The sequence below is a fragment of the Pseudopipra pipra genome, chromosome 6, assembly GCF_036250125.1.
Source record: "Pseudopipra pipra isolate bDixPip1 chromosome 6, bDixPip1.hap1, whole genome shotgun sequence".
In the NCBI taxonomy this organism is placed as follows: domain Eukaryota; kingdom Metazoa; phylum Chordata; class Aves; order Passeriformes; family Pipridae; genus Pseudopipra; species Pseudopipra pipra.
The window spans coordinates 36,025,802-36,097,890 of NC_087554.1; the positions used below are offsets into that span (position 1 = coordinate 36,025,802).

General features: G+C 34.7%; 1 long non-coding RNA gene across 1 annotated transcript; it reads left to right on the forward strand.

The window, feature by feature from the left end:
* Positions 1-31,874: 31,874 nt before the first annotated feature.
* LOC135415957 (uncharacterized) lies at positions 31,875-57,184 on the forward strand. Its single transcript, XR_010431364.1, has 5 exons — positions 31,875-32,952; positions 36,190-37,580; positions 42,653-42,792; positions 43,847-44,303; positions 51,199-57,184. It is a non-coding gene; the product is annotated as an uncharacterized LOC135415957 (long non-coding RNA).
* Positions 57,185-72,089: the final 14,905 nt, after the last annotated feature.

Sequence of the window (72,089 nt, forward strand, 5' to 3'; positions counted from 1 at the left end):
TGGGCAATGAACATGGTGAAGGGCCTTGAGCGGAAACCATATGAGTTTCCTCATATGAGGAAACCATATGAGGTCACTTGGTCTGTTCAGCCTGGAGAAGAGGAGACTGAGGGGACACCTCACCGCAGTCTGCAACTTCCTCGTGAGGGGAAGAGGAGGGGCAGGCACTCATCTCTTCACTTTTGTGACCAGTGACAAGACCCAAGGCAATGGCCTGAAATTGTGTCAGGGGAGGTTTAGGTTGGATCTTAGAAAAATTTCTTCACTCACAGAGTGGTTGTGTGCTGCAACAGGCTCCCCAGAGAAGTGGTCAGAGCACCAAGCTTGTCTGAGTTCAAGAAGTTTTTGGATGATACTCTCAGGCACATGTTGTGATTCTTGGGCCCTGCGCAGGGCCAGGAGTTGGACTTGATGATCCTTGTAGGTCCCTTCCAAGTCAGCATATTCTCTGACTCTGTGATTCCGTGACAGTGCCAGCCATTGCAACCCTAAAAGGGAAGTAATGAAGTAATTATAGTCATACTAAAGAAAGACTCATATTTCCTTCTGAAAACAATACTATTCCCACAATCACTATAAAGTGAGAATTTCAAGACTATATATCAAGCATATTTTCAAGTTTTGTTTTTCCAAGCTACTAGTGAAATGATAAACAATACAGAATACTGTGTATGCATCATAGAGCAAAACAGTGATCATAATGGGAACTCTGTGCTTGAATATTTTTTTTCCGTCCTATTATTATCCTTGTCAGATGTTTTTCAACCTTTCATCGTTGTTAGATGTGTGCTAACATGTTCACACTGTTATGCAGAGAAGCACCTTTTTCTCTTCTATTTACAGGGAAAAAAAATTCTTCCTGAACTATAACAAATGCAAAATGAAAAGAAAAAAACAAGTCAGCTAGGAAAATTTGTTTTAAAGAAAATAGTTCAACTAGCTAAAAAGTTAAAAAAGTGAAACAATATTTCATGAAACTGAACAAATTCAGCATACTTATTTTAAATATATATGCATCCTATTTGATCAGCTTTGTGAGATGGATATGAATGAACACTAAATTTTAAATATAAAGCTGACCTGAGAAATTTCTGGTAGGCTTTTAAATCAATTCTAAAACCGTGTCTGCAGATGCAAATAGGTATCACTGTCTCCTATTACTCATATAACCTCAAGAGGTTCATCATTTTTCTCTTATTTAGTTCATCCACAAGTATTTGTACAGTCTTACAGTCAATATGTCAAATTAAGAATTATGTTTAGGACTTGTTTGTAACATTTGTGCTTATTATTATTATTATTATTATTATTATTATTTCAACTAATCACGTGGCTTATTTTCTAGGATAGCTTGACAAAAGTAGCTATTACAGTTAGATGGAACTGGTGATCCTATGAGATCTAAATTTTTCAGGAAGTGAAAGTTACTTATGACAAAGTATGAATCTTTTTCACACTAGAGTCCTTGTAAAGCAGACAGAGGAAAAAAAAGAAAAAACTGCTATCATTGTGAGAACTTTTTATAGTTTTTTCTTCAGTCACAGATAAGAAGTGTGTATGTATGATTGAGCCAAGTTGTAAAGACTACAGCCAGAGACTTCTCTGAGTCATTTAATTGCCTCTGTGCCAAAGTTCCATAGAAGGACTTAGGGAATACTGTCTCTTTCCTTTTTAATAATTTAGCTTCTATGCCACATATTGTATCAAGAACTTCCCATGAGTGTATAAAATTTACCATCTAAAGTATCTGATTGTGCAATCCTAATTTTTTTCTATTAGCATTAGTGCAGGTAAGTATTGACTTCTGGAATGATTTAAAGTAGTTGACACAAAAAAAATGGGAATAAATACACTGAAGTGTCTGAAGTTTTACACTATTATTATTCAAATAATTAGCTGTAAAACAAAGATCACAAATCCTGCAGATGAGACAGAGCTCCTACAGAGCTGAATGAGTGTGATATAACTGCAGAAAGCAAGATACAATTTAAGAGTACAAGAAGCCTTGAGGAATAGAGGTCAAAGATGATACCTGAACATAAAGGGCCTGATTCAATCAAAAGGAGGCTTAGACATTATTCATAGAATAAAAAAGAAAATCTTATAAAAATCCTTATTTTCTAGTCCACAGTGTATTTTGTCATCGTATATTTTGTATTGTAGTGATAAATATCTTCAGACACTATATTGTTAATTGAAATATTAGACAATCGAAAATAGTGTCCACTCAAGTATTTAGTAAGGAAAAGAACTAAGTACTCTGCATTGAATCAAACTGTAGCTGAAATACAGATCTCTGTAGTTATTCCATCAGATTGAGATTCTTACCCTTCCCGCTTGTGTCGTTTGGACAACAGTAGGCAGATGATACTCAAAGGCTATAGATGATATTATTTAGATATAAAATTTCTCTGGAAAAAAGAAACTGTAATAAAAGACATATATTTTCACAGAATCTACAACTTTTTTGACACATAAGAAAAGAAAAAGGAATAATAAGGAGACAAACAGTCAAATCTTTTGTTTCACAAGTTTTCCAAACTGAAGGAATTGCTCTAATGTTACGGTTTTGAGATAGGCTATATCTCAAAGTACACATTTCACAAAATAAATCTGTTTACCATCTGAAATCAAGTCTCGTGGGGTTTTTTTCATTGCAGTGGAGTCCTTAAATTTTAGAAAAAAAAAATCAAAGAAAAATTTCTGGAAAAAGTTGATATCTGTATGAATTCTCTCATATTTATAATTAAGGACTGAAATGGCCATTATCTAACTGGTATTTAAAGGTATATACTTACTCTTATTGTAGAATGTGACTTCTTCTTTTACATTCAAATTGAAATTATGCATTTTAAAAAGTAATTCCTGAAGGACAGTGGAAGAATAGACTCACTACATTACCTATTATTATGTAACACTTGAAAAATTATACAGACCACCAAACTAATGGCAAAAAATTTTATTAATGACCTTGTGTCTATATATACAAAAACACTCTTCAGGCAGAAGATATTTGCTTCCACAGCAAGACAAGGTAATTACCTGTGCTATGTTCCTTTTACTCAAGAACTGAACATGGTACTGAATGTACAGTATTTATAATACATTTTATGGACTAGACTCTGACCTTTCACGAATCTCTAAAACAATTTATCAAATCAGGATACAAAATAAATGCATTGAATAATCTATTTACAGTACTTATTTAAGCTGGTTAGAAATGAAGTGCCTGTTCAGACATCCTTCTGATACCTTCACTTGTCCTCTGCTGTCCAACTACAGGATATTACATTAATTAGTTTATAACTTTATTTGGTCTTACATTTATGAGGAGCTTTATGATTCAGGAGCTACAAGATGGAATTTTCATGAACAATGAAAAACAATGTAAGTTTTTGTCTTTTTGGTGAACAGTATAAGGACTGCCAATTTTTAGCAAACTATCACTGTCTAATTGCTAAAAATAGTCATCACTAAAATTCAGCATTTCATTTCATACTCATCCCAATCTTTCTTATGTAAAGGTCTCTTTAACTTAGACATTTCTTTATCATTATATGTTCTATAGTAAATGTATTCTCTTTGAACTTAAAAAAAAAGCTCAAAGAAACCTTAAGGCATATGCTAAGTAATATTCACGAACAAGTCCCCATAAATTCCATGATTCTACCATTTTTAACTCAAAGTTTTAGCCTGTTGTACTTCATACCATGCCATCAAAGAAGTTATGGATCAGCCAAAGTTGATACAGAGCTAAATGTTACAAAGAAAAAATTGGGAACACTCAGATAGCCAAAGCTGCATATTTCTGACAGGTGGTTTCTGTCCATGCCTAGTAGTGGTTCATCGAGATTCAGTATAACAGCCCCCTGAACTATTGCTTGCTTAGAAATAAATGTGTTTTCTGAAAATGTAGCAAACATGTTCAAAACAGGTAATATTTCTTGCATCACTAAATATACATGGTTGTTGACTCAAGTGTATCCTCTGGGGACAATAGGTTAAATATTAATCTACTTGAACTAAATATAATCTGTATATAGTCTGCTGTTTGTATCTATTTATCAGGTGAGAGCAAGACATCAGGAAGTATTGAATAGTTACAGTGTGATTAGCTTCAAAGTCAAGTTTTCTTAGAGGGCAAAAAGAAACAGGAGCTGAAATATCATTCTGAAGTCAGTGGTGCTGAAAAGCATAAGTCACTTAAAAAAAATTGTCATCTCAAACCATGTGAGAATTTTATTTTTAGTCAGACTAAGGTGGAATTATGATACAAAACTGACTTTAAGAGGTCACTTATCTCATTTTCCTGCCTAAAGTCAACTGTGCTTATGACACTTCTGATATCTTTGACTTAATATTGAGCATCCACTGACAGAAATTCCATAGTTACAATGTGAGTTTTTGTATGTTACAAAAATTTATGGCAATTTTCCCCTTGATATTTCTCCCTCTTAAATGATGTATCCATGTTTATATCCTGATTTTGTTGGGCTTGCAAACTGTCCCTAAGCAATCCATGCTCACTACACTTTTCACAATGTGCAAGCACTCTGAAAAAACAGTGTCTATGAAACTATGCATTTAAATTAATATTTAAATCAAAGAATCTTTGACTGGACTGTGTGCTTTCAGTGAAACATTTTTGTCTCTGTTCTCTTCCATAAACATCTTAATAAGTAAGAGCCTTACTGTGCCTTGAATTTTGAAACTACAGTAAAAGTTTTGAAAATGCAGTTTGAGTATATACCAATGGAATATATCAGAATGTTCCTGTCTTCTGCAAAAGAAATGGATCCGAGAACTTTCCTTAGAAACATATTTTCTAAATTATATGTTTGAATTTTACTTGAATTTAGACAGTCAGAAGTATTTTTACATGTAGAAAAGATTTTGCAACAACAAAAACATCTGAACATCTATTGCAGAAGGTAGTGGTTGGCTGCCTAGTCTATTGGAAAATCCCAAGAAGCAACTATTTGAAATCTGCTAATATATTCTTTGGCATATAGATTCTTCATGTTGATAATACTTTCAGTACCAGTCAGTTCACCTGACTGAAAACACAAACCATAGTTCAGAGACCTTTCAAACATTAATGTTGGTAGTTTAATGATCTTTGTCTAAACAGTTTTGACCTAATATTGAAGTGAGGAATCAGAGATTAGCACTGATTTGTTGACATAAAGATTGAAAACTAAGTCTGAGAAAGAAAATAAAAAGAAAACAAGAAAAGGAAACTTTGGGACCATGTGTGAAAAATTATGTTTTTGTTTATACTTTCCAACACAATCCACAATCCAGGCATACAGGTTCTCCAGGGAAGGGGTCACAGCATGAAGCCTGCCAGAGTGCAAGAAGAATTTGGACATTGCACTCAGGTACATGGTGTGACTCTTGGGGTGGGCCTGTGCAGGGCCAGGAATTGGACTTTGATGATCCTGGTGGGTCCCTTTCAACTAAGGCTGTTCTATGATACAAATTAATATACCTTTTTTTTTTTTTTGCCAAAAGTTTGGACATACATCATATGTATAATTTTTCAGTTACCAGCAGTGAGTACAAACAAACTAAGGAAAATGTTTGGAAATATCTTGAATAATGTGTTCATTTACTGTGCTAAATGGTTATCAGATACTTTTACTGCTAACATAGTTTTTTCTTCCCTTGTAAAGGGATTTTGTTTTTCCTCCTGAAATAATTTCCATTAGCAAAAAATGTCCCTACAAGTCAGTGAGACAGAACTTTTTATCATTGACACATTCAAAAAACATTTGATATAATACTAAAAATAATGTTATACTTTCTTTAAATTTGGAAAACAACTAGATTTAGGCTACAATTATTTTGTAGTTTTAACTAGTAAATCCAGTTGAGTTTTCTTCAATATGGTAAACAACTTTCAGTTGTACAGGAGCAGGTTTCAACAATGAAATTTTACTAATGTTTGGAATAAGTATAAATCAGGTAATACACAATAAGCAGACAAAACATATGAAACCCTCATTCTTACAAAAATAGCAAAAATTTCAATTTTATACTGAAGTACTTTTACAGTCAGTTCATTTTTCTTTGCAGTGATCAAGTCAGATGGACACTCTGTATTTTAGGAATATAACTGACTCCTTTCTTTTCCAAAGATTGCAAAAGAGATTCCAATGGATCACCTTGGTAACCATATACAAGTTATCAAATTTATCAATTTTCTGAATAAGCACAGAATCTCTGAATCACATACTGTTAGCATTTATCTTGAGAAACATTCTGCTTTTGAACTTTAACAGGTATATTTTTGAGTGATGAACAGTAAAGTAACAGATAAATGAACAAAGCAGCTTGTATACTGACAATAACAATATGAAAAAAACTCCAGAAGATAAAGATAAGAAATCTAAAAATTTCTCCCACTCTTTCATTGCTTTATTGATTACTGAATGAGGAAACTGAAAAAAAAATTTAATGTGTATTTAATTTCTACCTATGTAATATTAACTGTATTCAACTCAGAGAGGTGACAACTAGGAAAAAGAGAAAAAATTTAGTTTACTTTATTGACTTGTGTTGCCAACCATTTAAGCCTGAGGATCACAGACTGCACACTGTTACACATATACTGCATATCATGAAGAGTTTGCACTTCAGCATTAGTGTAAAGCTCACACATTAATAGAGTTGCAGTTTGTTTGCTATAGACCAGTGATCCTAGATCCAAAACTGAATTCTGGTTGCCGTTTTTCTTATGCTTTGAAAAAAACTAGAGATAGATATACAAGTTCCATAGCCTTGGAAAATAAGCATATTAACCTCAATTTAGCAAAAAGTTATCTAAGGTCATGCTTTCTACTACTTACTTCTTTGCATATATTTGTGATAAAATGACAGACCTTTGTATGAACACACCATATTACAATAGATGCAGTTATGATAATATAACTGCAACACTAGTATGTGTAAATTAAATGTATAAACCATAATGAGTCTTCTCATTGTACAATTCATGTTGAAAGTGTTTTATAATGCTTCCTATATGCAATCATGTCCACAGAGTGCCTCTAAAAATAAAAAGACAATGTAAATACTACACACTTTATTTGGAGTAGTAAAAACGCAAAATATAGCACTTTATTTTCTGACTATTCCTAAAAGGTTGACTTACAAATGTTTGACTCAAGTGACTTCAGAGCAGATGAGCCAATTATCTCATCTCACAAAAAATGTAGGTTATGGAACATCACCCAGCAAAAGTTGTATCAGCCTCACACTTTCTGTTTGAGTAACCGCACATGCATTAGAAAATTCTTTTTTCTCATTTAAGGTTTTGAGTGTTATATCCTACTGGTATATTTTTCTCTAGTATATCACACTAATTAAAATCAGAAATTTATTTCTAGGATGGATTTTTGACCTCCATTTGAAATCATGTTTCTATGAGAAAATGATATAAAAATACTTGAAAGAATCTTTTCCACTAAGAAAGTTCTTGTAGATCCTGACACTAACTCTTAGTCTTCAATATGATTTGTCATAATTGGAAAGATTAAAAATCAGAATTTAACAGTTATAGATTCTTGTTATTATCATGCTTTCTAGGACAGGTGGGGTTATTCAAAAAGGCTACAATTATTTCATTGAAGTTAGTTTTCTTGGCTTCCTGCAACATCTGTGGAGGGATAAAATCTACCAGGGATTTGATAATTTTGGAGTATAAATATAAACATAAATATAAAAATAAACCCCAGTTATCACAGTTCTTGCTCTGGATACTAAACCTATCTCAATTTCATTGAGGTTCTCTGGATACTCTTTTTAACCTACTGATATTCACGTGATTGTTTTCCACGTATTTATATTTCGTAGGATCATAGAATGGCTCGGGTTCAAAGGGACCTTAAAGATCATCTAATCCCAAACCTACTGCCTTCAGCAGGGACACCTCCTACTAGACCAGGTTACTCAGAGCCTCATCCAACCTGGGCTTGAACACCTCCAGGGATGCGGTATCGACAACTTCTCTGGGCAACCTGTTCCACTGCCTCATGATCCACACAGTAAAGAATTTATTCTATATATGTATTACCCCTCTTTCAGTTTGAACCCCTCACACTTCTTGTCCTATCACTACAATTCCTGATGAAGAATCCCTCTCTGTAGGCTTCTTGTAGGCTTCTGTGAGGTCTCCACACAACTTTCTGTTCTCCAGACTGAACAGCCCCATCTCTCTCATCCTGTTTTCATAGGGGGGATGGTTTAGTCCCCATATCAACTTTGCGACCCTCCTCTGGACTTGCTCCAACAGTTCCATGTCATTCTTGTGCTGGGGACACCAGAGCTAGATGCAGTGTTCCAGGTGGGGTCTCACAAGAGCAGAGTAGACAGGTAGAATCACCTCTCTTGACCTGCTGGACATGCTCCTTTTGATGCAGCCCAGGATATGGTTCGCCTTTTGGGCTGCAAGTGCACATTGCTGGCTCATGCTGAGCCATGTTTGGCTTGGTTGGCCTGGTCGTTTTCATTATAGAGAAATTAATTTTTGACTAACAACTCTGTTTCCTATAGACACCTAGCAAGGAATCACTCAGTTTTCGAGACATAGAGTACATCTTCTGTATGCTAAATTGTTAAACATAGGCTTTAATAATTCCATATTCTATGTTTTATAATGGAACTAGATGGGAGGTCTGGAATTAATTTCACCTAACTTTAGATTTCTTTTAGTCATCTGCATGCAAAGTAATCCACAAAGTTCCAATTTATAGTCAACAGAGTGAGAAACACTTTCAGAAGTACTTTATTGCATACCCTAGGGCAAGATGAACTATATTCCATAAATTCATGTTCCTCTCGATATATTTTAAAGGAAACCTACTCCCTCATTTTCAGTTCCACTTTATGTCTTTTTAAGTTCATATCTAGGTGCTATCTTAACATATAACCCTTGTAATAAGAGTGCCATCCATTTTTTTTCTATCTGCAGTCCCCATCATTGTACTTTCTGAAATGCTGACAATATCAGTGTGCTTTATTTTCTTTAATTTCTTGAGGAATGGTGAAACTGTAATGCAGATATACAGGTAAGGAATTATATATCATAAATAGCTTGTTAAGTCACGAAAAGAAGATTCTGTACAAGGGCAATATTGATTGAGAGCAATGTTTTGAAGGCCAATCAGTGTCTTTATCCTTACAGCTGAAGTTACAGCTCTACAAATTCTGTTACACAATAGACTGTTATTGCAACTTTAGAGTTATAGATGCAATTACAAAAATTTATGGTATCCCTGACAGAATTCTTGTAACATGCATATGTATACTTCATTGAACAGATAGGGTATTAATAGCATCTTAGTCCCCCTTCTAGTCAGGCAACTTATTTACACTCAATAATACTTACTTTTTAATATATTTCTCCCTGAAATGTGCAATCCTAATAGTATCCTGCAACTAGAAAGGAAATATCAGATGAAAGTGAATATGTGTAAAAATCATACTCCTGTTTAAAATATCCAATTCAAGAAAATAATTCCAGATGAATTCCAACAACTTTTAATTCCAACACTTTTAAGGTAGACTAGCATGTCAAAAATATTCCCAGAAGATCGACCTATTGGGGTCTTGCCATGGAACTTGGCATATTTTTATATTGTGCCAGCTGAAAAGCTTTTGCTTTCATCTGTAGCATTTTTTTCCTAATTTTCAAGCTTTCTACAGGAGATAAGGATGCCAAGTTAACATTATACTTATGGTTTATTAATGAGGTTTAACATACTGCAAATTGAAGAGGGGGTGGGAATTACTGAATGGAGAAGATTGAAATTAAACAGCTGCATGTTAAAAATACTTTCTTTTTAATATTTAATTTTTTTATTATTGTGACCATATGTCTACAGTAAGGTCAAATGGAGTTCACTCTTGTAAAGTTACTTTACTATTTTAAACTACTCAACAATAATTGATCTTTGCAAAAGCAAATGGACACTTTCATGTTGAGCTGGGTTAAACTGGCTATTTAATGGTAGGGTTAATTGGAACCATAATGTAAATACCAGGATAGTGCTAAATAAAAAAATACAGTATGAAGATTTTAAGTACTAGGTATGATAGGTCTGGAGGTGATTTTCATTTACAACTAGTTATAGAGTTAGTCTCCAAAATAATTTTTTTTTATTAATTCTGTTATTATGTTTGGCACATAAAATAGTTGTATATCATAAGCAGATTGAATTAAACACAGGGGTGTTGCTGTTATTATTTTCTAAAGAACTACTAATATAATTTTCATAAAAGAGAACCCAAAAAGTGAATTTTAGTCAAACTTATCCAATATTTTTGTGACTGACATCTAAGTAAGACAAAAATTATAGCAATTTTTAATTTAGCTGTTGAGTTTCTAATCTGGATATGATGAAAGGATGCATAACTTCAGAAAACATGGAAAACCTCTGTTCTTCCTCTGCAGAGAGTAATTAAACTACAGGAATTAACCTAATTCTTGCCTTGAAGGCCAGCAGATTCTAATATACAGAATTCCGCAGTGTATATTGATGGACATCTGTTTAGTGTAAATGTTAGGGGTTTGGTGTACTGTTTTCCTAAAATATCTTGGAATAAAAAGCTGAATAGATATGTAGATCTAATAAAAAGACCAAAAATCTGTTTAATGAGAAAGAATTTCAGTGTATCTAACTGCAGGCAATCAGGGCACAGCTGTAGAATATGAAGCAACCATGAAAGTCAATGTTCTTTTAAAGTAGGCTGGACTGAATCACTTAGGAACATATCAGGTGCCAGACATGAGAGCACTTGCCGTATTTACCAAGGCATCAGAACTGCAGGGCACTGAGTTGCAAGCAGCTTTTGGAGGAGGTTGGAATGAAAGACTTTCCTGGTTGGAATGAAAGACTATGAAACCAAGATGAAGAGATTTGCAAAGATTTGAGAAAACTGATGTAAAATATAAAGAAAGGGGTTATATTAGAAAAAAGTTTAAAAGTACCTATCCTAACTTAGGACCTCCTCCCCTCCCCCCACTATTTTAAAAACAATTATCTAATCTTTTATTATGCACCAAAATTATACCAGCATAGCAACAACACTTTAATTATTTTTCCCAATCCTAATTATGGCATATGTAATGTTCTTACATTAGAATAGAATATCAAGAATCATAACATTTTAAAATGGCTTGGGTTCAAAGGAGCCTTAAAGACGACCTAGTTCCAACTTGTATCACGCTCCACTATGGGCAAAAATTCCACCCACTAGAGCAGGTTGCTCAGGGCCCCATCCAACCTGACCTTGAACACTTCCAGGAATGGGGCTACATGTTCCAGTTTCTCACCACTCTCACAGTAACGAATTTCTTCCTGATATCTAATCTGTGTGTCTCTTCTTTTAGTTTAAAACCCTTCCCCTTGTCCTATTTCTATCTGTCTGTGTAAAATGTCCCTTTCCCTCTTTTTATAAGCCCCCTGTAGGTACTGGAAGGCTACTATAAGGGCTCCCTGGAGCCTTGCTGTCTCCAAGCTGAACAACCTTAACTCTTTCAGCCTTAAAATATCTATGTGGAAGTCACCACAGTATGAGAAACTCATGCATATAATTGGTTCTTACAATGTAACTGATTCTACTTGGAAGAATACCATAGATTTTCAAAGTGCTATAGACCTTGTCTATCTATTCCACTCTTGTCTATCTAGGAATCTCCTTTGAGAGATGCATTTTTTCCATCTGTATTTTTTCCATCAAGCCCTTAATTTAAAAAATGGACATAAATACCTAAATGTATTCCTGCATGATTGCTCAGTCTATAGAAGTGGTGATCAGTCTCCTAAGATTACTACTGTCTCTAGTAAAGAAGGGTGATCTAAATGCCCTATCTCTCAAGCCCTCAATATCTCAATAATTCTTGACAGTTCAAACATATTCTGAAGGTACTCCTGTATGCTTTACATTATGCCATATTAGCAAGGCACAATGATTAAAACAAATACAATTTTCTTTCTTTATATATATATATATAAAACTTAGTTCTGTTCTTTACAACAATTCAAAACTTCACATTTAGCAAGATCAGAAATGACTTCATCTACCTAATAAACTTTCTGTTCTGGTAGAGTGTCTTATGATGAACTAATAAAACTTCAAGGGGAGCATTCCTGCAGGTCTGGTTCCTATGTCTTTCTGCTCCTCTATGAAGGCTATTTAGAGAAAGATCAGAATTGTCAGAATCTCATACCTATAGTTTCAGGGGTTTTGAGAATTCCAAAGACTAAAGGAAATCTGAACACTTTCTTTGAAACTTCTTGCCCGTGCAAGAGCTGCAACTTCAGTTATTTTGCTTGTTAATGTTTAACTATAATCCTTTGTTACAATGTCTTAAAAATTCCATGCCTCAGAAATTGTGGCTGCTGAAATGATTCAGTAAGATCATCAAACTTCCCTTGTTAAGCTACTTGCCTTTAAATTTTAAAGGTAAGCTACCTTTGCAGTTCCCATGCCAAGAGTGTGAAAGACACTGAACTACCATGAAAGACTGAGTCTTTTAAGTGGAACGGTTAACTTCCACACCTGCCCGTTAAGGAGTTTAATCTGTTGGGCATTAGCTGTCCTGGACTTGAATAGACTCTGTTGTACTAGTAATTTAACCTTATTAAGGATGCTAGGTAGTTAGACCTGCAACTTTTTAAGCACTACTAAAAAGCCAAGTATTGTATTGAAAATTATGTTGGCTACTGCAGACAATCAAAAGTAGTTTCTCAATGGCTGTGTTTTGCATTTCACTTAACTATCTTTGTTTGTGTAAGTTGAATAACATTACATAATTTTTTTTTGCAACTCTCAATTTGAGAGTTTAAATGTGAGCATTAAATTACTTCCTGAAGGAAAGCAGAAGTTGACTCCAAGGCTATGAAAATTTATTGTACATAAATTTTGTTAGAAAGTATTGCTTTATTGCCACTCTACTATATTCCTAAATTTAAAATCGGGGGTTTAAATGTTGAATCTGTGCTATTCATTAACAGCAACATTTGCATTTATATGTGATGTCCTAATAGATACATATTTGACTTCAGTAATTACAGATTCGTTCATCCATCTGTGTGAAGCATATTTGGTAGGCATCACTGTCAGAATCTATAAAAACATCACCAGTTCGTGATGACAACAGATGGCACAGAAACTGACCAACAAAGTTTGCATATCTGTAAATACCAGCTCCCTGCTGATGACTAGTTTCAGAAGTTGATGTCTAATTGATGACTGAGATATGGCAATAACATTGTTTTATTCCCTATCGCTTGTAGGACTAATAATGTGTCTATCACTTGCTCCAGTGTGTGACTGACAAACAAACCCCTAAAACAGAAGAAAGCTCAGAGGACATGGGCAAGGCTGATGTGCCTGTGAAGCTCAGGGAACAAAACAGGGTGTGATTGACCACAGCTATACCAAAGCTGACTTTATCTCACCACAGAGGAGAGCAGACTGTGGCCAGATTTTAAAAAGCTATCAAAACCTGAGTGGATCAATGGAGGTGGAAATGTTTCTCCCTATATTCATTTAAAGAGCATGAATATTTCCCAGAGGTAGTCAGACCAGCTTGAGGGGAGTGAATCAGTGGTTCAATCACAAATTCTAAAACGTCACAATCAGGCAATTGTATCAATTTAGAAATTACTGTTGCTTCTATGTTCTGAAACACCACCCTCTTTGGCCTTCTAGTCTAAGAAAAACAACTTAGTTTGGGAGTTCAAAAAAGTTGTCAGTACCTTCTGGACCTATTATTTCCTACAGCAAGACTTTCATTTAATTCTGCTTACACTACCCTCCAATCTAAGAAAGTAGTAAATGTTCTCAAAATGGCCTGATAAGAATCATGTCTTCCTGGGTTTCCAGAATTCTAGGCTCCTGTCCCCAGTACTCACTTTATACTACGGGTCAAGATTCTGAAGGACTGTGACACAGACTTGGTTGGATCTCAGCCTGGGTCAACTGCCCCTGTAGTTCCTTGCTTAGTTTTTGCAATTATACTCTTTTACATTCGGGACCATCAAAGCTGAGAGGAGAGGTCCTACTCACCTGTGCTAGCTCTTCTCTAAAGGGAGCATGCAGATGAGAGTATAGATTTCCTAGGAGTGGACTACTGGGCACACCGGGAATCTATCCCAATCCCAAGGTCAATACCTCTCTCAATGTATTTTACTGCTATCTGAAACAAATGATCTTAAGAGATTGTATTTGTGTTTCACTGCCCTAAGTCCCCTGCTCAAATGCTACTGCACTTGCTCTTATATATCAGTTAACTCTTCCTGCCTGAACTTGTTGCACCACAACTGCTGAATGTGAAACATCTACAAGTGCACAGTGCTGAGTCTCGTACTGCCAGTTTTGCCCCTTAAACTTTTTTTTCTAGATTTTAAATACTCAAATTCTGTAAATTTCTCCCCAAATCCTTTCTTGACTGACTTTAACAGACTATTCAGATTATTTGTAACTTTACACTAAGCTGTACTTCAGCTGCCTTAAGCATCTTCTGTAGATTTAGTTATCCTGGGGGAATACAAATAGTTTTCCTGCTTTTTACTTGAAAGGCTTACAGCTTCCTTTGCAGATGAGCTGTTCCCCTAAACTGTCCTAAACAGGAGAAAATTACTCTCTCCATTATCCTCAGCATCCTAGTAAGAGCACATTCCTTAAATTTCTAATTTTCCTGCTTCCACATGGGACCAGACGTTTAAACTTGTATTTTAAATCCAAGCCAATGAACAGCCTTTGTTAAAAAAAATGAACAAACAAACAAACTGTATTCTTTATTTTAGTTTGCATGATATTAACTGGAATTTTAATATGTCATAGTCTTCCTCCTTTCCAAAATGCTGAAGCTTACACAAACACACACAAAAAAATACATTTTTAAAAAAGTTTAACTGCAGAGTACAGGAAACAAACATTAGCTGTATTGCATTGCATGCAAATTCATGCCTTTAAGTAGCTTTCTAATATATGAGAAGAAATAACTCTAAAAAAATTTTGTTGCTGCACACAAAACTTCAAAGATAAGTGTTTATTGCCATAAGTTGTCGTTACTGGCAGCAAGACAGCTGACTAGGGTCCTGAGGATGGGCTGAGTGTGAGTTTTATTGCCCTAAAGATTGATATTCACCGCCAATCTAGCATGAGATAAAGCTAAAGATATGTATTTAAGCTTTAAGGAAAGATTTTACTCAGAGGAGCTATATACAGAAATTTCTGCATTGCTATTCTATATATTTCTGTTTACATTCTATTAAACATAGAAGTGCTGGTGGTGCAAATCACAGTCTGGTAAGCTGCTCTTTTTTTTATTAAAAAAAATCTATACTTAGCTAGTTCTGTTTCAAAACCCTTTGAAGCTGAGTTTTATCAAGTAGACAATTTCTTCACTATAGTGTAGCATGGTGATCTTCTTAAGCAAGTATTTTGTCACAATTCTGATCATTTTCTTGCAAGAACAGCTTGAAATATCATATATAATGCTAAACTGTACTAATGAAAAATCTTGGGAGTCTATCTCTCTTCTTTCTGGCAGCAGAAATTAGTATTTCAGGTAGACTGTCAGGTCTTTATAGCGTGAAAGTATTTACTGCATAGTTATGATGATACAAAGTGCACTTAGTCAAATTCCTGTTTCCCCAAACAAGGTAGTATTGCCTGAGATGAGGTGTTACAGTAAAATGAATTGAACATAACTGTTTGTGCAAAGCTTGTTGTTTTTCACTCTTTATGCATCTGAACACTTGGCTATAGTTTGTTAGGCCTCTGTCAGATTCTCCAAAGCCTGTATGAGGAGCATACAGCATTGTATGTCTCCCTGCAGCATGTAAATGTCTATGAACCATGGTGAGCTGTAACTGCGCACAAAGCTGCTGAAGCAGGTGACACTGGGGATCTTGGATGGCCCTCTATAGACTAAGAAATCATTCAGAAGGTATAGAGTCTTTAAAGAGGCTGTTGATCATTTTACTATTGAGTTATCTGTTTATATTCCAAAACCATCCAAAAGATACTCCAAAAATCTTTTTTTCATAACTTAAGTGAACTTGAATTAGAAAAAGTCCATCAGAAATTATCATTTTGGTATTACTTAGATTAATCTTTCTTTTTTGTTTGTTTTGCGTGATTACAGTTCCAAAAGCACGTTTAATTTTATGTCTTATTTTAAAAAGTATTTAGTTTTATGGAGCAACATTCAACTAATTTCCTCTCATGTTCCTTGTTAGGTTTTCTTCCCACATAAACTTTAGAAAAATGAAGATTACACTTTATTTAAGAGTGCCATTACACACATATTATTTTGGGAAGAACTAAAGATGAGTAATGTGCACTCTACCATATAAATCAGAATAAATAGGAATCCTTTGCACTCTCTCTAGTCTGAAAATGGTCATATGAAGCCAGTAAGCTACAAGTTTATTAAAATAGACATTTAATCATATTTTTAAGCACCCTTCATCCAAAAAATAAAATTAAGGAATTAATTTTAAAAATAATTACAGTCTGTAATTAATCTGACTGCATGCATTATTAAACAGTAAATTTAAAAAATAAAAAATAGACAGCTAAGAAAACCTTTGTTAATTTTCTCCAGTATAAAATAAAATAACAAATTTGGTAATATAATTCTAAATTTAGAGAATTCTGATTTTAATTCTTCGCAGTTTCTAGAACACTAGAAAAGAGTTCTATCTTGTTTAAAATCTGCAATTAATTTTAGATTTGAATGTGGTTTTTTCCCTTATTTTTCCAGTGAGATAAAAATATACGTACAGCTGAATCTATGAAAACCATTAATTTCTTGTGGTTCTATGATGAATTCCATAAATATATCAAGTAATTCCTTTCCATATAATCCAACTCTGAAACTGTATGACTTTGTGGGGTCCAGTTTCCCTTCTCCCTGTTGTCTGTTAATATCTAAACCATATATATATATATAAAAGAACATTGGATTGGCTGATAGGGCTTTTATAACCAGTTTATTTGTACTGACAGTATCCAGCCCAAAACTACTGAATGGTACTGATGCACAGTAGCAGGAGCAGTTCATTATCTGTGCTAGGGCTCCAGGTCTTTCAGGACAAGGAAAAAAGCTGCTTTAATCAAAAGCTGACCATCTTTGGGTTTACTTGACGACCTGATTCTTTGTAAAGTCTTTGATTCTTTGAAAGAGGTCAGAGTGACATTTCGGTAATGGTTTTTCTTTATTCCGCTTGGCAGAGCAGGTAGTCTATCTTGCAATCAGACTATGAAAAAGACAGGAAGAATCAAAGCAGCTACTGATGTTTAGATGGAAAAATGGCTTACCTGAAAGCTGTAAGTATTTTATGAATGCCTTCTGTAAGTATCCATAAAAGAAGTGGTAATATGGGCTTCAGTTCAGAATTTCTTTGTTTTGTAGGTTTGAGACTGATGCCTTAGAGTTTTTTGATATTTTGATTTTTTAATTTTTATAGACTTTAGAAGTAGATATGTAGTGGATGTAGATTTTAGTGTACCAGTATTTCCAGTAGAAGTAACTACAGCAGCACATAATTCAGGTATTATTTTCACACTGAAGTCTCTACTAGCATAATTAACATGCATTCTTTTACTGTCCCACGGTATTATATCTTTTACCAGTATTTTCCAGTAAAAGTAACAGCAGTAGCTTAACGGCTGCACATACCAAACCCTGTCCCATATCAATCCCTCAATATTCCATTAGCTGTTTAGTCTTCTTTTCAAGGTGGAATTGCAGAAAACACCTTAACATCTGCACCAGGAGTTTTAAACATAGGCACAATGACCTTTGAGTCCGGAACTTTGGAGGGCCTCCAAGGACTCAGCGTGCTGAGAGGAGGATGAAGATGATGAAAGAGGGGTCCCAAACTCCCCCAGACTAAATTCCTGAGGGGGTGTGCTGAAGGGTGGAACGGGGCAGAATCGGGGGTGGTTGAATGGGGATTGGATGGACATCATCATAAAATCATAGAACTTTTATCCAAACGCATGGGCGGTGGTTTGTATTCCTGGGTCCTGGGGGGTCATTAAAGCTTCTGCTCTCCTTATCTTATCTCCTATACTAAATTGACCTGGAGTCTTTTTTCCTCCTCAGTCTTTTAGGCAACAGGACTCAAGAATAAATTTGTGGGTGACTCTTGGAATTAACCTCACATTGTCCAAATTTCAGATATTTCACTTGTTTGTGTAACATTCTTCCTCAAATTTGCTGCACTGACCACTTGTACATTATGTATAAAACTACAATGATTGAAGAGTTGACTTTCACTTTTACTGAGACAAGTAGCTTTAACTCAAACATACATATTTATGAAAGTGTCACTTAATTCAAGTGGCATTCCTTCTATCCTTATCCTTATCCTTATCCTTATCATTATCATTATCCTTATTGTTGCTATTGTTACTGTTATTATTATTACTTTACTTTGCCATTCCAAGATGGTATTGACTCTTGTAGAGATTTTCCTACTTTCACTTTTAGGAGCCATGGAATTCCACCATGAAAGAATTAGCCCTGCACAAACTGATATATTTTACCTCATGTATTGCTCAACATATAGGAATGTGAGATTTTAGCCAACAGTGAGGACTTATTTTTGTCTAATACATATAATTAGGTCAAACCAATGGATTACAAGTTACACAAGAAGGACATTTTGCTGTGACTTGAAGAACTTAACCTATCCGCAATCCTAATATTATATGCTCATTGATTTAAGAGGCTGGTTATTTATCAACAACTTTAGCTTGAAGTTGTCCTTAATAAACTAGCTACTTTTAAGGTCTTAGTAATTTACTTGACTCAAAACCAAATATTTCTTTACATTAATTTCATGTTTGATCATATGTTGAACAGTTACTGAGCCCTTAAAATAAAATCATTAGATCTTTTACTTGTTAAATAAAAACCCTACAACTCTAACAGACTTATGAGTCTTACCTCTTTTTACCATGCCTAGCGGTTTTAAGCAAGTTTTTCTGCTGTCCTTGCTGAACCATTTACAGGCTCTACTAGTTTTATATGGAAGGTTTTTTTCTCTTTTTAACACACTTTATATTTGTCATATAGCAAAGATTTATTTGACTATGTTACAGTCCTCCCTTTCTGTTATATCTTTAATATAGACGGATTTAAATATCAGAGATGATTTTATAGATCTGCACCATTTTCCTTTCTCTCTTTTTTTTTAATTCCCATTTCGAAAGTCTCTAATAAATTGAAGTTTTTCATTTATTCTAGTTCACACATCAATGAATCAAGAGAGCTAGTTCTGAATGCTGTCTCTATATAATAAAGAGTGGCTATTTGAGGTTCTCCCTGACTCTAACACATACAGAGTGGTACCAGCTAAATAACTGAGGTGCTTTGTTTTGGTTATTTTTAAGTTTTATCTTGCCCACCAGAATCCTATGCAAATTCTTTGGTATCTTGCTAATTCATCTATATAAGATCTATATACATTTTATCATTCTTCCTTCTGTAAATTAATTTGAAAACACAAGGGACAAGCTAATTAGAGAATATGAATTTCTGAATACAGCTATTTTCTCTCTTTCCCTCTTTCTTTCATGTTATCTGAGCTTTTGTTTTAGAAATACTATGGCTAATACCGATATATTTACATCCATTAACTTATCCAAGTACTCTGAGAACCTGTCAGACTTAGATGTTTTTTCTCTTTTTTTTTTTGTCTGCAATTAGATTTGTAGATGACAGAAAGAAAAAAAGAATGTCATGATTGTTGGTAAATAAAAAGTCCTGCATGAGTGCTTTTTAATAGCTTATCATCAACATGTAATCAAACTGAATAATTGCTGCATAAGAGAATGACTCTGAACCAGCAGCTGCCCCTAGGCAGTACTTTGAGCAGTTGAGGAATGTCACTGCGACAAAAAGTGCTGGACGTATAATGCATCATCAGCATTTGTGCTACAAGCATGTCGTATAGGTGGATAGGAATCACTGGGGTGTGGTAAACATAAGTGTGTCAGTGACATCTGAGTGGTACCAGATGGATAGGGGGCAAGTAGAAAGACAAAGAAGGCAAAAGACAAAGAAGCCAAAAAATTGAGGAAAACAGCTTTTACGATGAAATGGAAATTACCTTCAGTGCTGCAGTGCACCGCTGACTTTGACAGCTGAAGCAGCAGCAGAGAGAACTTGACAAAAATATCATTTATAGTGATTCTTTTGCAAACAGCTAAGTCTGTTTGATTTTTCTGCTGGCAATATTAAAAATATTAGACTGAACGGAAGAATATTTTCGTAAGGCAGTAAGAAATCATTTGAAACACTAGATCTATGTGTGTGAAAATGTGTCTACATATATCTAAATTTGTGAGCTAATGAAGCATGAGAGTGAAAATAATTGTGTACTTTTTCTCATTGGACTTGTCCTGATTTTGGCCATGACAGAGTTAATTTTTTTGCATTATCCATGATGGGGTGGAGCCTGGGGCCATGTGGGAGTGTCTAGGTTGTTATACTATACCACCTCTATCATCGCTGGGGGCAGAAGTAAGGGACTCTTGCTCCTGAGAGTGACTTGGGGTCAAGAAAATCATGGCAGGAGGGAGAAGACCATCCACCATTGTTCATTGTCACCCTTGGGCTCTGGGTAAGCATTTTGCATGTAAATCATCCTCTTTTTTGTACACTTTTGGTATTAATCTTGTTGCTGTTACTGTTTGTTTTTCTTATCTCATTGCTGTTTCCAGTAAATTGTTCTTAACGCATGATCTCTGTCTTTTGTCCCTCTCATCAGGAGGGAAGGGGAGCAGCCCATGGTTTTCTTTTTAGTGGGAGTACTAAATTGGGGAATACCATTCCTAAACCATGACAAGATTAAAGCTTATGCTATTCAAAATACGAAAAAAGTTCTGTAACGAATATATATGTTCCGTTTACTTATCATAACTTCCCCATATTAGATATTGTATATCAAAACTAAAAGTTTATATATTAGAACTAATTTGGACCTAGATACAAACTTACTAACTTGTTTCCTCCTTCTGGAATTACATTTCATCCTAAATCATTATTTCTGAAATTTTTTCTTCAGTGTTTCACTGACATATCAAAGCTGAGTAGAGTTTATATAGTTGTTACCATAGAAACTGAAAAGGGAACTTTGATATTATACCATTGGGAAATACCATTAAACATACCTTATGTTTAGATATTTAGGTGAAAAGCATTGTATAAAGTCATAGGCTATGTCAGTAGCGGAACCCTGCATAAATCTAAGTCTCTAGATCTTCTGTTTAGAATATATTGTCTCTTACCTCTATTGCTTTCACATTTCTTCATTTTGAAATAAAAATCATAGTTTACCTTACTGAATGTCAAAATTTGACTATCTCTTTATAATACTAGAATGAAAAAAGTAACACATTCACAGGCCAAATTCTGCTCTCATGATTAAGGTTTCCTTTATACAAAAGCATTTGTTTTTATAGTATGGCTCTATTTTCTACTTCAGCCACGGTATAGATATTTAGTGCCAGCTGCTTGCAATAGGGCATGTTTAACAGAACTGGCAGTGACAGCCGTTAGTGGTCTAAACTGACATTCTTGAATTGCTTTGAGCTCCTCAGCATTATGACAAGTAACTTAAGCTGAGAGTTTGTTTCATTACTTTTACAGAAGAAAAAGATGAACACAGGTGTTCACTCACAATCTGGATGCTTCTGACAGCAAATATGAATTAAATCACTTCCGTGCCATCACAGTTAGTGTGGGGAGGGAAGCATTTCCAAAGTGTTCAAAGCTAACCCAGCCTGTAGATAAAGTAAAATGCCTCAGTGGACATTTTATATGAAGATTTTATAACACAAGTAAATTAATTTACTTGTCTGAGAGGCCATCATTATTCTCCTCACATACTGTGCCAGAATAGGTGGACTGGTAGAGATTCAGGTTCAGCATGCCTGCCTGTCCATACCCCTGTCTGAAGCTAATCACTCATAAGCAGAGCAGAATCTGCTGTACTGGAATTAGTATGTCACACAAACCTCTGTTGCAGAGCAGTTTTAGCAGCGAGTTGTATGTCTGCCTGCATGAGTTTTTACACATCTGTCAGCTAACCCACAGATTCATATTGAACTTCAGCAGCTGGGGCATCAGGCAGATATCCAATTCTCTCTACAGCCTTGTGCCTCTGCTAACTAATGAATGGGCTGCACTCATCCAGGCACATGATATTTTTTCATCTACAGTAGTTAAAACATGAGCTATTTGCCTATTTAATTAAAAAAAAAAATATATGTTTCAAGAGCTGATTGCCAAGGATGACCCTCCATTTTAACAGGGTTGAGACTAAAATTGTCAGAGGATAAAAGTGGAAGGAAATAGCTGTTACTAGCAGCTGAGAAGGACTGTGGTATTTTTGACATGTAATCTGGCTGTCAGTGAGGTGATCAACTGACACACACCAAGCTGCTGTTGCGGAGCACTGTTGCCAGCTAAAAGCTTTGAGATGCCTTTCCTTCCACTGAGGATTTCCCGTTTTACAAAACATTACCTTTTCACTGAGAATGCATGTTGGGCATAAGCTGACATACTTCAATAGAACATAATTACTCTAACCAGGGACAACATAGCATAGTCTGTACTTTTTGCTTAAATATCTGTTCATTACTATGTGGAGACCCTGCAGCAACCATCTTAAAGTTTAATTTCTCAGGTTAGGTCAGTCTGGTTTTGTAAAATCTTAGCTAAATTATATTCAGAAATAAAGATGGAAAAAAAAATATAAACACACATAGAAATCCAGGAGCTCAGCTTTAATGCTTGAAATGGATAAATGACTAATATACTATTCTTTGGCTCTGGCGGTTCTTTTTTCTTTGAAATGGAGATGTAAGGACCCAGGCTGGGGTGATGTAAATAAAATCTAGACCATGAAAAGTGAACAGGAGGAGTCAGAAAAATAAAATAATTTTTTAAAGCAAAAAAAAAAGAACAAGAAATAAAGATCAGCAAATTCTGAGTTTTGTTAGTTTCATTGGCTGTAAGGTAATAAGGGATCACCAGCTCTTCTGACTTAAGACTTTATGTTAGGCTTTCTTTGCTTGGAAACAGTATTCAGATTTTCAAGTATGACCATTATATTCCAGAAAGGCAGAACCACAAGGGTGGAAACCATGAATGTCTAAAGAGTTTTCACTGTCATAAAATTGCTTCTATGGGGAAAACCTAAGATGATCATGCTAGGTCACCTGTGATAGAATGTGCAAATATCTATTCAAGCTAATTAGATATTCAAAAAAATTTCTTCCCAATGTAATTACAAACCATTAAAAACCTTTTCACATGAATCACAGGTAGTCAATGTATATAAATTAATAACCTTCTTCTTCTATGATATCTTTTGAAAACTTTCTATTTCACAAAAATCATGTTTCATTCCTATTTCAGTGGAAAAGAGTTCAGACATGCTATTTTGCTACAGGTGAAGTCTCCAACCTTCAGCATTAACCTAAGTGATGATTGATGTGTGTTAACGGATATTTGTATTTTTTCTTTTGTTAAAACTGAAAATCAAATTAAGTCAGTTTGCAGAAAGGAAATACGTTGCATATTGACACAGCAGACGAGGCAATCAATTTTTAAAGAAGAGAAAAAAAAAGAAGAAAACAAGTAACAATTTCCAAAGAAAACTGATAGAATCTTTTGTTCACTACTTGAAGGAACTTTTTAAATCTTGAGAAAGTCATAGTTTTTTTTGTTATTTTTTGACATTGTGAAACTTGACAATAGCCAGGAGCAGGAAACAAAATCCTTATAAGCAATTGAACTGTTTGAGGTGTTTATGAGCCAGATAGACCAGCAAACACTGAGAAATAATTAAAAGAAAAAAATACACCAAAATATTCCATTTTTTAATATATATCACACTTAAATGTCCAGATCTAAACCACATGAATAGGTTACTGCATTTTTATTACACTAGTCGTGAGATCTTCAGCTTAGCTCCTAAAACCTCTTCTTCATGAATTGAGTCTTGCTCAATTTTGTGTGGAAAAAAAATTTACAAGACGGAGTCATCTCTTTGGTGCGAATGACGGGACATACTGTTGTACATATAGAGGTCTTGCTTTTCTGCACAGAATATAAAAGATTGCTTGTTTTTTTTTTTTTTTTGTGTTACTGTTTTGGAGTGGTGTTTTTTGAGCATCTCTTCTCTCTATGTACTTTTTTAAGCATGTGGGTTAACTATATCCTGAATTCTTGAGCATGAGAAAAAAGGTACTAGATAATACAGAGCAGAAGGGAAAAAGATATTACAGATCCCTTTCAGTCTGAGAGAGATACATGAGCCTTAAAATTTAACACATACTCTATTCATCTTTCCTTCACTCAGGGTCTTACCATAAGACAGATAAGTATTGAGAGCTAACTGAACAGCAGGTTGGAGTACAAAGTTATCTTGTTTGTCTTAGCCTTAGCTAAGCTTGGCTTCTTTGCTAGTACTGAGGAGTAACAAAGCAACAACACAGAGGAAGAGCTTGATTTAATGATGTTGGAATGATGAATGAGCAATTCATCCAAAGCTTCTTTTTGGTTGGGAAAACAGTCTCAGACCTGTGTGTGAACTACTCTCTGGGCAGCTGGATAATAGGTCAAGGCAATGTCATTCCCTTCCTGAGTTAAAAACAGTACTTTCTGTACTTAAGAGAGTGGAGTTCCTTCCAATGGAAGCAAGAAATGCCATACATATGAGTCAGCCTTGAGTGTCCAGGTGGTGCCATTACTCAGTTTTTGGACACTGTGCTGCAGCAGATTCATACACTCATTCAAATACTTTGCAGTTACGTAAAAGGGAAACATATTTTCACATTTTTTCTTTTGAGTTTTTAAGTACAATAAAACTCCTAATTTCTGAGCCAGTCACTCTCCTATCAGTTTTAATTTCCCTTGTCATTTTTTCAAGTATTCCTAAGGTGTGAGGGAGTAATAGACTAAAACAAAATGAACAATGAAAGTTACAGAACCTTTACTCTTACTGAAAGGCAATAAAAAGGTAAAACAGATTTCTGTCTCTTCAGTGTCAAAGTCCACTTTGCAGCAAGTTTCCATGCTGACACCTTAGACACGAGGTTTCTGAAATGAAATAGAACGTGAATAATCTATCTAGAGTTCAGCTGACATGCAGAACCATATCATTTTATTGTCATTGCTTAAAAAGACATCATAAAGAGAAAAAAAGATTGTGATACATTTTCTGACTTCAGTATAGGTGAAGTCCTAGACAACATACTTTCATTCATTTTCTCCAATATGCAAAGTAATACAAATACTGTATTCTTTTTTAGCTTAATAACTGTGGATTGACCTTGGCTGTGTGCCAGGTGCATACCACACTGTTCTATCGCTCCCCTCCTCATCAGGATGGGGGAGGACTGGACAAAATGAGGTGGAAAAATAAAAAAAAAACCAAACAAACCAACAACCAAAACATGTGGGTCAAGATAAAGGCAGTTTAATAAAGTAAAAGCAGAAGCTTGTGCATGGAAGCAAAGGAAAACTAAAGATTTATTCTTTATTTCTTATCAGCCAGTCATGTCCAGCCCCTTTCTGGGAATCACGGTTTCAGTATACGTGGCAGTTGCTCTGGAAGGCAAACATCACAGTAAATAATGCTATTCCATCCTCTTCCTTTCTCTTCATTTTTATATGTTAGCTGATGTCATGTGCTTTGAACATGCCTTTGGTCCATTTGGTCCAGCTGTCCTGGTTGTGTCCTCTCCCAGGGTCTTGCCCGCCACCAGCCTTTTGATTAGGGGTGGAATTCTGGAGAGAAAATCTTGATGCTGTGTGAGAACTACTTAGCAGTAGCCAAAACCCTGGTGTATTATCAATACCCTTCTAGCTACCAATGCAAAGCACAGAACTGTGAGGGCTGCTGTAGGGAAATTAACTCCATCTCAGTCAAACCCAATACAATTACAGAGTACTGAATTAGTATCATTATCTCCATATCATCATCTTGCATAACTGCAAGGTGGAAAATAATTTATTCATGGTCACTTGATGGAGTTGAATCTCAGAAAATAGGAAATTTGTATGGGCAAGTTCTGGATGGGCTGTTAAATTTACTTGTTAGTAACTCTTGAAAATTCCTTATAAATTATTCGTGTAACCTTCTTCTAACAGTTTTCCAATTGTTGCTATGATGGGTAAATACTGTCTTATTATGGCTATATAGTGGACTCTTGTACATCACATGTATTTATTATAACAAGCCTAAAGAAGGAAAAAACCCTTATAATTTTCTGATAGATGGTGGTGATTCTCACTGTTTTATGTCTATCCCTAAAACTATCACTTTCAATGCCTTTTAACTCTGTGAAAAAATGATGGTTCACTGTGTGATTGCTTTGTTTGTATTACCAAAAAACCCTGAAGAGATCTCATTCTGATAGAATGTCATTACCCTCCAATACATATGCTTTAACTCCAGCTCTCAGCTGTCTCTCGTAGTGTATCCATCTTAAAAAAGTATTTCCCAGTCTCTGAACAAAGAGTTTCAACAACATTCATCTTGTAAAACTTTGACAAAAGCTTCACAATCATACAGATACAAGAAATTTGCTGGTTAACTTTGAACTAAATCATTATTTATTTTACTCAAGAGATATTGGAAGGAAAGACCTAGCAGATTGTTTCACGATTTATTGCTGAAAACTCAAAAACAAATGAAGGAGCATTTAGAGATCCAGATGAGAATCTCTAAGCCTATAAAATAATCCGTATGCTTAAACATTCAGATAAAATTTTGTAAATGGAAAAATCCATATGATAATTATGTCTGACTCTAGAAAGCACGCAAAAGCATGCATCATTAAAGGTACTAAAAAAAAATCATAAAAGGAGATTTCTGGGTTGGCATGGATTCAGGATAGAGATGAGTGAATTTATTAGGAAAAAATCATAGTTATGGCTGTAGAAAAGAAATAAGAAGACTGGAACTAAATTTTAAAAGGCACTTTCTGCTCTTTTAGTTTTTAGATATTTTCTACTTGTTTAATGTTTACTGTTTTGTATATTTTCCTGTCCTCTTTGGGCAACAGCTCTCTTGTACTCTAACCCCATATAGTAGCTAAAAGAAGACACTTCAGCTCTTTGACAGCTCAGATCCCTTACCACAGACAAACTATAACTAATTATTGACCTCTTAGGTTAAAAAGAGTTTGCAGCATGCATATCTCCGCCCCTCCCTGCATGTGAAAATTCAACACTGGCAATGCTATATTTCTAAATAAGCAGCCCTTTGACATACTGAAGATTTTGCATGGTCAAAAGTAATGATTATTAACGTCCCTATTTTCTTTAGATGTATTTCAAGGAATGCTGACTTTTTGCAGTGATGTGCATTATTGTATTTGTGAGGAGCAGCAGCATAAAAAATGACCCATATATGGAGAGGTACTTGAGGCTATGAAGAAGACAGTGAAGAGTATCAGGCTGAATACTAATTACATTTCTGTAAACAACTACATTGTGTCACATTGTTAATGTAATGTATTTTTGCATTGTATTTGCTTAAGGCTGTCCCATAACTATACCTTATACTTTGAAGTTTGGAGTGTTGAAGACTGAAAAAGGCTTCTATCACCTCTTCTTATTCTAAAGCAAGCCAGGAGGCATGCCTCACAGCTGTTGTGTTGTTGTCAAGAATATTAGCAGTGATATAATAAATTCTACAAATATATTCTGATAGACAGCGCCACTAAAGATATTCATTAAGCTTTTCTTATAATACTTTCTTCAAAATCTTAAAAAGCTGTAGAATAGAAAAGAGCAAGGAGAAAGAGCACTGTTTAATACCTGAAACATAATGATTTTTTTCAGATTTCCTTTCTTGATTTCCATACACTGCAAAAATTGTATGCTCTATTCTTCTGCAGCCATAAGTGCTTTGACGCAGTGCAGGAGGGTTCTGTATATGTAAAATTTTTTATAACACTATTATTCCTGGTTTCACAAAACCTTAATTATCATCTGTGGGATAGTTAATCTTAAATAAATCAGATTTGAATAATCCAAAAGTAATTATTTTGCCTACGATACCTCATCTAATAAAATATAAATCAAGCAAAGAGGCAGCTTAAACATTTCAGCATTTGCTTGCTTTCAAACCTGTCTTGTAGTTACTGCAGATACTGCATTAGTGCCAAACAAATTTACCATGCAGAGGCACATTCACCCATTTCTAATGCCAATCTTCATTGTTATGGACTGCTTTCCTTGGGAGGTGGGATATGAACAGTGCTCCGTCAGTTTTTAAGGTTTAATACGGTATATCAAGGCTAGTGACCAAGAGCATCAGTCTAAGGCTTTCTCCCCAAAGATGTACACAAGATGAAGTATCAAAATGTTTTAAGTTTTCATCCTGGTGGGTGTTCCTTCAGCCCAAATCTGTGTAGTAATACATGCCCCTAAGATACCAACCACTGTGATTTTCTGGGAAGTTCTGAAAGAGGAAGTAGTCATGACTCACATGATAGACACATAGTCAACTCAAAGTTTCTGAAAGCTGCAGGCACCGCCTCAAATTTAGAGACAAATCTTGTTCTTTCTATGAGGTTATCTTCTCTAGGGACTGCATTTAATTTAGAACATGGGCTTAAAGAACTATGTTACACAACCTAATGTAAAACATTCTCCACAGACAGGTAGTATGGTAAGCAGTACGATCTTACCTCATGTATTATAGTCAGCTGGCAAAATAAGAGAATTTAGGCGACTCAATAGGTTATCTTGTTGAATCTCATATTCTAAGACAGGCAACTATATCTATATTCAGAGAAGCTAGGATGTTTTCTTGTCTTCCTGATACAGCCTTTCTACTGTGTTTTTGAAAACCTCTTCCTGGGAGAGGTTCTGAAGTCTAACCTAACCTCCAGGTTGATCTCATATTGTTCACCTTCCCATCCATAGGTATGACAAGCAGATTAAGCTCCTTTTAACACTTAGACTGTTACAATGTCTCTCTCTAGGCTTCCCTGGAATAAAGAAGCTCAGTACATTCAGTCACTGAGCTTAGCCATTTTCTCTCAGCTATCTTTAACTAGGTCCTAATTGTCACTGCACGTATTGCTTACCTTCCTTAAATCCTAAAATAGTAGAACATTTGGAAGATAAGTAAGTCCCAAATGAATGCACATTGTCTTTAGAAACCTCATTCACCTTCTCTTTTTGCCCTGACTCTTATATGGCTGAATGCCATGCAGTGCTGTATGTTCTGTATTGTTACTCATCATTCCTACACCTTGATGCTATGCTCAACAAGTATTATAACCCTAGTAGATGAATAAGTTTGCAGACTGTAAAACTCAACATCTGTCACATAACTGAAGGAAGAAAATCTCAGAAATGATGCCCCACAAAACTTCACTTCCATCAGCTTCTTCAGCGTCTGTTCTGGAAACGGGTCATGCTTGTTAGTAGTAGTTACAGCAAAAGAACTTCTTGAAGCCATCCATGCTCTAAGCTATGGGAAAGGTGTATCCACACAACACAGGACTGACTGAGTACTGTTTGCAAATAATATAATAAAAAAATAATTTCTGTAGTGAATGTAGCAAATAAAAAAATTATTTGCTAACAAATGCTTTTATTATTACCCCATCCTCAGAGATTTTGGCATAATATTCAGCTGTTACTGTACTTGTTTTTTAAATTACCAATGCTGAAAATAAAATATTTATGAACATATGTACATATATATTCCTTTATTTGATCAGCTTTGAGGGACATTTTTGGGACATCCATGCCCAAAACAGTTGACATGAATAGGTTAAATTCTATACTGCCATAAATCCACTGAGTTTGCAATAGGCTCATCTTTGAACCTGTGTTATTATTTAATGGGAAAATAAACATTTACACTTGAATTTGTGAAAGAGAATGATAAGAGGGTTGAACAGGTCAGTTTCTTATTAATGAAATAGAGATCCTTTCAACTCTCAGCTACTCAGATGAATCTGAAGCAGGACAGAAGCAACCAAAAGTCATTAACATCTGACAGCTGGGTGATGGCCTGTGTAAAATGAGTTGGTATTCTCAGCCCAGTACATAAAACATCAGAATAATTGGTGTTAATTCGCACCCCTGTTGGCAGTCTTAGCACAAAGGCCAAAGATTGAATGGGTATGAAAATTAAACTATCCTGTCAGCCATAAAAGTTCTTTCAGGTCAGGATTGAAGTGCATTAACAGGATACTGTAGAGGATTTTGTACTGCCAGTGCTGGGGCTGTAATTGTTCGGTAAATAAGCCAAAGACTTTGTGACTAAATTCTCCAGATATTACTAACATGGAGTGTTTTTCTTTTGTGTTTTATTTATATATTTATTTGAGAGAAAAAAATAAATTTACAACAGAAATACAATGGTGACAAGAACCAAGGAGATCAACAGTTGACCTCTACATCAAATGCAAATTATTGTATCAGTGTCAGGATTTGTGGAGAATTACTAATGCATTTTTACAATAAATGGTATTTTGTACATCTGTTCTGATAGAAAAAGAAATGACCACATGGCTAATTAACCTTAGGTATGTTATGGTCCGGAGTTATCTTCTAGTATAACTTTTTGTTTAGGATTACCAATCTGATAGTGACACAACTTGCTGTGTTTTTCAATCTTAGTTGCACTTGAGAATAAAGTTTGCAGTTAAATTGGAAAGGTATGAAGATATTGAAAAGATTAATGCTTCACCTTGCCAACTGGCAGAAAACCTCGCTGGAGAGGTTTGAGAAAATTCTGCAGTTATGTGGCTCTACACTGAGGAAGACAAGATTCAGAAATAGAGTCGGTAAGCAACATCTCAAATTCTTTTTGTGCAGAGTATGTTCACCACTTCTCAGGTCTTGCAGATATCTACAAGAAATAAAATAAATCCTCTGAAGATTTAATCATAGGTTTAGATTTGCTTTGGTCTAAAAGGAAGGCGATCCTGAGTGAGCTGCAGTGTTAAGTAATGCGGATGTGGCTTTCATGTGCAAATTTCTTTTGACTCAGTGAAACAACAGCTCCCAGAGTCTGGACTGCTGTCCACACAGCCGGGCCTGCATGTGAATGCAAATTACTTCATTATAGGCCAAATCTCCGTGCACCAATGAACTGTACAGGACACTTGCAGTGATACCAGCTTTGTGTGCAGCTTTCTTGCTGTTTCTGTTTCCTGTCTGAAAATAAGTGACATCTTATCCGTTGCTAAGCAGTAGGAAAGGGGTCCAGTGCGGCAGGGGAAGCAAAACTTCTCTTTTTGTTAGTGTATTCCTTTCACCCTGACAACTGATAACTTTTATATTACTCTTTTCTTCCATCACCTTGAATTTCATAACAGTCATCTCAAAATGAGTCTGAATTCTGTTCAGCTTGCTGTATTCCTGAACTCATTGAATACACATAACAAACAATATATTCATTGACAGTAGTAATAAAAAAGACCAGTTATTTTCAGCTAAGTATAGCACAACCTTTTATAGGAAATATTGAAGGAAAATATAAAGAGCAAGGACAATACTTTATATATATTTTCACCCTTCTAGCTCAGACACCAGTACCTCTGTACTGTAAAGAGAATTCCAGGTAAGCACTCTAAGCTTTTGTTTAGCTTGAGAGACAGGCTCAGAATTCTTTTTAATTATGTCACACAAATAGAGCATTTTAACAGATTGGGTTAAGAGTACATCCTGCAGAGCTTCTTAGTAGTTCCTGTAGCTAAAGATATTTTTTAGGTGAGGTTGGAAGTGTGAATTTGTATCACACCATTGAGTAATTGAATTTGGATTACTCAAAACATATGTGTGGGCTGTTATCCTCAAAACGTTTTATCCCCTACTAGGGAGATTTTAGGCACTGTGCACAATTGGTGGGTTATGGACAGCAGGTACATTGACAGTATATTGTACACCTGGTTTAGAATCCTGGATTTAAAAAAAATCATCTCATTTGAATGACTGAAATCTTTAAATCATGCCTGACTGCTTCCTCCTCTGGACTACAAATCCGCGGAATGTTCAAGAAGTAGTGCCGTGAGGCATAGACAGGCAACTAATTGTTCTTTCTAAACAGAAAGAGGCATTTCCCCTAGTGCAGATATTTAATTTTAGACAGAGCTAAGAAACAATCCTTAAGTGAGAATTTGTAGCTGAGTCCTGAAGATAATTTGCTTTTCAGGTTATTGATCATTGAGAAACCCTCTCTAAGACATGTAGCTTTACCCTTGTACCAGAAGCAGAACTTTAGCCCTGTATTTTACAGTAGGTGTTGCCTGACTCCTTTGACAAACCTGTCCTTTTGAGCATACAAATTCATTGCATTATCAACCCTAGCTTTTATATGTTTGAGTGCAAGAGGAAGAGACCAGATATGCTGTTTGGCTAAAATACTGTTGTCTAAGAATCTAAAACTGGAAAGAAAATCCATCAATATTTCTCTCTTATGGACAGTCTCAGATTTCTGCTGAGTAAATATTTACACCTAGAGAAGAAATTAAAATACAAAGTGAAAGGGAGATCCCTCAGCAACTCTTAAAAAAATTAGGTTATCCATCCTATATAATTAGATAGGTAGTATCAACAACTGCAATGCACAGACAGATGTAGGTGTTTGAGGGCCTTTCCTCAAATGAATCACAGTTACATGACCACCAAACCTGTCATTTTGTGCTGATCCAACAAGACATTTTATTAGTCCTTAACATTTCTCATTGTTTACTGGATGGGAGTACTTGCTGCTTGAAGGTGATCCAACACTCCTCTTATATATTCCATTCCATATGTAAAAGACATAGGAACGCCTAGTACCAAACACCAGTATCACCTAGTAACAAGCACCAGCCTCTGGAAATACCTCCAGGGAAAACAGGCCCCTGGCTGCCTTCCCACATCTCATGGTAAGCACACAGCTATTTTATATTCCATTACCCTGATGTCCCTGAGCTTGAGCATATGCTGTTGTCTGTCTTGGGCATATATCCAAACAGTGTGCCTGCAGGCTGTATTCTCTTATAATCCATTGTATATTCTGAGAAATCATATGATCCCATTGGTTTTTTAGATACCAGAGTTTTAAATTGTCAGAATTGACCCAGTGTCATGTTTCTCTTTTGCTTTTTTTCTGTTAAGGCTGTACCAGATCTTCAGGTTCAAGTATGATTGAGTGCAGCAGTATGCTTCTGCCGCAAAAGGAACAGATTTCTAGAATCAGACATAGTATTATATAAACCCTACGTATTTCTAGGCTGTGCAAATTAAATTTTAAAATATACCATTTTATCCCCCCAAGAGTTGAATTCAAATTTTTGTAGCTGAAAACTTAAGACAGTTCTGATATGTGCAGTAAAACTGTCTATCACTTCAGAGCTCCTTGTTGTTTACCAAAACATTTTCTTCAGTTATGCAATACTCAGTGTACCAGTTTGTACTTCTAGGCACAGCTCAGAAAAAGAAGTAACACATAAGCCACAGGAGTCATGGAGTAGAGCTGCCTCCTATGAGCGAGGGAACTCCCTCCTCTTTTCACCTCTACACCACCACTCTGCACCAGCCATGTTTCTTAACACAGTGACTGGGCCAAAAGAAGTGTATGTCCTCTTACCTCTGCTCACTGACTTTATGAGGAAGGAGGACAGTCTAAGATTGGTTCCACAAGTAAGGATTAGATATAAAAATCCAGTCCTCTGTTATTACCAAAAGATGTCCAATATTTCTTATTATTTCAATAGTTTGTAACTTTACCAAATGCTTGTTGTTTGGAACAGCTGATTCTGTCTCAGGCTGACTTCTTGAGGGTCTTCTCCAACAACAGCAATGAAGCTGGTTTGACAGTTAGAAAAAAGAATAAAATAGAAGTTTTGTAACTATTTTTAAAAATAGGGAAAAATAGGAGAAAAAATTACATGTAATTATATAATTAAAAATGGCATCATTATCATCATTCCTGCACCTAAGGGAATCTACTTAAGGATGAAAAATTAATATTAGTTTTGTTATTTTCTATGTTATATTTCTTACATTTCAAAAAATTTCAACAAAATTTTCAGTAATTGTAGGCATTTGGGGATCTTTTTATATAAGAATTTAAAATTATTAGGAATTGTATTTAGTGTATTTTCCTGGAATTTCTAAGTGCTGTCTCTTTTTTGTGAGGAAGAATATTTTTACTTAATAGATTCCACCCTCATTGCAGGAAATTTGTGGCCTAGCAAAGGAATTTTAAGACCCTTGGAACAAATTTTACAGTCTCTCTATAAAATTAATTTTATATAATTCTCATTAAATTCTATTCCCAAAACTAAGAAAGGGGTACAGTAGTTTGTCTCCACTTCTGTACTAGGTTTCAGATACAATTTTTAGTGGACATTAAAAAATAGCTTAATGAAATAAGAAATGAAATAAAAAAAAAAGTCTGAAGTGAATTTGCAGTTACAAGGAAACAAATAACTGCAGAATATTTTCAGAACATTCTTCCAAGATCTTATATGTCAAGCTTCCAGGGGTCACTAGGGAATTCATATGCGAAATGGGTTAGAGTAGGCTTCTAAAACATCACTATGTATTAAAAAAACCCAAACTACAAGAAACTCCCAAGTACAACAAGAAAGAAAGAAAAAAAATGCAGCTCTCATTGGCTCATAATTCAGCAGAAATTTACCTTTTTTTTTCAACAAATGGCACAGGACTGGGTGAAGATCAAAAATTAAAAGTAATCATATTCTATATATTGATTTGCAGTTGAAACACTGAAACATTGACAAACCACATACCTATACTATTTCCTGTATGTGAAATAGTCATGGTTGTGAAGGAATTACAGTTATTATATTTATTGCAATATTAAAGTTTTTTGTCTACATTTATTATATAGTGAGATAAAATTTGACAGACCTGAAGAATAATTGATTTGATGGGCTTTTCATTCCCTTGTACTCAGAATTGCAACAGATATCATAGTATATGGTCCATTGAGCCCTCCACCTTCTCTTCTAAAGCTTCTGCCATTTTGTGGTTGAGTTTCAGGGTAGGGCAAACTTGTGTATATTTTTACATGTCCTGTGAATAGTCAGAGTACTTCAATCTGTAGAGTTGCCATGATTACAGTTTTCTTGAGTAAAAAGCAGCACTTAGGTGCTACCTGTAGGAGAACAGAGTGGACAGGAATCTCATGAAGTTCTAAAAGGAGAAGTGAAAAGTTCTATACAAGGGAAGGAAATATAGAAAACATGTCTGTACACAGGTCTGGGCAACTAGGTCTAGGTGGCCTTACTTGATCAGAGGCATTGGACCAGATGAGCTTCAGAAGTCCCTTTCAAAACTCAACCACTCTGTGATTCTGTTATATGTCTAGGCCTAGGGTTTTTTCTAAGTGCAATTTGTGGTAATGTCTACAGAAATCAAGTTTTAATACAGGTCCATGTTAAAAAAACAATATAGATTCTCTCAATGAGGAATTTGGTGCCCAGAATCTTGTAGGACTTGCTTCTACATCAATAATGCAACTAACTTTTTAGAGAAAGGATGAGAAATCGGTCTTCGTGAAAATTTATCTCCACCAAAAGGAGTAAATCAAAAGAAAGAAAAGTTGATGAATCCAAGATGAAAGGCAAATCAAGGCTTCAAAAAGACAGTAAAATACTAGGAACATTCTTTTTTTAAAAAATACTGAGAAAACTTGGAAATACTGTGTCATATTTTTAATCCAAATGTTTTTCTTAGTATATTAAGAATTCAGAGTGAGAAAGAATGGTAAAGCTATTGTCAAGCTTCAACGAATTCAGGGCATCCTGAAGAAGGATGGCAATGATTTTTCCTTTAACTATTAAACAAGGACAGATCACAAATCGTTTTAGATGTCTCTCTGACAAGTTAAGAACTGTGCTGAAACACCTATTTAAGGACACTGCATTCAGTAAAAATGATCCACAAGTTCTTGTTAAATTTATAGCTCATCTCATTCTCTTATGGATGTTAGTTGCATAACACCCTCTCCAGCAGTTAATGTATCTTTATTATCTGAAACAGGGATTTGCATTTGGCACAGAGAATGTGTCTATGTTTAATGTTGCATACCTTAATAGTCCTTCTTGTTTTCTAAAAGAAGTCTAGTTTGTTCCTATTTCCTTTCATTTCAGGGATCAACTATGAGTTGTCAAAAGTTCTGAAACAGTAACTGTGTATGACAGCAAATATTCCTTATTTTGGTCATGACAAATCGTTTTCTAGCTTGATTGTTAGCTCTCTGGGAAAGGAATAGGTATTTGTAAGTGCCTACCACAAAAACTTCTTTCCAAACATTGGTTTTACAGAGCTCAAACAATGCAGTGAAAGAAATTTAGTGATTTATTAAGCAGGTAGCAAAGGATTTTTTGAGGGATGGTAATTTTTGAATGACATAAAACACTTAATTTTTTTATTATTTTGTTAAATAACACAAATCTTATCCATTTGTCTCTTGCAATCCTACAGAATATTTAAGATTCTGGTAGGAAATGAAAGCTCAAAACATTTTATGATGAAAACTATTAATTTTCAGCCAAACCATGAACATTAGGAAATGCTACTCTGTGACCTCCAGGGAACCCTAGGTTAGAATCACATGTTTCAGTCTTTTCCACAGTCTGGATTTCATGGCAAGATACAAAGACCTCCCAAGATGTATTTTGAAGCTACACACGGTACACACTATGCATTGTTTCTTTTCTAGCTAGCCACCTGCAGCCACAAAATGGTATGGTCACACAAGTAAACCAAATTATTTCAGATGGGACATGAGACTGTTAACATAACACTAGATATTTTACTTGAGAGTTCTCACTTCTATCCCTAAAAAACTAAAATCAAACCAACCAACCAACCAACCAAATAAGCAAAAACCAAAATCACAAAAAACGACATACCTAGAAAAAAATGACACTGAGTCAAGAAACAATTACCTTTTAGAAGGAAAAATTTCCCACTAGAAATCATGTACGATGTTCCACATTCTTTTCCATGCAAGATAAAGGATCATATTCCCAGGCTACCTTTCACATAGATTCATAGTAACAATATTTTAAGAGTTTTCCCCTTACATTAGTCCCTTTGACCACTTAAGTAGTTGAGTACAGAACTACCAGCATTTGGGAATTTGAGGACCAAAAATCCTAGGGGGATTCTCTGAATATTTGATATGAATTTTAGGCCTAATTTTGTTACCTTTCTACCAGTAGTTATTAATTCTCTGAAAGAGTCAAAAATATACTTACTTACAAGAGATTTATACAATCAAACTGGACAGGTATTTTTTATCTTTCAGACAGTAAGTGACCTGTCTTTCATTCAGAAAAAAATTTAAATCAAAGTAAATAAATATATTTTTATTGCAGAAGGGAACAATGGCAGGTCTCTTGATTCTTTTCATTATTACTATGTATTCAGCAGCTTCCAACCCACCTTACCACCATGTCACTGGCACACCTAAATCTTATGGCTTCAGGGACTAAGAGCCTTCTCAACTGACTATTGACAAACCAAAAAAATCTGGGTAAGTATTCATTAAATAGAGTTTTTCTGGTGGGAAAAAAAAAATATAATTCTGCAACTTTTTTCTGTTTGCTGTGGGAGAAAGAGGGAAAGTCTGAACTTCTATATAGGAATTTATATATATTTGGAGCTTGGCTTTCAAGACTGATAACTCTACTATATATTTGTTAGAATACATTTATATAAAACAAATACATATAAATACATGTCTTTGTATAAACACATCTAAATGAATATGTTTATTATATAGGTATATAACTGTTATAACAACAACTTTCCTCAGAACTACAAAGATACTTCTGACTTATTAATGAACTGAATTCACAATATGCTTAATATGGAATACAGTTTAAATCACTAACATTTCAATTCTCTATTGGATTTCAATAGAATACTCTTCTCATGTATTTCCACCTCACATACCTGTTTAGTGTTTTCATAATTACTCACAATTAGTAAAGAACCGCAATATGGTAATTTAAGAGAAACAGGTATATTCATATGTGTATTATTTAGTTTTCAGCTAATATAGAAACATATTTGTGCTACTAAAGCTGTTCTTACCATTCATTTTTTATCCGGTGTTCTAGAGCCTCTGTTAGATTTCCACGTTTAAAGAAGTCATATTATAATTTTGTATGCACCTTAAAATAAATGTCAAAACCATTTTTATGTGTTGAAACCTTTCTGAAATGATATATCAGTAAAAAGAAAACCAGGAAAAGGAACAATAATCAATTAAAAAACTTGTGGATTGGTATGCAGTGTGGAGCACTATTCACTGTGATATTATTAAATTTTCATACATTAAATTATAGTTCCTGATTACAGTAAAATAATTGGTTTATTTCTATGAATATAGAATGGTCTGTTTCAAGCAAGTTTTATTTGCAATAGTAACAGCATAAAAATAATGGGTTTTCTTATTTCTAGTTTTGATGTTTGTAAATTGTTTATAGAGAGCTAATAGATTCATCCAGTTCTTTCTAGAACCCAAGATAAGGCTGAGTTTTAACAGAAATGATCTCTCCATCTGTGCATGCCCAAAATCTTGTGGTGTCTAAATCCTTACAGCATATATCTACATCCTGGTCTTTCAAAGTGTTGCACAAATTGGTACTGCTAACCAATATTGCTAACCAGTGATCTTAATTCTTTTAATCACCACATAAAACAAATCCTTTTGTGGCAACCTCCTTCCCATACTGTCCCATGAATTCTTAAGCATTTTTTGCAATGCAGGAAAGCGATTATCTGGGAACTAGCTTGAAATATATAACAGCTCTACTATGCAAATGCAAAGGGGTTTGTATTTGTTACTATTTATTACACATTTATTTCAGAAGAAGGCAGCATGAGTAAATTGGCATAAACTTTGCATGTAGCCCAACAACTTTTATTTAAAGTAGGTGTGATGTGAGCTTAAAAATGTTTTTTAACAACATAATTTTTAAAAGGCAGCTATTAGTTTTTAGAAGACAAACAATTATATCTGTTTTTCATTTATTTATCAGATTACCTATTTTTAGCTAAAAGAAAAATTTGAAAGGCAAATTATCAATTCTAATCGGTTTATACATAGCTTATGTTTTGAAAACTTGCTACAATAATCAATTCATTCAACCATAAAAATATAGAAATGAGAGGCAGAGTGAAATTTGTAGCACAGAGGGCAATTTAACACTTGCATAAATCTTACATGACTAAATTCTCTTGACATCATTATGGTATGGTATTGTGGTAACCAGATGGGTTTTACTGTTTTGCTAGGATGTCAGACTAACTTTAATGAAAGATTTGTTAAGTTATGCTTTCTGATCAAGAGTCAATATGTGAGATATTTTGCTGCACTTTAGATATTCATTGATTACTATCGCAAATTTTCTCTACATTTCATGCAGCAAATTATCTAAGAAACTTAAAAATTGAAAGTCTATGTATTCTATTGCAGAACTCATGCATAACTTAGCATTTTCTTTGAGACTAATAGCAGTAGATGAGCTTATATCTATATGTAATAACTCACAAAGTACTCTAAAGATGGTTGAGAAATAATCTCAGAACTGTATCTACTCAATCAGAATTTCAGAATCACTTAACACAACAGTGAAATGCCAGCTTCACAGTGACATGATTAGTGATTTAACAGAACACAGCAATCTTTTAAACAGCTTGTTTTTCATTTCCAGTTATTTTCTAGGAATAGATGAAATATTATATCATGGAATTAAGTACTCATGTGCAATAATGCTGAGTTCAACGTCAACTAGAGCAGGAAATAGTTAAGCTTCTTGTATATAAGTATTCCAAGGTTCTAATCTTTCAGGCACCAAGCACAATGATTTTTTCCTACCTTTCTCAATATATTAACATTGGGGAATGAGTATTATTTAAAAACAATAAAAATTCTAGAGGAAATAAAAACAAAACAAAACAAAACAAAAAACAAAACAAAAACAAACAAACAAATAGAAACCTGCTTAGCAGAAGCCACATTTCAATTAATAAAGTACAGTTTGTCTTGAGTGTTCGGTTTACACTGAATTGAAAAGACAGTAATTCCTGTAGCTGAATATCTACTCATTTTCATATGTATTACTTTAAATTTACAAGGGAAGTGTCACTGTTATAAATGATCTTTATCTTATTTTGGGTCTTCCTAATAATGAAACTACCTTGATACATAATGGTTCATTTTTAGAATTATTGTTGCATTCTAACAGTGCATTTTGGCTTCATGTGATAAATAGATTCAAGTAGATAAGATGAGGAAGAACTTCCTTACTTACTATTTGGGAAGACAGCATAATAACTGTCAAAGTTCTTCAGATGCAAGTTTCCATAAATATTCAAACATAACAGATTTTTAGTGTCACGTTTTTCTATTCTTGATGGAGTTTTTAATATTGTGTTTATGAAAGAAAAATGCTGATACACTGCTTTTTCTTAATTTCACTTGACAAAATATCAGAGGGAGTTTCACATTTCCTTCTACGAGAAAAGACAGTGTACTTGTTCCTTCCAATGTTTCTAAGAAATGGAAATGACCACAACAGGCTCAAGGCAGCATAGCTGATAAAATGTATATATCTCCCCCATGGTCTTTAATGTGTGACTCGGTTCTCTTATTGTTTCTCCTTTTTATCTCTGAATGGCACTGCCTGTTTAGGTGGTGCTTCAGTGCTACCTGTTGGCTGCTGCTTTATTTATGGGTAGCTTGTGATTGCTTAGATAATCCAGCCAAGAGTAGAACATTAGGAGCTCTGTGAAAATATTAAATACAAGTAACTTTCTTTTCGATTGTGCACTTTGAACATTGCTCTCAGTGAACAGCAAAAGCTATGACTCTATTGCTTTAGCAAGCAAACCAGAATGCTTATAATAAGAGAGTGCATGTTTGAGTGTGAAACAACAATCTTTTTCTGCTTTTAGTAACAATGCCTATAGAGACCCTTCCATCTTCATCTCACCAGCATTCCAATGGTTTATTAACATTTTGAAAGCCAAGAAATTCCATTCGTTCCTTAAAATCTTATGGTCTCAAGTATGGACTTGTCAGATTTAAAATGCACAGTCAGTTTGATATTCTTAAAGATACTGGAAATATTAAACCCGTATTTAATCACCCCATTAAAGAAAAAAGTAAACAAAACTCTTCTCCACCAGGGTGAAGGTATTTCTTTTTTCTTTCTTCCAGCATTGGTGAAACTTATGTAAAGTATGCAAGTTTATGTGAGAATTAGGAGAAAGGGGGAGGGAGAACAAGAATTCATTTAAAACAACTCCAGACTTCAAAACTGACAAAAAAACCAAATAATAGCATAATATTAGTAACAGTGAAAATAACAACAATAATGTGTTTGTTCATTCTTCCTATCTAGGGTATCATCGAATACATGTTAAATCTGTCTCTTTAGCCAAGGAGAAGCATTATCTCACTTGCAATTGTCTCCAAGTGGGGGAAGGGGAAAAGCTGTTCGCCAAATGCAGCCTTTTGAATGTCCATGTGCTACAACTTACCATGCTCTCTTGCTTTTAAATTGTTCCTACATACATACCTACATATTACAACAGAGCAAAATTTCTTAAAATAAGAAATTGATTTCTAAACTATGGTGTTTATTTTTTTTGCTATGTGAATCTGGCTTTTAGAGTTTAGAAGTTGTCATGTTTGAAGTTTGAAAGGAAAAGTAGATTGTTTCTGCAGGCTGTCACAGTTTCATATTTATGGTGGCATATCACTTTACTACTCCTGCTGACGGCCCACCTGTCTCCGTTGCTCTGAATCAACACTTCAGGACTCAGCACCTACTGTTAGCCACTAAGAAATGATCCCTAAGGCAGGAAAGAGGCAGCAAGCCAAAAACAACATTCACAGCCAGTTAACGAACGCAGAAATTAAAGCAAAAAAACCAACCAAAAAATACCCTGAAAACCCAGAAAAGCAATTAAATTATATGATAAAGAGTACAAGGTAAAGTTGAAATATAGACTGCTAGAAAGAACAGAAACAAAATAATTTTTATGGTACCAGATTAATTCTGTGTCCTACTATAACTTGAATGGTTTAATGTCTTATTCTTATATCACACTAGCCTAAATGATGCCCTTAGTCTTCATGCAAACTGTATTGAATAAAAAACAGTCCTTCAACTCTGAGTTTCTTTGTAAACATCAGATGGAACATTAGAAAGACAACTCCTTTTTTGTATAAAATTTTTACCGCAAGTAGAAGGTGCTTTTGAGGTTGATGAGTTTCAATCTTGTCACTTTCTCCTGTAGAGTGATACTCTGATATGCAAAAGAAAGTAAAAAAAAATAAAATCATTATCTACTAGAGGGGTTTTAAAGCACAATCTGATTTATTCCAGGTGTATGACCCCACATACTGACTTATGAAGCAGCTCAACAGATTTCTTTTTATTTCAGCAGTTTGAATCAGAAGCACAGTTCAGAACTCTAATGTTACCTGAATGGTAAGGGAAAGAATCATGTTTATAAGGGTCTGAGCTCAGCAGGAGCTGAGAGTCATTTATTCTCAGGCTGATTGGAAGTATTTTGCTTTTCTCCCAGCTCTTGCTGAACTGGAATACAGGAGTCATCATCTGTGGTAGGAAGGGGATTCCAGCTCTTGCTGGTTTTGAAGCTTTGCCTGAGCTCTAGAGAAGCTGAGCTCCCCCCCACTTGTGGGACATGAGGATATCTTCATCTTGGTGAGTTTTGCACTCAGTGAAACCTCTGAGTTAAAGCTTGCAGATTCACACCTGACTGGTGGCTGCCAACATATTTTGTGATTTATTGAGTTCAGGCTCTTGGGAGTCAGACTTCACTGGCTTCTGAAAAAGTTATAATAATCACTTTTCATCAGTGACAATCTTGTCTAGCTTCTGTTCTGAAGAAAAGCTCAGCTGCTGCTAGGAGCTAGACTGCCTTCAGAGGTCCAGCAGAAATTCAGCTGGAGTAATACAAACTACTGATTTGCTGATGTTATACATATTCAGTACTTTATCCCTACATTTTTTGGTATGTTAACCCTCTAAGGAGTTGTACACTGTCACACATCATCTTACTGTGTACTGAATGCACAGAAAAGCAATCAAAAAGTAAAAAATAATTGAAGAAATAGCAAATAGTTTAATAGAATTGATCATGAATAATACTGATTTATTTCTCTGCCTACATCCATATTATACAATAGGGCCTTGGGATTGGATCGTGTCTGCTACTTCATTCAAACTAGCATATGCTTAGGCATGCTTCTCATCAGTACAAAAGCAAGCATTACATTTGTCTTTTGCAGCACTACTGATAATCATTGCTCATACTCAGTGCCTGAATTCAGACAGCTTCTTTTTAGCTACTGTTTTCAGAAGAATGTGGAAGGAGCTAATACATATATGCTAACAGGTCCCTTTATGTCTGAGCAGCTTACTGAAGTTAAGTTATGCTTAACTTCATGCCACTGGTGAAGTGCAGCAAAGAACAGAAATTATGTTTCTCTCACAAGAAAGCAGAAACTAACACCAGCTATTCCTGGGTTAAGATGGTGGGGGGGAACCCAACAAAAAACCCCCACAAAACTTGGCTTTTTGCTTTAGTTTTACGGAGGAGAAAAGTCCAGGCTGTTAGCTACTGCAAGCTAAGCACTGAAGAGGGAACTCACATGGTGAACCTACACTCTGCTTTGGGTAAAGTACCCTGAATTACATCTTCTCAGTTAAGAGTGAAGACAAAACCTGATATTATTCTTTCTCTCCTTGTCTCCAGGTGGCCATATGGAGAGGCATTTGACTCAGATGGGAGATGGAGCTAATAGCTACTACTTTCCAGGACAGCAAAGGAAGATCAGTGCAGCTGAGGCTCAGGTGGGAAGTGGTAATTAATAGTAGGAGTAGGGAATAACTTTTTATCCTGGTTCTTGGCTGCGATTCACCGTTGAGTTCATACTGAGAGCACAGGAAGATCTGACTTTTCTAGAAGACAGCTTGTCAAGATCATGAGCTGGAGTATTCTGAAATGTAGAGGTTTCATATTGCCATTGTACAACAAACAAGCCAGTGAAAAGCCTGAGCTCAGGTTAATCCAAATCTGTATGCCAGGCATGATCTCTGTCACTTCTTCTCTTCTTCAGTGTGAAACTTGCTGGACCCAAAAGTATACAAAGAACTGATTAATAACTTGATCTACTCCTTCTCTGTTTCTCCTATGCCTGATCATCTGAATGGTAAGTAAATCACTAGTGTCAGCCTCCTTGTTTCCTTCAGTGTAGAGATTTCTTAGTGGTAACTGTCCTGTGAAGACAACTTTTCCTAAGAAAACCTTTTGCAATTAACAGGAAATTCAGCTTTTGTTCTCTGTTTTCAGCTATTATAAGTTATTTCTCCATAGTTGATACTACTACTTAAAATGTTCTGCCATCTCTTTCAGTGATCTAAAGAGCTGAGTTTGAATCTGATTTTTATGAATGTAACTTTTTTCTAATGACAGAAATTAGCTTCTTTCTAACATAAGTATGACATAATAACAGAAACATTAGAAAATATAGGGTAATTTCCAAGATGTAATTGGAAGCAGTGAGGACATGACTGTTAACTACTTGTAAGATTTTCTTTACTTCAATAAAATGCCCTTAAGGATGGTATATATTTATTTACTTTTTTTTTAAATAAATAATATTGTCAGAGTTGTGTAAAAATTATGATGTTTATGAAATCAGGTTTTAAGTAATTTTCTATATAACTTTATGTGACTATCTTAAAGCTTTTTCCTATTCTGCAAAACTAGTGGATCCCAAATCTTCTCAACTGAAGAAGAGCTAAAAGCATTTGAAAAAAATAAAGACGGAAAAATGAAAAATATTCATCAAAATCAGGTGATACTAATGCTTTTAGGGACTCTGCCTTAGGCCTGAAGTTATTTCATACACTTGTTCATAACCTAGAGAAGTAGCAAAATCTGCAGAGCACACCCCTTACACAGGTCCATAGAAACCTCTGAAAAACATCAGTAGGACCCAAACAAATTGAGTGAGGGGGAGAGTACAAGTGCAATTCTACTTCCTTGTTGGTAACGATTATGTAGTGCACACCGAGGACAAAAATATAAAGTAAAATATGGCTATCCCTACCAGGTTTCAATAAAATATAGCCACTCAGAAGAGGTCTCAGGCATTGTTACATAGATAAAGAGCTGTGGCCTAAATGGTGCCCATCTTTCAACATGTCCCAGTGACACTACAACATGCTTCTGGTAGGCAGCATAGTTATGGGTCTTCTCTGATGGTTCCAGCTAAATGGGAGCAGGATGGGACAGGTATCAAACATCCTCTGTCATGAATTTGCTGGAAACATTTGTAATCTCCAAGTCTGTCTGGCATGCATTGCAGTTTTCCAGTTGCACTAAATTAACAGAGTCAGATTCATAGACATCCTTTTGGGGTGATATTTTAACCTACTTGAGAATATTTGGCAAAAGTGTATGAGTCTCTCAATGAGACCTTTCAAAAATGGATTCCATGTCCTACCACATGCAAGTGTTGAATAAATTGTTTTCCATTTTAGTGATGTTGTTTGTGCTGTTAGCTTGCCATTTCAAAGATTGCAAAGAGGAGAAAATTCTGTGAGGCAATAGTGAGAAAACAGCTTTGTAAATGAGAAGCTGAAAGCATTGACTATGTACTGGGCATGGCTGTGTGATGTTTTGCTCTGGGATGCCTGTTTCACAATATGACATCTTGGTAATAATTATGGACATGTTTTTAAATGTTGTGCAACCTCTGATATACCTTTGTTTACGTCAAGTTTTGCAGACCCCCAGCAAAGCTTTACAAAGCTGTAAGCTTTCAGTTCACATGTGATTTTAAATCTGATTAAGGACACAATCATAGCAATTCTAGGTATCAAATAAGGAGAGAAAACTTTAAATTTAATTTTAGTGACTTCTTCCTTGGAATTACATTAGAAAAAACTCTACCTGACTGCTGCAATTCTGACTTAGTAAGCAACTTGTTATGCCAGCCAGTAAGACTCAGGTCCTCCAGAATCAATATTGCAGTTATTGAGTAATTATAGGACTTGTCTGGGAAGATGGACAATGTGATATTTGTTCAGGGGCTGATGGGTGATAATGGTGCTCAATAAAAGACGATAATTGAAAACAAAATGATCTTAATGCAGTTGACTGACACAATAGAAAGACTATGGTCTTTAAATCAAATACACACTTCATCTTCTTGATTATCTATACATTACTTTAAAAGTAGCAACCAGCAGCAAGACTTTTAGAGGGTAATATACCATTTGGACTTTTTCAGATCATCAGTAAAGACTTTCTAAATGCTAATGCTCTTGGAAAAGCATTTTCTTACTAAAAGTGTTCTTACCGGCTATTACCAACAAGAAATAAGAGGAAGTGTCTGCATTTCCTTTAAAAGCTAAGAAAGTTGAAATTTGCCAATTCACCCTTTTACTCTTCTTTTCTTTTAGCAAGTGCTCATGAAACAATCTGTCATTAGCTTGTGGAGCACACATAGCATGCATTCCTCATGCCTCTGCTACTACATGTACACACTGAGGAGTTTGTCTTGACTTCATGAAATTGCTGCAAGTTCATCAGCAAGCACTCCCAGTGAATAAGTAAAACACCATGCCAGAACATTCAAAAAATACTGCAAATTTACTCAATACTGTATATTTTGTAATACAGTCATTCTCCTCAAGGGGATGAGAAGCTCATCTGAAAATACCAGAATAGGAAAGACAAGATTTGCCACTTTTTGCTTCCATAATACTTCTCCATAATATTTCCCTACTCTCTACTAAAGCTGTCAGCCACCAATCAAACCCTAACTGTGAATTTAATGACATATAGCTGGGCAAAATAGTCAGCAAAGATGATGACTCTCTCTGAAATTTCAGCATTATGATAAGAACACAAAAAGGGGCAGCTGAGTTTGTAGACCACTTGCTGCAAAGTGCATTTCAGAAACAAAATATTCCAGTTCCTGAAGTAAAATCTTGAAGATGGGGAAAAAAATAGTCGTGGTTTTATTTTTAATTAAAATTTATACTGTTCATGGGGGAAAGGAAATAATCCTAGCTCATGAAGCATGCAAGATCTCATATGCATCTCATTAATACTGTTTCTCTGTGCTGTTTTTCTGTGCCAAAGTATGGGAAAGTTGATGATACACATTTTTAGCTACTATACTCTATTTCTTATTTTTGTTGCCTCTAAACCTTACTAGGCAATTTGCCAATGCTAAGTGCTTGAAAAAAACCAGGCTGGCTGAAGAACTGAGCAAAGTAGGGTGTTACCAAAAGCGACAAATTCATGAACCTCTCAGCAAGACAGAATTGGCAAGGGACGGACATGAGGACGACAGAGATAACAGGTATGCAGTTTATCATGATAGAGGAAGGAAATATTGTATGAAGTGCATAATGGCCCGGACTAATGAAAGATTAAAAAATTTGGTCTTGTTCATATTTGAGCATGACATAGAAAGGAATATTTTATTGGAATTAAAATATCTTTAGTACTTTGAGTTCTAAACACCAGGAAAAAAGGCTTTGCTATCTCATCTCTAAAAATTAAGTATATGGATAATAAGAAATCCCTCTAATGAAATAAAATTTTTTCCAAAGGTGGTGGTTTGCTAAGAAATTTAATTCCTTAATTACCTATCGAAATATAAATTCTTATCTAAAACTGAAGAGCACCAAAGCAATTTGGAAACAGCATGCACTTTAAGTAGCATCATGTGTAGTAGAACTACCACTGTGCCAAATTAACTAGAAATTATTTTTGTATATTCTACTTCAAGGAGTGATGCTTTTATTGGCCAGTAATATCATTAGTATTTGGGTTCATCTGGAATAACAGTGACCTCTAGGGATAAGGTTTAGTGTGATACATCAAGGGATACCATGTGTGATGCATCGAGTTTTAAACTCACAACTACAGATTTTATATTAAATGTAGCAATGGAAATTTCCATATTAAATGTAGCATTTTGTATGAAAATGCTGAGGGAAATTTCCCCAGCCCATTGGACTGTTGAACATATATGCTCTAATCATGAATTAAATTCACACATATATATGTATATGTACATATTGATAAATACATGTTTATGGACATCGTTATACTTGCTGCTTATTTTCAGTTTAGGACTATTCCAAACATCCCTTTCTGACAATGAAAAAAATTATTCTTTCAATATTTTATTCCTTTTTGTCCTAGGTGTTTTCCTAATAAATCATCTGGAAATTAAAAACTGAAACATTTCCTTTTTAAGTAGAATTTTTTTTCATATACAAATAATAAAAATAATTAAAAATGAACTTCAAAATTCTTCAGATTCACTCGAATATACATTTTTTCAGTGAAAAGAAAATTCTTGTGTTTCTTCTAACTGGAGAAGAAAAATAGAAATGCAAAATCTTAGTTAATTTATCTCTTATTATTTCTTTAACAGAATATATAATCTGAAATCTTGATTAATTATTATGTATCAGTCATTTCTTCATCTTTAATATTAACTTACTATCAAACTCTGCACACTAAGATGAGATTCTTAGTAAAAGACAGAAACTTCCTTGCCAAAAAATATTCTCTGTGCTGAGGATTAAGCTTTACTCAAATAATTTTATTATACAAATAGTAATAATATTCTGGACAGTGTAATGATTTGGTTAGCCTAATGGTTTGGTTAGATCTAGAACTACTGATCTTATATAAATTTTCAGTGCATTGTTAACCTTCATGAAGGAAATTACAGAACTGGTGAATCAGTTGTACAGTAAACAAGTCATACAGCCAATCTGTAATTCAAGCCACGGTATACAGAAGCAATAGGCATTAAGTTTACATTAGTCATTCTGGGTGCCAGACAGATGAGGAAATTACAAGTCCCAGTCTTGTTATAATGGCTTGACTAATTGGCATCACTGTGTATATTCCAGCAAACTCCAATCTCTTTTTGCTGTATGAAAAGGGAGTTGAGGACTTATAAAAGTCAAGAATCTGTGACTTGCCAAGAATATACTTGGTGAAAAATATTTGTTTCTATGTAGACTAGGCAACTGAATAGGACAAGGACCCTTAAAACAGTAAAGGTCTGGGGTCCCAAGAGGGAGAGAGCAGGAGTGTAGCTGGAATACAGCAGAAGAGGTGCTCTGGAGTGGAGAATGGATTGTGGCTGGTGGCCTCTGCAAATTCCCAATTCTGTTAACAACAAACTCAAAAATCGGCAAAATAGGTAGCATGGCTATCTTACTGCTGCTCGTCTGTTGCCCTGGACAGGTACTTTCTTTGGCTTTGACAAAGGCTGTAACTAAGAGGCAACAGTTGCCTCCCATGGTCTACTCACCATCTGAGCACAGAGGGGAGATAGCTCCTCAGCCTGCTCCTTCCCAACTCTTGTCTCCTCACCTCATGTATCGTATGAGGGCAACAAGGTTACCTAAAAAGACAGTCTAAAATCCAAATTTACACTAGCAGTTGTAAGGTGAACATATGGAGGAATTCTTCCCAAGAATGCTAAAGCAGTGGGAAGATTAAAAAAAAAAAAAAGTTTATTTCAGATGCAAGGACTACTTTTTTACAATGCAGCGTGCATCAGACCTTCAGGGGCAAAAGGCAATGCCCTGCCTCCTCCGAGGCTTTTTGTATCTTCTCTCTCTCCTCCCCCACCCTTTCTGGCCTGAGGAGGCTTTGTACATGTCTGCAAACATGTTATCTCTCTGTATACGATGGAGAGAGATATCTTACTCACATCTTCTCCTTGCAAGTTTCTCTGAAATGATGAAGGCAGGAAAAAAAACATCTAAGCCCTTTGAGAAGGCATTTTGCAGCTTTCCTAAGCAAAACAAGTTCTAGCTTTCCATTATAAATTCTTGAGCAATTGCATCTATCCTTACGCAGTGCCCTTGGTAGTCTCCATTTGTAGGGAAGGCTTAACTAAAAGATGGTAACCTGCCCATTCTGGGATCTTGTTTTTTTAGCAAATATGTGTCTGTCCATTCTTACAAGAAGCTGCTGGAGAGTCATATGACAATATGTCCTAATAACTCACTAGACACTCATTGCCAACGATAAAATGAAGTATGATACATATTGTATGTATGTATGTATGACACTATGGAAGTAAACATAAGCAAAGGGTACCCAAATTTGAAAGCAGTTTTTTTCTTTCAATACTTTTTCCTTCAAGGTTTTCTTTGTGCTTATACAAGATCATTATTTCTTTCAATATCTCAATATTGTCTCAATTCTGCAACAACAAACTCATTCTTTTTTTTATACTCATGTAGACCAACAGCTGTTTCTTTTTATATATGAAAACCAGTTGAAAAATGGCTGTAATAGTTTACATCTAACAGAAACAAACATTTTATAGTTATATTTATATTGTTTATCTTTACTGAAACAAATATGTGATCTATGTATGAATACACAGCACATTTAATTCTCATGGAAGGTATTTGCATGTTTTTTAAGCTAACTAAAATTAGAAGACAAAGCCCATATGAATCTAGTGGAAAATGATGGTTCTCTCTCTGGGTAGGTCAGTGGACTGTGAAGTAGATTTGGGAGACACTTTTCTGCCTGGGGGAAACCAAACTTGGTCTCCCATGTGGGAGATTTCCCATCACTGTTTTCTAATATATAGGGGAGTAAGATATTCACAGCTAAACCATGCAAAACCTTACCCTACTTAGTAACTCAAAAATAACAACCAAACAATCTTGCATTTCTGGCTGGACATGTGGGTTCCAGTTCCTTTTCTTTTCCTTTTTTTTTCACTTCTGACTATTAGCTGGGGAGCTTGAATCAAAATATACAATTAATTTCAAGTCATCATAAATTGCTTTTTTCATTGAGTAACTTATTTGTCAAAATATTGTTGTTAATGATCAGTTTGGCCAGTTCCAAACTGATTTCTCATAGGTTTTAGGGCTTGCATTCGCACGGTCTCATGCATCTATTTTCAGTTGTACAAAAACTTAGAGATGGTAGCTTCTATTAATTTATAAGCTAAATTAGAGCTTATAGATCACTCATGTTTTGTATATATCATCTACCATATCTGCAACATTTAACATCCTGCTTTGCAGAGGCTGCTGAGCTTTTTGGGCTGGAAGTCAGCTTAAAGAAGACAGAAGTTTTCTATCAACCTGCACCTCAGGAAGTCTTCCATCATCCCCATATTACCATTGCCATATCAGAGCTCAAATCAGTCCAGCAGTTTAATTACCTAGGTAGCCTCATCTCCTCGGACGGTAAGATTGACGGAGAGTTAGACAACAGGTTAGCAAAGGCATATAGTGCCTTCGGAAAACTCCATAAAAGAGTTTGGCGAAATAAACACCTGAATACAAAGATCAGTGTTTACAAAGCCAATGTGCTGTCTACTCTCTTATATGGATCCGAATCATGGGTCATCTACCGCCACCACCTGCGACACCTAGAACTCTTCCATCAACGTTGCCTCCGTACAATCCTAAACATCCACTGGTCAGATTATGTAACTAATACATCTGTTCTAGAACAAGCAGCAGTCACAAGTATTGAGGCCATGTTGCTGAGAACACAGCTGCATTGGGCAGGACACATCTCAAGGATGAAGGACCACTGCCTCCCTAAGATCCTGCTTTATGGTGAACTTGCCACTGGCTGCTGCAAGAGAGGAGCCCTGAAGAGAAGATACAAGGACTCCCTGAAACAACATCTCAGCCTCGGCCACATTGATCACCATAACTGGTCTACTCTGGCCTTCAATTGGGAGGTCTGGAGACACACCATCTATAACGCTGCTGCTTCCTTTGAGAACGCACACAGGATCACTCTTGAGGAGAAAAGACAATGCAGAAAGAATTGTGTCTTGCCAATACCATCTAAGGAGTCTTTCTGCTGCGCCTTTTGCAACTGAACTTGTCTATCTCCTATTGGCCTCTTTAGCCACCAGCATGCCTGTAGCAAATGTGGGTAGAGCCTTTCCCAAATCTTCGTTCACAAAGCCTAGCCATGGAATATGCATATATAGGAATACATCATATACATCTTCCAGCATGTTCTCTGTAGAAGAGAACAATTCAGAAAATAATACATATGATCATTATCCCAGAGTTTATTATCAGCACTATGGCTTTTATAAAGTTAATTATGTCCAAAATTATGTTAATCATTTCTCATTACACTGATTCAATTTTCTCTAATAACAAAATAGTATACTTCTGTGGGCTTTTTTTCTGATGCTTTAATATCAAAAAAACATAAATCAAAGATGTTTTGACAGATGAAAAACACAATTTTGTAACAGAATGGAAAATTTTAGAAACTGAATAGCTGATAAAAGATGAGTAGAACCAGGGAGGATTGATGTTTTAGCTGAAGGCAGCATTAAAGATTAGGTACTCATTTGGCTTTTCAGAAGGCCTGGTGACTCATTCCACATAAATGAAGTTTGTGATATGTAATGAAATGCTTTCTATCTTCACTGCAAGCAAATTAGCAGGTATTTTGCAGGAAGAATATTAATGTTATCTCGCATTTGTTTCAGAGCAGGAATACATTAACAGAAGAGATTTGGAAAGAATTTCACTTTTATAATATCAGGTACTGAAAGCATTAAAACAAGGTCACCTTTGTAAAGCAATGAGAGGAAATTAGGTTATAAACAAGCAGTGCCTAAAAATATATTCCCTCGGTTTCGCTGACCAAATGTTGCTCCAAATTGTGGATTTTCTTTACCAAGAATGATAATTGTATGTCTAGAGTGGAATTCTGCAAAGTTAAAGAATTAGAAAGCCATGGTTTGGTGAGGGAGAAGGGATAAGCATTTCAGTGGGTAAAGTAATTTCATTCCATTAAGGGAGAAAAACAGGCTGTTTTGCAGCCTTTACTATTCCACCTTGTAAAACAATAGACTATGTGAAGACATTACATCTTCTATTTTTCTTTTTTGTTTTGTTTTGGTTTGTTGGTTTGTTGGTTTTGGTCTTTTTGTTTTGTTTTGAGGTTTTGTTTGTTTTGATTTTGGTTTGGTTTGGTTTGGTTTTCAGGAGAGCAGTAATGAACAGGAAGGGAGATATATCTGAGAAAAATAGTGATAGAGGAAACTAGAGTATATGAGAGATACAGAAAATCAGTATGCCCTAAAAGCAAGATAAGCAAGATAGAGAAAAAAAATTACCTTCATTTTTTTATTTGAAAACGAGACAGATATGAAATAAGACTGTACATTTGCTAGCATTGGATTAAATGGGACAACTGGACAAAGAGGAGGCTGGTTAGTAAATTAACAATATTTCTTTAGAGAGGACTGGACTACTTTATGACTAGTTTGTGAATTAGACATGATAAAGCCTTGTCTAAAGTATATGTGTGTATATATATATATGTATATATATACACATAGAGATAACATAATGGCAATTATTTAGGAAGAAATACTGAACATAAGGAACTAAAGGCTGGATATAAAGACACAGATAGTGAGATAGGTAGAAAATTTATCTTCAAGACAAACTGAAAATGTAGATAAAGAAACACATTTGATGACAAAAATGGCCTTGCAACCTTGCAATCTTAACTCACTATCATGATGACAGTAACAGTCGAAGTAATTCTAAGTAGGTAGCATATTTATAAACAATTTAAATTTCAGTAGAGATCTTCTATATCATTCTTTTAAAATATGTTTATAAAAACCATGCAAACCTTACACCAAAAAGTGTTACTTAACTCCTCATTCAGTGGTTTGTATCTTCACTGGCCCCAGATGTCTCTAGGTCAATGCAATGAATCTGATCAAGGATCTAAAAAGGTATTGGCTGCATTTTTTTTTTTATATTTAGCTGAACCTCCTTCATCAAAATATTTTTATGTTACCTTTGCAATTTGGTAGGTGGTCAGGTAGAAGTTTGTGTTGGTTGGGACAAGTTAAAGTAGAGTGAATCTTCCTGTTAACTTCAGTGATTGCTTTAGAAATGCTATTTAAGATGCAATATTTTGTTATCCACTTTCTCTAAAACTTAGTTCCCCTCCTTTGAAAGAGTTTATAAACATAATAACTGAATTTTTGATAAAGAAAACACCAGGAAATCTAATAATGCTTGTCTGCTACACATTGGTGAAATAAAGCTTGTTCAGTTAATGTTTCTAAAAGACCTCGAGGGCTTTTGATGAGGTGCTTATTACTTCTTGAGCATGCCCTTATAATTAAATATTGTGCTTTATAACTTCTGCTGGGTACACTGACAGAACACCAATGAAACTAATACAGCTGCAGATTTATACCAAATAAAGATCTATTGAATAATATTTAATGCCTATTACCTATAAATAATCTGAGGAGTCTACATAAATAAAGAGCATGGTGTTGATGGTTTCAAAGGACAAAGTCATAACAGGAAGAAAAAATAAAAAAAGCATATAGGTTTATTTTGCATCACTCTCCCAGACAAAAGCATAACATTTTACCAAAGATCACATCTGTGGATCAAGAGTCGAGGAAAAAAAGTATGATTACTAACTGTTTGCTGAATAACATACAATTAAATTTGTCAGACTATTACTTTCAAGTGAACTCATAGTACATCCAAGTACGTGAAAACAAGTGGAGACGGAAAAAGGAGGCTAAATACATATTTTCATGGTTGACAACATGTAAAAGATACCCCTGAACATGGCACGAAACCCAAAATTATGTCATTATTCAAATTGCACACTTTTCTAACTTAACACTTCCTGTGATCACTGGTTTTAAAGCAAAACTAAAAGAGTCTCTCCCTGTCAGAGAGACTGCATTTATCTTAGGAAAACCAAACTGTAAGATAAATTAAAACCAAAGAGAGATAAAAGAAAGGGATATTTATTAATATGTTGTATGTCAAAATAGGCCCACAAGAGCTTCCTGTAGTTGTATGAATTATATTTTAAGATTCTACATTTAAAATTTCATTGAATGAAGTTATTAGAATACAAAAGCTGTGCATGTGTTCTTTCTCACAGTAAGAAAGAGAATGGATGAAAAAAAGTTGCCAAAAGTAGAGAGCATTTGTATACAGCAAGATTCTACAGTTACACAGAATTTGTATCTTATTCTATAACAGTCTGAATGGACTTTCACTTAGGTTTGAAAATCATATTAACAGTGAAGAACGTGCTTTGTGTATTCATATGCTCTCCTGTAATACAATATTGTCTAGTGATCTGACCACACTGATGGTTCAGACATCATTTTATATTCTCATTGGAGATTCTGAAGTTGCTCTCCAGACAGCATAAGTTACTGCAGAGATTTTTGAGTTTTGTAGCCATGTGGACCTTCCAAATAGGGTTAGCCTGTGCTGTGCAAGTGACAGAGATGTACCAAAATATACATGTATTCAGAGCTAGCTTGAGGTTCTCATCAGTGTAGAAAAAAAATCAAGGAGACAGCAGGATTTAAGGAGTGACAAATTTTATTGTGGTGGGCATAGCCAACGTATTTGCATAGAGAAGAAGGTGAGAAGTCAGCCTGAAATACATTCTTCAGTGTCAAAGGATTACTGGGTGTTTATTTAATGCAGATTACCCATTCCATAGACTTAGTTTATCTTTCAGAATCCACATCTCTTTCTCTCCCAACCTTAAGAAATGCTTTGAGTACAATGGCAGAGAAGGAACTACAAGTCTTGTGAAGGATTTCTGAGTTCTCACAAGTATGAAAATCTTCAGTGTTCAGACTGAATTCAGTTAAGTCTTCACTTATTAGCAGATCCTATTTAATATCTATTTTGAAGTAGTTCTTCATTAGCACTATGTGAAGTGAAATTACTTGGAAGCAAATGGTTTAGGTTAGCCTATGGTTAAAGGTAGACCTTTGTTACTAAAGCTTTTAAATTACTGTAATTTTCTCTTCAAGTTTAGGAATGTTCGGGGCAGACCTCAACCTTTTAGTCAATTATCTTGTGGTTGATAATCTTCAATGCTACCAACATGAAATTTTAAGATAAATCACTCTTCATTGTTGATGACCCTTCTATGACATGAACCATCTTTGCTTGCTTCATAAAGTATCACTGAAGACTCCTATTTAGTACAGGTATGAAGAAAGGAGCAGAGTTTACACTTACAGATCTTCATTTGGAGATTGAAGGTCACATTAGCTCCATCTATTCACCGTTTGCTGGGGAATGTCTAATCTTCAGAAGTTCACCCATTAAACACAAATTAAAGATGAAAATGTTCATGAAAAAACTGTATATCATCACTTCCATGGATGAATATGAATGATTCTTATTACTAAAATCAAGTTGCATTATTTCTCTCTTAAAATAAATATATTATTAAAAATGACACTATAATTATATTTTTCTGTGATGGCAATTCATAATGATAAAATTATTATGTTATGATTAAAAATATTTTAATACATATATTTTATGATATTAATTTTTTTAAGGTTTTACTGTATAGTTTTATTTTGTTTTCTTGCATTTTATGAGGAAGAGTACTGAACATTAATAGGAATAACAGAAAAAGTCTGTTAAACTGCTCATTTATAATGAAGCTGTGCTAAATGTTTTGACCTGTAAAATTAAATGCTAGTGAAATATATCAGCCTCCCAATGAAGCAAATTATATGGCAATTGATAAAGCTCCATTTGCTCAATAAAGCAGATTATAACGTCCATGAGTACAAATCCTTGCTGGTACTTAGTACTGCAGACAAGGTAGTTTTTATGGCTCCTAAGCATCACTGTGGAAGGAGCTCAGTATTCCATGAAAAGATTCTTTTCTCGTCTATAGCATCTGGTCTTTGTCCAATGTTCAAACTACAACTGAGCTCCATGGTGTTTTGTTTGCCTGCATAGTCTGTTCATTATCAGCTTCTAACTAATACCTTTGTAAGGTACTTTTGATAATTTAGTATAAAAATAAAATTAAAATATCCAAATTGTTAATTTTAAAATTCTTTAGATCTCTTTTCATTTGGAAATATCAGTGCTGGTTTTGCTCATTAGTAATCAATGTCTATGTTAGCAAATACACTGTCAGAATCAAAAGTCATACTGATTAGCAAGATTTTAGTATTTTCTCAAGTACTCAACAGAATCGTGGGGGATGTGTTACAGTAAACTGCCAGAAGAAATACTTAACTTGAGCACCTCTGGAAGGTTCAAAGGAAAGCAGTTCAATGCCTTCTGCCTTGGATTCCTGTCAGGTACATATTGATGTATTGGGCATCCAGCATCTTCCAAATACTTTCAATCGTGCATAAACAAATGGACTTCATCATATGCAGTGTGTCCTAAACATCTATGAACAATAGCAGACTTTTCAAGTGTCATATTAGGGAAAGCATTCGCACTGGATTCCTAGGTGTCAGGCTACTGGATATAGCCTGTCACTGGCTGACAAGGGAGCATTCCAGTCACAAGTTATGACTAAAGTACTGGTCAGCTTTCATGCCTGGAGAACTGAATGAATCTGGTGGCCTGAATATTCTTTCTAGCTGCAGAATACTGTTCTAGCTTCACCTTGGTGGTTTAATATAACCCTATAATAGTACCATACAAATTTACTTTTTTGAGTAAAACCAGAAAAATTAATCAGAGAGCAAGAAATATTTGTATTAAATTCAAGATTCCATTACTCTTAATCATATGAAGTGGTACTATACTATGAAAGTTGTTTCAGTGGTTTTTACTGAATTATCAAAACCAAACTATTATTTTTGTTTCTTTGTCACTTCAAAATTTTTCCTGCTCTACTGGGAAAATACAATACACTTTGTTTTTATGCCAAGAAGCTTTAAGTAATGATACTGAGAAGAGAGACAAAAAATTATATTTAGATCTAGTAAGCAAACTGTGGTGACATTTAGGACATCTAGGTAATAAATTTGGTTTTATTAATGATATTCAGTTCTCCTTGCACAATAGAGACAAATATTTAAACACAAATAAACATTGTGGTCTATAGACTCTTAAGCAGGCTGAACACTAGGTTAGTTTGGGTTTATGCCAGCTTTGCTTTTTTTTTTCAAGTTTGGGATATCCCCAGCTGCTCATTTGAATCAGTGACTGCAAGAAAATACAAGAGTAGAAACTGACTCTCTCAAGTTGCACATACCTCTCTCTAAGTGATTTCCCAGGTGAAGAGTTTATCAAGTTGTAAATATCTAAATTTAGGAAACATTATTACTATCATTAATATTTCTTATGTGGTGATAAAAATATGAGTGATGAGTCCATTACAGAGTTCTAACAACACTCGTGCCCTGAAAAGTTCTGAGGTTAAGTTGGAGCTTATTCTAGACATCATTGAATGAAGCAAAGTGAAATTTCACAACAGACACAGCTTAAGAACATTTCCATCTAGACCTTTATTTGTATTACAAAATGACACACCTAAAACATAACTTATATTTACTATCAGAGATGAAGAAGATACTCCAAAAATTAAATAGATATTCATAAAATTGCATTCCTTTTCAGATTCAGAATTCTTATATTTAACTACTTTGTCAAAGCAAAAAATCTGATGCTCCATCAATCTGCATATATGACTGCACTTATATGTACATATCATTTTCCCAGTCTTCTTTCTTTTATAGATTTTTCTGTTTTCTCTTTTTGTCATATTTTTATCTTACTATGCAAACTAAATCAGTTATTCCAGTGAAAGTTTGTGCTTTAGAACTTGTTTGAGAATACCTTGCAGGGAATTAAAAATTTCGTAGGTGACCTTCAGACTAGGAGCAGATTGCTCCTGAGTTTTTTTTCTCTTTTCTTTTCCCCCTAAAATTAAAGGCTATTATTAACTGAAATAAATAGAGGATTAAAGCCACTGGAGGCCTAAATCTAGCTTATAATGTATTTTTATAATTAATATCTCTATATTCAGAATGTGAATCCATTTGGTTATGCAAAACTAGAGTAAAACTCCTTAGCAAAGCATTTTAATACCACATTGTGGTATTGAATTGGTGTACAGATTAGATAAGAAAGTAGAAAGGTGCCTTCTGAGGAGAAAGGTTACTTATTTTACTTCACAGCTATATATTGTGTCCTGCAGAGTTCATGAGTAGATCACAGTCTGTATCTGACAACTGAATAGCAAATCCTATCCGTGTGTATAACACTGTGTGTATTACGGCAGCGCATAGGAGATGTGGCTGCCCTAGGAAGTTTTCATTTTACTTCTCTGCTCTGTGAACACATAAAATGCCAGAGCTGTGCTAATTGTGCATGCAAGAAATACTTTTCAAGTACAGACCATTTTTGAGATATAGCATTAAAAATTAATCGATTATGCTCTAACCCCTTAAAACTACTCTACAATTCTTCCACCAGCAGTCATGACACTGAATCCTAGTACTAGCAGTCAAGTTGAGATTTTAACTCAGTGAGTTGCTATGGCACATTTCCAGAACATGATCATGGGACAGCTGTTTGCTTCCGTAACAAGGTGAATTATAGCAGACGGTGAAGCCAACAAACCTCTTAGCATTTGAGTAGGGTGCTCTCTGCCAACCAGGGAGCAGGCATTGACAGGAATTGGCTTTGGAAGGGCTGGCATTTGTTCCATTGCCTGCATTTGCCAACAACAGTCATTATATAGAGTGGTCGAGTGGTGCCTCCTGTAGGGACAGAAGATTACAGTAAGAGAGAACAGCAGAGAGAACATTTCTCCTTTGAAAATATAATTTCTTAAGTGACATTTTGTACGTGTGTAGTTGAAATGAAGTTCCTGAATCTAAGTGAACCCTGAAATGCTCATGGTTAAATTTCATGATAATTTCATTATCAGGAAATCATAATGGAGCCTATCCTGAAGTACCTCTAAGATAGAGAAGCCACATATGTGACCCTCTGCATTGTTTAGAAAAAGCATGATCAAAATTTGCAGCCTTTTGGGCAATGTGGTACTTTGTACTCCAATGAACAAAGCAGTAATATCGCCAAAAGTTTCAAAACAAAACAAAACAAAACAATGTCAAACTGGAGGACAGAACCAGACTTTCTGAGATGCTTCTCACTGAGTTGTTGTTATAAGAATGTCCTAAGTCATACATAGATTTCTGAGAACTCAGGCAGCATTATCATTGACTGAGGATTCATTCAAATCTTTTAGACTAGAATCAAAATTAAGTGTCTCTATAGTGTGAAAAGTACAAACTTAATCTCATCTGTATCCTACAATGATAGAAGCTAGTATTAATAATATTACTTTTATTATTGCTCCACAAACATTAAGCGAATGCTGCATGTAGATTACAAGACCAGGTCAAGTCATAACTTCTTATGAATCCAGCACTGAGGTATCAAAGTAGTATACAAATCCCTAAAACAGATCATGTCTCTAATTGTTTGATGTGTTTAATAATTGTTCACTTACCAGAAAGACTGGTGTTTTTTGATTGCTTCTTATTTAGTCTGTCTCCTTTTGGGAGGTTGTAAGCCCATTGTTTTCTAACGGTGATAGTTGGAAATCTCTGTACTTAATGACAGGTTGTTATCTGGCACTGTTTCTCTTCCAACATCTTGTGTAACAATACTTTTCTCAGCATGAATTCCAAACCAACTGCTAGCAATACCTTTAATGTATCTTTTTCAGGCAGATTGTTCCCCTTGTACAAACATATATGCATAGTAAATGTTAAAATACAGTATGGTTGTGAACAAAATATGAGCTCAACCAGATTTGTTAACCATATGGACAGACACACAGAAATACACAGGAATAGCATAAAGAAATGTTTTCCATAAGAACATAAAACTAGCTATGTTGATCTGATCAGTATGTGAAAGAAGGGTTAGGTTTACAAATTAAGAAAACAAATAGTTCATCTTAATTTATCAGACTAAGATAATATGACATCTAAGACTGTGAAGTCAGAATAATAATTATAATCCACTGATTAGAATGATTTGAAATTTGACACAGATCTTCACTTGCATAGCAAGAAATTAAGTTAAAGGTGAAACAAATAAAAGAAAATGGTGATTTATATAATATTATATATTAAAATATTATAATATTAGAGAACTTACAAAAGCAAGAAAATTGCTGTCAAAATGATATTCTAATTAAATATTTTGTTTTCTCTCTTAAAGAGGTATTAGTTTCTTCCAGATTGTTTTCCAGGACAGCCATGATCAATAAGGCAAAATAACATGTAAGTACTGGAATAATAGTATTTAAATCAATACTACATTTAGGATCAGCCAAACAATACCCTTAAAAGCAAATTAATGATGTGAAAGAAGTATATGCAGAATCACTGCATATATTGCAGAATCAATGAATACTCTATTTAAAACATATGTAGTGCAAATTCAAGTTCATCGCTGTCTTCAAGGGAACTATCACTAATTTGCATAATCTAAAAATCCTTTTTTTTCTGCTGTGGAAGTAGAATTATACACTGAAAATCTAGAATCAGTTATTTCCAGTTCCCAACTAACAATCTTCTTTTCCCTAATAGTCAAAGAAAAAAACACACAATATAAAGAGTACTGGATTAATAACTGAATAATGACTAAACTATGCAGATTTACAATTTTTTGCTGTTGGAATGTCTACCAACTTACAAACCCCTCCATGTTTACATCATGCTTGGATGTAGAAGACTGTCCATAGTCTTAGGCAAGGCTTAAGGTGTTATTGTGAACCTCACTATATTTATTAAAAGTAAAACATCAACCATGCATATGGAAATATGTAAAACCAAGCATGTTAAAATTTTATACAGAGAAGTTAAAAATAACATCAATAGTGTTTCAGTCCTACTAGGAATGTTCTGACTTTCACTCAAGAAGGATACTGAAATTTGATTACTGCTAGATATGAAGAGATATAGAAGAATCAGGATCAAGAGCACAAAAAAAGCAAAGGAAAGGGTAGGAAAAGGGAAAAGAGAGACATGGAAATCTTTCATATTTGCATAGCAGGAAAAATAATTATCATATTTCAATAAAAATCAGAGGAAAAAAAGAGGACATAACATAGGTGTTCTAAACCATGGAAAAATAAATGGAGACCTGCCTCTTGAGAATATTCCCAAGGAAAAGCAGCCCTTTCCTGTAACAAATTCCTGCTATCAATAAGACTGCTAAGGAGCTATTGAAAAAAAAATTGCAAATCAGTAATAACTAAGAAGAAAGGAAGGGGAAGACACACCTTCAGTATGGCACTAGAATGGATAGTAGCTATCAGAGCTCTACACAGTGATAACAGTCATAGAAAGAAAAGAGCCTTGTGTTGCTTCAGCTAGATTAGAGCTAGCACTCGCTCTAACTTGCTTAAAGCTAGATTAGGAATACCTCTAACAGAGTTATGGCTCAGTTGATACGATCTCCTTTTTGTATCTTTGCATGGTTCCAATTCACATTTTTAATGTAATTAAGAACAGGCATTTTCTTTATAGACTGTGCAGTTAAGTGTATCTCCCCCCGCACCTAATTACCTATTTTATCCATCTTGGTTAAAATGCAGGACTCCTGACTCTTATGAAAATAAAACTATTATTTTGTCTATCCTGGACCCAATACTCTAAGAACAAATAACACAGAACACAAATTTTAGTGAAAATCTATTTTACTTCTTGGCTTCAGAAATTAATTTGAAAATATAAATAATAAGAACATGGAAAGATCAGTCTAAATATCTACTAACAGGACTTGTGTAAAGAAGAATAAATAGAAGAAAGCTACATATCAATCAAAAAAATCACTCAGAAAAAGATCACAGATACAGTGAGAGAATGACAAATACTTCAGGTTCACTACTGAGCTAGTAAGCTGAATTCAAAGAAGAAAACAAGCACTTTCCATTTGTTTAAAAAGTGTTGAGCTTGAAAAATATTTCATCTAGAGACCTCAACACAGTTTCTTAAAACTAGTTAGAAAAAAAAAAAAAAGCAGCAGCTTAAAATGTGCCTACAAGGACTGTAAAAAGTATTTTTTTATTCTGAGAAAATATTGAGATGCGCTAGGAAGATACCTGGGTATAGCATGATTTTCTTGACTTCCAGGTTTCTCTGTTAACCATGAGGACATCCTCAGAGCATCAATCAATGTGCCAGTTCAAGCTGGCATCTGAAATGATTGTAACAGATGGCAAATGTGATCATTTTTATTCAGTTCTGATTACACTGATTTAGCAATTATGTATTGAACAATACATTCTAAAGGTATTTTACGGAGGATGTGTCTGCTCTGGTCACATGTGAAAGCTAAGAAGTAAGACAGAATAAACATATCTGAAATGGTTAAAAAATTCCTGAGTACAACTAGACTTTAAAAAAAGATTGATAACGGTTATTAAGACATTCACCTTATAAAGATTTGCCCTCCAACCCAGAGGATATTTTTAGGAAAGTTATAGTTCAAGAGATTCATTACTGATTATATATTCTTGTTGATCTTAAGGAATAAGCTTTCCTTCTAGGAGAAATTTATTTTTCAAAGCTTGAGATTCCTCATTCAAATGATAAGTGCAATGGAGTGAGGGTAAAACATCTGAAGAGACATCAGCTACTGTCAACAGCATTCACAGTTAGAACAGCTACATTTTACATTGTGAATAATGTGTGTGAATAATGGGTGTACATGCACACATTAGAACATAATTAATAGCTGTTACATTTATGAAGTCCCTAAACCAGTATATATCTCCTAAGCCAACTACAAGGTAGTGTCAAATTAGGGATGGCTAGGACCGTAGAGACTGTCATGTTTTAGAGATGGAAAGAATGGAATTTTTTTATAATATGCACATTTCAACTGTTGTTATTTGAAGGGTATAGATGTGTTCCTGAATAGAGAATACATGATAGTGACTTCTGTCTCTTTTTCTCTCTGGCTATCATATTTTTCTCTTTTTGGGTTCCAAACACCAAAGACTAGTTTTGTTCTACTTTGCTTGTTGATATTCTGCCAGCATCTTAGTAATAAAGTTCTGCTGAATTTTCTTATACAGTAAGAAATCAGATTAGAATATAGATTCAGAATGTTTAGATTAATGTTCTGTATAGTCAGGAGTCTGGCTCTTTTCAGTTTTTCTTTCACAGCATATTTAGATCTAAAAAAACCCTTCCTTATCAGTCTTTGTGCAAGTTTAGTTAATTTAATGTCCTTATGTGAAGTGTTTTTGTCATATCACCGAGGCATCATCTTTTCTGTTTCAAAACATTTATCTACTAACGGCATAGTTGAGATAAAAACTTCACACCTAATTCAGACTTTTATATATAGAAAATATAATCAGACAAAGGTTCTCTTTGTATATGTTGCTCAACTATGGAAAAACTTGTGCATAAATATTTAGGAAACATTAAGAACTGTAAGCAATTCTGGGTTTTATAGTTGCAGGAATTCAGGTAAATGCCCAGGTAAAAAGAACTAACTAGATGACAAAAAATTCTAGAAGATTGCAACTTGAGTAAAATCAAGCTAATGTAATCCTAGTAAGTGGTTATCATAATAGTATTCAAAAATGAAAACAACCATTGCTAAATTTATATTAGAAATATTTATGAGGCAACTTTTTCAATTATCTGTCTTACTAAGCATAGTGATAACAGGAAACAGCTGCTGCAAACTTTTATGTTGAATTCATGTGGAAATGTTGACAAGTCACAAAAAAGACTTTGCATGGAATCTGGTCAGATTACAAATGGGGTTTAGGTGGGGCATTTCACTCTGTGTAAGTAAAAAATAATAATTACTCACTTTTGTTAATTTATATTTAAAATATCTTTGTCATTTTTATGAAGCCCTCTAGATATAATGCACATGTCAGGTACATCTTTTTTCTTTAGATAAAATTACCTTTTTTTTTTTCCCAGCATGGAAATACTCTGTATACTTTCTGTATCACATTACAATCAGAGTTAAATAGTAACCAGGAAAAAAAAAGAGTTTACCTGGTATATTAAATGTTTCCTAGTATTTTTTGTCAAGTGGAAATAGATGTCATCTGGCATCAAACTCAGAAAAAATTTATTGTGAGAAAATGTATATTAATTTACCTATATTTATAGATGTAGTATTCTCAGGACCATAAAACTTGCTACCAATTTTGGTTTAGGAATAAGGACAATCTACATACAAATATTTTTTTGTAAACAGACTGTTATAACATTATCATATTATTCAGTAATATTGTTTCATTCAGCATATTTGCATTTGAAATATTAGATTATTTTTCTATGGTAAAGTGTTTCTCTAAGGAGCAAGTTAATTTTTTTTACTTAATTTGACTTCCAAAACAGTTGTTTAAAATTATTGTGTTGCTTTAAGCAAATCATATTCTCGTGAATTTTATTATATATCATACATTCTGCAGAAAATATACAATGAGAATTTATTTTGTAACAGCAATAAATAACAAAACACTTTATATGCAGAAAAGAAATTGAATCCAGATATATTTAAAATTGTATCTTTCCAGAAGCTGATTTTCTATGAAAAGACAAAAATGTTACAAATTAAATTATCAGAACTATTTTTGTTGTCAGAAGTTGAAACATTGCAGCTTGAAAATGTGTGCTTGCAATGTTTAAGATTTACTTTGTCATTTTTAATATGCTTAATTCGTTGTTTCTATATGAAATTGTTTGAATATGTTTCTGCATGAAATTCCTGAAGTTATAATTTATCCTAGGAAAGGGATGCTTCAGAAATAACACATCAACACACATGCAGTCTTTTATTACAGCCTGTAAAGATTAATCACATTCCTGAGATATAATACAGTGCAAACATAAAGAAATTCAACTACATTCATATCATGCTACTGCCCAGATATTCGTATTCCATGTGACAAGAGATGTAACATGTAATGCTTTTTCTTGATTATATCTCATTTCTCAGAAGCTCCAGAACTAAATAGCCAAACCCAGCACACTCTGATATCAAAACGTTAATTTATGATATCTTGCACTGATTTTAGTGATCTGCATTGCATGTGGCAGGATGTACTATAGGATGTACAGATTTGGGGTTAATATGTATTCATGATTTTTTTTTCCTTATCTAATTAGACCTCTTGGAAAAACTTTTTTATAAATATATTTTTTTTCCTTTAATATGTGTATTTATATTTAGTGTGAAAGCCAAGTGTACAGTTGTTATTTTCTTAAAAGACCATTGAGAAAGTCTGGGAGAAAAATTCCAAATAAGTTCCTATGAGAAATAACGATATATTAGGTTACATCTGGAACTATGAATTTCTTTTACTAGGGCAACATGCCTTACAAACAAATGAGGAGTATAGTACTTCACAGGGACAATTAAAATGTAATAGCTCACTGCAGGCTAAAGATACAAAAGGAATTTAGCCTTAAAGCTCAGTCCTTGAGTAGATATCCACTATTCATAGTTACTGAAGCTTCATGAGATGCCTGACTGTCTGCCAGTAGACAGACGTGCAAGAGCCCTAAATTTTTTTCAAGTACTACTCTCAGTACTTGAAGTACTCATTCCACTTTTTTTTTCTACTTATTTACATTTATGTCCATATTCACACCACACTCATGAAATCAGGTCTTTCCAAAATGTTTTCTGGGGATTGTGCTGATCTTCTAACACAAAGTCAACAAATTAGACAATTCCTTACTTAGGAATAGGGAGACACCATGAAAATAAAATAGGGGGAAGGACCTTTTCTAGTTTGACGTCTGGTTTTTGTACACACTTTTATGCACTAAAAATCAGGCACTAGCAGGAAAACATGCAGCCCACCTAATTAGGTATGAACAAAAAATATATCTGGCATTACTATATTATTATAAACTTCTACCATTATTATCTAATTTTCCTTAATGCTTTATTCCTTTATAGATTTTCCCTTCAATAGAAGTGCAAAATTAATCTACTTTTGAATTTAAATCAGCACCATTTTTATGAGCCATGTTCAGACTGGAGTTGGAATATGACCATTTGTGCAGTTCATCCAAATGGAGAATGTCTCCAAATCCCTGTTATGAAATGGCCATAAAATCTTCCCACATCCTAAGGAAAATCTGCTGCTCAGACAAACTAAGCATGGGCTTTTTTGGATCGCATGATTTTGGTCTTACTGTAGTCCTCCACACATTCCATAGTGGTTAGAACTACCTTTAAAAAACAAATTTCGGGAATTATTTTTAAGTCCTGAATTATTCACATTCTTGTCAGTATTGCTTTTTTATTTTTCACTGGTAGTACTAATCTCAATTTACAAAGGATGAATATTTAATAATTTATTACTAGAATAAGTTGGATATTGAATTACCAAGTTTTGATAGATTTTTTAATTAGCTTACAATAGAAATATTCAGAAAAATTCATATGCAGTCTTTTCTCACAAAAAAAGGCCCAATAACCAACTTTTAAAATGTAGCTTTCTTTTTTTCTCAGATATACTATTACAGAACATAAAACATTTTGCAAATAAATAAAAATGGCGTATGTGCTCTTTTACACTGTATCATTAGGAAAAAAATATCTGCAGTTTTTATTACCTGTATTTTGAATACTTATAAATCAAAACAAGTTTTAAGTCATACATAAGCCTTATTCAGGAACCTTGATCAGATTAAGAACCATATTAAATGTACACAGAGTTTGAATAAGCTATTAGTTTTTGCTTAGTTCCCTTCCTTTTTTTTCTTTAGCTGAAAGTGCAAGTCTACTGATCAGTTCCATATTCTTGCTTCTCTTCCATTGATGGTACAACTGAAAAAGTTGTTGCACACTAGATATGTGAATATAATTTATTTCTTTGTGAATTGAATGAATGTTATCCATGTGAATACAGAGAAACAGACATGATCTGAAGTTATAGTATAGTAAGTTTCAAAATTTACATAAAAGTTTTGAAACTAAGGAAAAAATACAATTTTACAATGACAATGAAGACCTTAATAAAAGTGTTTCTAGCACTAGAAATAATCATAAAATTGTAGATATTAAAATGAAAAACACAAAAATGTGCAGCACTAGAATACTTATATTGTTCTACACTGCAGTGCAGCAACCTCACATTGAAAACAAACTTAGCTAAGTGCAGAACATGTCTATCTACTGTACTAATCCAGTCAATATTAAATTATTTGATACTAGTTTATGGAAAAAAATTCTTTATAAGTTGTCTTCAGAGTTTATCTGCTCAAATAATATTCAAGTACAGTGGCAAAAGCCTGCAGTCTTATCACCACTAAATGTCTTACTTCTGTGGCCTTGATTCATTAAATTTAAGGCTCATCAGAAATTACTTATCTATTGATTTTATTTTCAAATGGAAAAGAAATTAAATTTGTCACTCAGCAAGTAGAGAAATATTTGTGTCAAGATTTTCAATGGTATTTAGACACTAAATCATGTTTGAATAAGGAGCTTAGGCAAGTAAATATAAAACCGTGTCTTTGTCAACCCCTCAAGCCTCTATGCAACAAGTATTTCATCACTAAAACATTTATGTGTCTAAATTTTCACTGCTCTGCAGTCACCTTGGAAGGACTGAGCAACTACCACAATCTAATAAGAATCTACTTACAGGCTATCAAAGGCCCGACCCTGTAGCTGAGCTTGCAGTCAAAGTGTGTGAACAGAGCTCCATTTAAAACATAGCTAACAAATATTTTCTTAAAAGAAGGATGATGGCCATTTTCCTCTAAAACATCTGAGTTAACTAGCAGGTACTCTTGTTGTATCTAATGTCACTTCAGTCATCTCCTCATCAGTAAGTATCCAAGGCAGCCTTTGTGAGCGCCTGAACTGCAAAGGGGTCTCTGCATAAAATTATTCTGTGTTTTACTGGCAGTAACCCAGTTTAAAGAAAGAACTCAAGATTCACAGGGAAGGAACATGACTCTCAAGTCTATGATTAGAACAAGTAGCTGCATAAGAGAAGGACCTCTTTTAGTGAGTTGAAAATAAATTTAATAACAAAAATTGTAGAAATTGAATATGCAGCCTTTTGAAATGCATCTTTCTTCTCCAATATAAGTACTACTATAAAGAAACAAAAATCTCTGTCTGCTTCTCTCTGGTCTTCAAATATACTTTTTTTTCCAATGGAAGGGTACAGTAAACGTGGAAAGGAAAAATGTCTTTCTGTTTAGACCATGTAAGACTCCTGATTTATCCCCATTTTCCTAGCTACCAAAAATTTTTTGAGGCAGTCATCATCACAGACTACAAACATTCTCCACAAAGTAAATGTAACAGCTATCGAAAAGCAGAAATTTAGCTCTTCTGAACTCTTGAATACCTCTGGTTTTTCTTTTCTTTATCTATATAAATGCAAAGCAAAATGCATAGAAAGTAATGCTGGAAATAACAAGAAAAATTGCCCAAAGCACGGCGGACTGTGTTGTAAAAAGTTATTCTGGCAGCAATCAGCATAGCCCCTGCATTTCATGTCGTACTGAAAATTCACCCTGATGGATTAAACACTTGCAACCAGGTAACCCACTGATAGAGAGGAGGAAGCTTTCATCTGTATACTAATGGCTACTGAGGTCTGGTAGGGGTTTTTTTTAAGAAATATTGTCACCACTTCCTGCAGAGATGAGAGTCTAACTTCACAAACACGAATTTCTAATGTGCTTCATACATAAGTAAGTGTGTTCACTTGGGCATGCCACTCTGCCAATACTTTTCCCACAGAAATACTCAACACCTAGTGAATTCAAATAAGTTTAATACACAGTCTTATGATTAATGGAAAATTGCAGAGAGTAAGGGACTGAAACAGTTCGTGCTTTGTTTGATTAATTAAGAAGAGACTCTCTTTTCCCAGCTTCAACTCATTATGCTAATGAAATGTCATCAATTAAGGCTTTCCCCTGATTATTGAATCTGTCAGGTAGTGCTCAGTTAAAAAGCTGCATTCCTTTGCTGTCTTTGTAGAGTTGCCATCACAGCTTTTTATGAAATGCTTCTTCCATTAGACAGTGTTTGTTCTACTTTCTCATTACTGTAGTATCCTGTTGACCTTGAGACAGGTGAATACAGGATGACCATAATGAGACAGAGACAACACTATCTGTGGCACTGCGGGTCAAGATAATGTTTTAGCAGAAAGATAAAAACCATTCTTTATTCACAACTCTTTCATAATTATTAATAGTCTGGTCAAAGATAAATCCAAGGAGAGTGTGTGACATTCAGAAACCTATGCCAGACTATTCTGGAAGATTAGTACAAGGTGGAGGGGAAATATTCCAAATACATGTTTTGCTATGAAAGTGATTTAATGGCCGTATGGAAGTGGGACTGTATGATAATGGTGTTCTACCAAGTAATTCATGGAGACTGAATAAAGAAATCTACATTAAAAAAAGGATAGTTACAGTATTTTGGGGTAAGAACTTTCTGTGCAAATATTTCGGACTCTCAATTGCTTTGAATACTAACATATGGGGTTCAGAATGCTGTTTTATGTGATGCCAGTGGCTACAGTAAGGTCTGATCAGTCAGTTATTATGGAGAAAACGTAAGAAATTACACAGCTGCTTCGGAATGGCTCTTTGGAGAGCCAGGAGGTGGGATCTCTGGGGCTTATCCTCCACTTTTGATCCAGGAGCTGGAACATACTAAATTCTTTCTAATGGGTTCCTGTGCAGATTAGTTACAGGTGATCATATGTCCAGTCATATACCTGTGCCTGGCACGTGGGTTATGAACTAGGGGAGCAGCTGTTGTGCTGAAAGGGAAATGCATGAGATACAGCCACAATGACAAGTAAAGATGCAGAGAAATCAAAGTGCATGACTTAAATGTTTCTGAATTAAAAATTAAAATCTCATGAGAACCCTCATTGAGGGAAACAAAGCTCTCAAAGCTCACAAAAGACAGTGTCACATCCGATTTAATAGATATTTTTGAAAGATAGGAGACAAATTAGAAAAAAAATCTTCACAGGGATTGATATGGATAATGACTATATCAAGTCATCCAGGGACTTGTAATGTTCCTGCACATAAGTACAGGCTGTATCTAGGAAAGAAATTGAATACTGTAGCAGCAAAATTTGTATATGATATGAAATTGTCAAAGATAAAATAAAAAGCTAATTGCAAAGAGGTGAAATACAAAAAGATCTCATGATACTTTATGTTGAACTAGATGATAAAACGACTGTTGAAATTCAATTACAGACTCTAAGTTATCTATTACCACACAATAAGAAGAGGTTGAGATCAGTGAGGATAATTTTTAGAAAACTCCAGGATTCAAGTTTTTAAAATAGTCAAAATTCAGTAGCTGTTAAAAAAATAGGACATCAGTAATTGCTAGGAAAACACAGAGAAAAAAATACAGCACTATTTTAATTTGATAACAACATGCATTGTAAAGACATAATATAGTTCTTGTCCTCAGCCCCCAGAATTATATAGCAATGGTAAATGTGTAGAGAAAGGCATCAAAAATGACAAAAAGCATAAAATGTCTTCTTAAAAACAGAAGTTGCATAAATATAAGTTCCACATCTTGGGAAAAAAAAAACACAAAGGATGGGAAACGTGACTGAATTTTGTAAAGCCTGGAAAAGATGAATAAGTAAAACTTTTTTCTTTATTTACATATTATGTTATTACTTTGAAGGAACTAAAGAGAAAATTAAGAAATAAGAAGATATAAAACAAGGAAGTCTAGTAATTTGGGGACTTCTCACTCAGTGTGTCATCAATTTTGCAGAAACACAGAATCACAGAATGACAGAATATGCTGAGTTGGAAGGGACCTACAAGGATTGTTGAGTCCAATTCCTGGCCCTGCACAGGACCATCCCCGAGAGTCACACCATGTGCCCAAGAGTATAGTCCAAAGGCTTCTTGAACTCTGTCAGGCTTGGTGCTGTGACCACTTCCCTGGGGAACCTGTTCCAATTCCCAGCCATCCTTGTGTGAAGAACCTTTTTCTAATATCCAACCTAAACCTCCCCTGACACAGCTTCAGGACTTCTTCAAGCCCAGTCACTGGTCATCACAGAAGAGAGATCAGTGCCTGTCCCTCTTCTT